The sequence below is a fragment of the Pseudonaja textilis genome, chromosome 1 (assembly GCF_049901715.1).
Source record: "Pseudonaja textilis isolate UNSWEBS1 chromosome 1, rPseTex1.2, whole genome shotgun sequence".
NCBI classification, from domain to species: Eukaryota; Metazoa; Chordata; class Lepidosauria; order Squamata; family Elapidae; genus Pseudonaja; species Pseudonaja textilis.
In genome coordinates, this window is record NC_141990.1 from 317204024 (window position 1) to 317274650 (window position 70627).

The 70627-nt window shown below is 46.1% G+C and overlaps 3 protein-coding genes across 6 annotated transcripts in view; 1 reads left to right on the top strand and 2 right to left on the bottom strand.

Moving 5' to 3' along the window:
* Positions 1-13137, bottom strand: part of LOC113453913 (nicotinamide riboside kinase 2-like) — a 21738-nt gene extending 8601 nt beyond the window's left edge. Inside the window, exons 1-4 of the mRNA XM_087922563.1 lie at positions 12801-13137; positions 5829-5919; positions 2297-2345; positions 1835-2006 (exon numbers count right to left, since the gene is read on the bottom strand). Coding sequence (XP_087778689.1) covers positions 1835-2006; positions 2297-2345; positions 5829-5919; positions 12801-12826 — 338 coding nt within the window. The 5' untranslated portion in view covers positions 12827-13137. The remainder of the gene's footprint in view (positions 1-1834; positions 2007-2296; positions 2346-5828; positions 5920-12800) is intronic.
* Positions 13138-22838: 9701 nt separating this feature from the next.
* Positions 22839-56686, bottom strand: ATCAY (ATCAY kinesin light chain interacting caytaxin). 3 transcript variants are annotated; one of them, XM_026722458.2, is made up of 14 exons: positions 56325-56684; positions 54726-54855; positions 53905-54008; positions 42582-42640; positions 40043-40267; positions 35500-35685; positions 35263-35365; positions 34282-34413; positions 32576-32662; positions 30639-30737; positions 28695-28730; positions 28536-28574; positions 27102-27134; positions 22839-24765 (listed from the first exon to the last, which is right to left on the bottom strand). In XM_026722458.2, exons 3-14 carry the CDS (start codon positions 53979-53981, stop codon positions 24756-24758), a joined length of 1086 nt encoding a protein of 361 aa, XP_026578243.1. In that variant the 5' UTR covers positions 53982-54008; positions 54726-54855; positions 56325-56684; the 3' UTR covers positions 22839-24755. The 3 variants fall into 3 exon arrangements, with proteins under 3 accessions (XP_026578243.1, XP_087778685.1, XP_087778686.1); XM_087922559.1 differs by lacking the exon at positions 22839-24765 and having other exon boundaries at positions 27083-27134; positions 56325-56685; XM_087922560.1 differs by lacking the exons at positions 22839-24765; positions 54726-54855 and having other exon boundaries at positions 27083-27134; positions 56325-56686.
* A 4338-nt stretch (positions 56687-61024) lies between these two features.
* Positions 61025-70627, top strand: part of LOC113451101 (radial spoke head protein 3 homolog B-like) — a 26777-nt gene continuing 17174 nt past the window's right edge. The window contains exons 1-4 of one of the 2 annotated variants that reach the window (XM_087922561.1): positions 61025-61226; positions 64334-64421; positions 65893-66034; positions 67727-67872. In XM_087922561.1, the coding sequence (XP_087778687.1) occupies positions 61093-61226; positions 64334-64421; positions 65893-66034; positions 67727-67872 (510 nt within the window). In that variant the 5' untranslated portion in view covers positions 61025-61092. The remainder of the gene's footprint in view (positions 61227-64333; positions 64422-65892; positions 66035-67726; positions 67873-70627) is intronic. The other variant, XM_026722457.2, reaches the window with a different exon arrangement.

Below are 70627 nucleotides of genomic sequence, written 5' to 3' on the forward strand. Positions count from 1 at the left end.
ACTGGGGCTGCTTTCTGCCTTTAAGAACATGTTTTCTCTATTTCTCCTTTGACGAAATATTCTATCCTGCCTCTCTTAATATTAAGAATACAAAATATTTTAATCCAGAGGGAACGGGGGCTTCCTATAGTACAATTTAAAAGGGTCTCTCTTTTTTTTTCCCTCTGAATTACATGGGAAACAGCCTCCTGCACAAATGATTCGTTACAAAATAAAATGTACACATTTTTCAGAGACTTGGGAAGGAAGCCATGCCCAGAAATACAAAATTTTTAAAGGTAAATAATGCAACAGTGCTTCCCGGAATTGGAAACACAAGAACAAATTGTTGGTAAGGAAGTGAGCCTTTGACTATTAAGTGACTTTAAAAAGATGGGTATTTTCCTTTGTGATACTTTGTGCAGGTAGTCCTTGACTTACAACAGTTTCCTTAGTGGCCATTTGAAGTCACAATAATACTGGGAGGGAAAGTGACTCATTTTCACACTTATAACCGTTGCAGCATCCACCAAGGTCACATGATTTGCATTCGGATGCTCAACAATTGATTCCTATTTATGACAGCCAAAGTGCCCCAGGGTCCCTGACCAACTTTTGTGACCTTTTGACAAGTCAAGTCAATGGGGAAGCCAGATTCACTTAACAACTGTCAGTATATTCATGAACTGGCATAGAGCTGGGTAACAAGGTCAGCCAATGAATAGGCATAGCAGCTAAGTCAGCCAATGAGGACTGTTTGGAAACTGAAACTAGAACCAGCATAGACTAGAATCTGAAACTAGAAGCAGCCAAGATGTGGATCTATATTAAGGTCTGCAACTCTGCAGCTATGTTGAGCTCTGAGTCCGTCTATTGAAGATGAAACTAGCTTGCTTGCTTGCTGAAGACCGGAGCTCTGCTCTGAACTTGCTACATGTTTCCGTTTGAGTTTGCTCCCTGTTGGAGAAATCTACAACTGGTTCGTAAAATCTACTTATGTTTATAAAGATGTTAAATGAAGCATCAGCCATCTGTGTTTATTTTTCTGGCACTGAATTCACGCTGCACAAACTCTCAATAACAACCGTGTGACTAATTTAACACAGTTGCTTGCCAGAGTTACGGGTCAAAACCCACTTAACAAGTTTCTCACTTAGCAACATAAATCCTGGGTTCAGTTGTGGTCATAAGTCAAGGACTACCTATACAGTTTCAGCATTCATGTATTCATGTATTCATGCATGCATTCCTTTCTTCCTTCATTCGTTCATTCGTGTTCTTTCTTTCATTCATTTTATTCATTCGTTCATTCGTTTGTTCAATTAACTTGTTGAATCACTTCATAATGAAAATTCTTCAGAAAAGGTCCATTTATTTCTTTGACTCACTGACTAAACTAAAATCCACTCAGGGAAAAGGAAGAGAAGAACAAGAACAGGAAGAGGAGGAGGATGGAAGGGAGAAGGAGGAGGAGAATAAGAAGAAGGTTGGAAGGGTGAAGGAGGAGGAGGAGGAGGAGGAGAAAAAGGAGGAGGAAAGGAGAACAACAAGAACAGGAGGAGGAGGAGGAGGAGGAGGTTGGAAGGATGAAGGAGAAGAAGGAGAAAGAGAAGGAAGAGGAGAAGGTAGAGGAAGAGAAAGAGAAGGATGGGAAGGGGAAGGAGGAGAAAATTTGAGCTACTCTCCTTGAACCGTAACCGTTTTGCAAAAACAGGGCCATTGGAGAGCAATAATAACTTATATGAAGGCTATCGTGCAGGATCACGTTAACAATTGCCCGAGAACTCATTAAAAGATAAATAAAATATGCAGTGTTTGAAAAGAGCCAGAGCAAAGGGGAGGAATAACTCTCTACCTGTAGTTATAAAGCAGAAATCCTTCCACCACCAATACGTGGATGTCATCCGCGTCGGGCATCTTTGATCGGCGTGAGACGCTCACCCCATGCGATCGGGCAAACTTGACGGGGTTTTCCCTCCAGGCGTTCACGGTGTTCACCATCGCCTCCATATCCAGAGAAGCCAAAACTAGTCGGAAGAAACAGCTTCATATCAACACATCATTGCAAACGCCCGTTTTAAAAACGAAATTTTTAAAAAAAATAAAAGGAAAGGAAAAAAAAAAAACCCACCATAAAACTCGGTGTGAAAATAGATAAATTAAAAGAAGTGAATTTATTGTAAAGTTATTTAAGTTTTACTGTTAAGGGTTTTTTTTGTTTTTTTGTTTAATAATGATAGAATAGGGATAAAAAAAATGTATATATATACTTAGGAAAATATACATTACTGCATCCTATAGCGAACACCGTTCTTACCATCCCATTGCTTAAAGCCGTCTTCCCCGACTTGTATTTGATCTTGTGGCTGAAACATATTGATCAATAAAACAATGCTGCAAACACAGGCTGATCTGTTACTTAAGATCCGATCACAGCCTGGACACAACTTGTAAAGCACACGCACACACACACACACACACACACACACACACCCAAAGGCAAGTGCCGTCTTAGCAAAACTGCGGTGGTGCACACCGATCCACCCACCCCGCATCCCAAGAGCCTTAAAAATATTAATCCTTTTAATATTAAAAATATTTTCCCCCATTTTAAAGGCGGCCCGGGATGTCTGCATTGGTTGTTCATGTGAGTAAGATGTTTTCGGTTGGGTTGTAATCTTGGGCCTCAAGGGCGATCCGAAAGGATCGGAGGGGAATTAACGTTATGATGTGCATGGAGGCCTGGGAACCGGAAAGAACAACTAACGCGGAGTAAGGGGTGTTGCTTCCATAGAACAGGGCTGTTTTAATTTGTGGGGTCTCTGAGCTTGGTGGTTTTCTTGCGGACGTTTTCGTGACCCAACTAAGGAACACCATCAGTGACAGAAGGAAGTGGGGTTTGGAGAGGAGGAGGAGGAGAGGAGACGGGTGGAAGAGAAGGAGGAGGAGGAGGACAGGTGGAGGAGGGCAGGAGGAGGAGGAGGAAAATGAGGAGTTGAACTAATAGCTGGAAGTTTCTGACTTCCTTTTTCTTCTTCTCTTGAGCTTGGAACAGTCTTAAGTCTTTGACGTTTCATTACCAAAGCACTGATGTTGTTACCTAGTTGGGTCCTGAAACGTCTGTAAGAAAAAAGCACCCAGCTCAGAGAGTCCCAAAGACCCCACTTTTTCAACCCAGAGCTGCAAATATTCTCCTTTGTTAGCCTTAATTAATTAATTAGTCTACATTGGTAGACGTAGTGGTAGTCTACATCTACCACTGTACAGATCGCATAGCGTCTATGATGTGTTCCACTTTAGTGACAGGAAAATGCTGGAATTTGGGTGGGTGGGGGGAAATACGTTGGAAATGCAGCACCCACCAGCAAGTACCTTCAAATATAAGATGTTAGAGAACAAAATTCAGGTGGGGGAATGGCTTGTTTCAACGAAGGCTACAGAGAGAGAGAGAAGAGACGAGAGGAGGGAGAAAGAGGGAGATGAAAGAGGAGAGAGGGAGAAAGAGAGAGAGACGAAAGGGGAGAGAGAAAGAGAGAGAGGGACGGACTAAGAGAAAAAGATGAGAGGGAGGGGGAGGGAGAAAAAGAGAGATGAGAGAAAGAGAGAGAGAGAGATTTGGTGTTTTTGTTATTGTATTAAGTTTATCAGAATGTAAAATGCAAATAACATAACATGGCGTTTGGACTGAGAGGCTAAACTCTGGTTTGCAAAGGGTGCTTTACTCTGAGATTAAGTGTCCGAGAATTTGCAATTTTTTTAAAAAAATCCTTGGGCCTTAAATTCAGTCACCAAAGTGATTATGAATTTTGGATGCAACCTAAATGTTTTATTGTGGGAAGGAACGGGGGCCATAGCTCCAATCGTTCAGAATCCGATCATTATAGGAAGTTCTCGACTTACGACGGATCCGCTTAGTGACTCATTGAAGTTATGAAGGACCTACGTGGGGAGGGGGGGGATTTGGGATGTCACCTCCTGCCCCCACAGTCCGATGGCCGCCCTTCATACGCTCGGCCGAATGGTCGAAAACCCTTTGCAGTGTCCCGACATCAGGGGACCGTGTACTTTACGACGGTTTTGCCCCCGAATAAAAATAAATAAATAAAATTGGCCTCCATTTTCAGGTTTTGAACAAAATCAGCTGTGGGGTTCGCTTAACAATGACTGCCAACAAAGGGTCACAAAAGTGATCCACTTTACAATGATCAGGAGTTATGACTGTAATCTTTTCCTTAGTTTTATAACGTAGCAAACAAAGAAATAGGAAAAAAATCAGAGAAGGGGAAAGTGGAGGGGGGGAAGTGGGGGAGGGGAAGAAAGAAAAGGTGTTCACTCTTCAATTGCCCTCAACACCCCACCCCCCGGTAGCTGGCTGGGGAATTCTGGGAGTTGAAGTGCCCCAGGTCTTAAAGGTGCCAACGTGGGGAAACAGCGGATCTAATCCCTGTTGTATTTGGCCAGGATAAACTTTGGCAAACTGTTATTTGGCCCAGCTAAACAACACTGGAAGGTTTTAAGAAGAGACTGGACAGCCATTTGTCTGGAATGGTATAGGGTTTCCTGCCCGAGCAGAGGGGCTGGACTAGAAGACCTCCAAGGCCCCTTCCAACACTGCTATTCTGCCATGATAAGATCATCTTGCGTTTCCTTCTTTGGGCAGCGTCACATGGGGTCCTATTTTTGAAGTGAGAGAGCTGTGAGAGGCAAAAATAGGCGCCCTTATCTACCCTTATCCGAGCTATGTTAAGTGAGCTCCCGATTGATTCCTTGGACCGGACGGCTGGAAAATATTAAATTAAGGGAGGACAAATTTCAAGCATGTTAACAGCACCGGAAAGGGATGATTGAGAAATAAAAGGACTCAGAGGGAAAATAATTAGAATTTGCAACCCTTTGCCCCAAACATGCACACCAACGCACAAAATAAGGGTTGGGATACATATCTTTCAGCTATGCACAGCTTTAATAATTTGCAAACATATATATTGATGGACAGGAGCATGCTACACTCAATTCTCCCAAGAGCCAATATATTCACATGGGGATTGATTTGATTTGATTTTTAAAGGGGGGGAGGCAGACCATTCGGTTTTGAAACCCTAGAGGTTTTTATAGAAGAGATTGGTCCAAAATGTTATAGGATCTCCTGCTTGGGGAGGTGGGTTGGACTAGTTGACCTCTAAGGTCCTTTCCAACTCTGTTATTTATTGTTATTATGGCCCTTCAGTGCAGGAAATCCTTAAGAGGGGGAGAGGCTAAGTCCATATATTTGCCAGTCAATATATTTTCTTTATTTTTATGTGTGTGTTTGTGTGTATTCCAAATAAAATCACCGACATATTTCTAATGGCCTGTGGATAGAAGGGAAGTTATTTTTATATTAGTATTGTTCCATTTTGGCCACTTTCAGGTGTATGTATGGGCTTCAATTCCCAACATGGCCGGCTGGGGAATTCTGGGAGTTGCAGTCCACATATCTTAAAAGTAGCCAAGGTTGAAAAAATGATGTATGCCAAATAGAGACTAGAGAGGTATTTATGTTTCCTTAGTGAGAAGACAAGTCCGATTGGGCCAAGGTCCTCTTGTCTCTAATCTCATTAGCCATGGATCCCAAATGGGGAGGGGGGAGCTGTCACCTTGGGCCCACCCACCCAGAGTTAAATAAGTCTGTTTTCTGTGCTTGGCTCCAATCGCGACCTCTCCCCAAAAACCCGCCTCTGCCAATCACCTAAGGTGGAAGGAGGAGACTCACCCTGGGGGACTCACCCTGGGGGGGCAGCTGGCCTTAGCTTTCTCCATTCAGTCCACCCCGCTAGAAGATCAACCCCGAGGCAGAAAGTTCAACCTACCTTGAAGAAGTCATCCTGGTGGACAACGCAACAGTTGGGGAGGGCTTGGATAAGTCTATTGGTCAAAGTGGTCTTGCCCCCATTGGTCACACTAGAGGGAAGGTGGAGTGAAGACAAAGTTAGGATGAGCAACTCAGGAGGAAACCGAGTGGTGAGAGGAGAGCCAAGGTGGCCTTCTCGGAGAAGAAGCTGGAGGTTCTCCTGACTCCCAGGAATCAAAGCCCCTACCCCAAGTGTCCCCGGGCATCCACACCCAGGCTTCCTTCTTTTCTCTCTCGCTCTCTCTCTCTGCCTGCCCCACAAGTCTCTGGCCTGAAAGGGGACCCACTTCAGAAGGACAGGGCCCTCAAGCAATGTTTCTCTACCTCAACATTTTAGCGGACTCAACAGACTTCAACATCTCAATGGACTTCAACATCTCAATGGATATTTGAATGGACCAATATCTGAATGGCCTTCAACACCTGAATGGCCTTCAACATCTCAATGGACATTTGAATGGACCAATATCTGAATGGCCTCCAAGACCTGAATGGCCTTCAACATCTCAATGGACATTTGAATGGACCAATATCTGAATGGCCTCCAAGACCTGAATGGCCTTCAACATCTCAATGGACATTTGAATGGACCAATATCTTTATGGCCTTCAACACCTGAATGGCCTTCAACATCCCAATGGACATTTGAATGGACCAATATCTTTATGGCCTTCAACACCTGAATGGCCTTCAACATCTCAATGGACATTTGAATGGACCAATATCAGAATGGCCTCCAAGACCTGAATGGCCTTCAACATCTCAATGGACATTTGAATGGACCAGTATCGGAATGGCCTTCAGCACCTGAATGGACTTCAACATCTCAATGGACATTTGAATGGACCAATATCTTTATGGCCTTCAACACCTGAATGGCCTTCAACATCTCAATGGACATTTGAATGGACCAATATCTTTATGGCCTTCAACACCTGAATGGCCTTCAACATCTCAATGGACATTTGAATGGACCAATATCTGAATGGCCTCCAAGACCTGAATGGCCTTCAACATCCCAATGGATATTTGAATGGACCAATATCTGAATGGCCTTCAACACCTGAATGGCCTTCAACATCTCAATGGACTTCAACATTTGAATGGACCAACACCTGAATGGCCTTCAACACCTTAATGGACTTCAACTCCCAGAATTCCTGAGCCAGACAATGTCAGTTTTCCAAGTGATGAAATCCATTGAAAAAGAAAAGAACAAAGTTTGAACAAAAATTGACAGCCACGCTCAGGAATTCCAAACCATGCTGGCTGAGGAATTCTGGGAGTTGAAGTCCAGAAGTCATAAAGGGGTCCTAGTACGCCACCCCTGCTCTAGAGGAACTGTGTTACAGGGATTTCTGGACGTACAACCAGTCACTTAACAAAGGTTTGAAGTTACAAGCTCTTCAAACAGGAGACGTGGGACCCAGATGCAAATTTCTATTACTCGGGGACCCCTCCCCATAGTCACATGACCACCCTTTGGGCTCTCGGCAACACAGCTGCCTTGTCGTACACTTGCAGCATCCCCCTAGTCATGTGACTTCATTTTACGATGGTTTCGCCAAAGATTCTAGGAGGATTCCAGCAAAACTGCATCCATGGTGAAGTATCGGCTCGCACTTAATGGCTGCCCCATTTGCTTAACCACCGCTGCGTAGAACATCGTAAAATTGGGTCGGATACCTGACCGATCTGTTTTACAACCATTCCAACTTACCGCCATAAATGGGCAGACTCCCCCATTATGGTTGTAGCTTGAGAAATAGCTATCATCTACAGGCATCAGTAATCAATAAGAATCTGGTCACACTGCTTCAGACTTAATAAATACTGTGTTTCCCCAAAAATATGACCTACCCTGAAAGTAAGCCCCAGCTTGATTTTTCCATGTGTGCCTAATATAAGCCCTAACCTCCCCACCCACCCCAAAATAAACCCTAGTTAAGATACCGGCCACTCCTGGGTGCACGGGTAAAAAAGAAGCTATGGTGGAGAAGGGTGTGTGTGTGTGTGTGTGTGTGTGTGTGTGGAGCTGCCCTACTTACCAGGCCTCGCACACCTCGACATCTGCCTTGTCTTGCCAGCCCACTTATTTACGGCCACTTGCTGCCCCCCGCATGCATTGCGCCTGACCTCCATTTCACCGTCAGATGCCTTCAGGAAAGGCCTCTGTAGCCGAGAAATCAACTCCGGATCAATCTGGAGTTCTGTTATCAACTGCAGAGGCCTTTCCAGAAGGCCTCTGGCAGCAAAACGGCAGCTAGGGGCAACATACGCATCAATCTGGACCTTGTTTCTCGACAGCAGAGGCCTTTCCGGAAGGCCTCTGGAAGCAAAATGGCGGCCAGGGGCGACGTACGTGTCAATCCGGACCTTCTTTCTTGGCAGCAGAGGCCTTTCCAGAAGGCCTCTGGTGGAAAAACGGCGGCTAGGGTTGACACCCATAAATGGTGACAAGCAGCTGCAGAAGTGGGTTGGCAGCAGGCTCCTGCTAGGTGGGGCTGTCAGTGCCACCGCCGCAATATAAGTCAGTGGAAGACACCACCCACATCCCCGAAAATAAGACCTGGTGCCTTTTTTGTTGGCAAAGAAAACTTATGAGACTGGGTCTTGTTTTCTGGGGAAACACAGATAGTATTTTTCTAATAAATTAATAATCCCATTATGTAAATAAATACTTAGCACTGCAATACATTGTAAAAGAATTGGTCATATGCATTCAATAAATTAATACATTTAATATTGTGCGAGGTTTTATAGCTCCAAATGCAATTTTTAGTCTTTATACGGTTTTCATCTTCCCCTTGAAATATTAACAGAATCGAGGAGGGTCTGAAAATCAGTGTCTCCAAGTTAACCAAATTGGCAAACTTGAATCAATGAACCTGAGATCAGTTACCCGGACCTAATCCACATATCAAAGGATAAGGTCTGCAAAGACAGAGTTAATTAAAATAGGTCTCCCAGAGGAACTGCATGTTCACAAGAATAAACATTCCTAGATACACACACACAAACACACCCCTCAATTTGTCATCCTAAAATCAGCACATGACAAGTTCCCCCTAAAAGTTTTGCCACTGTACCTCACTTCTCTCCAACCAAACTATTTTGGTCTCCTGCTTGGGCAGGGGGTTGGACTAGATGACCTACAAGGTCCCTTCCAACTCAGATTATGTTATGTTATTTTGCTTTTAGGAATAAATATTTTCTTCTTTTCTCACAGCTGTTCTGGATCTCATTTGTATTTATTCTTGTTGCCATCCTGGCTCCAGTTGGAACCCTGAATTATTCTTCTGGCAAAATGTAATGTTTATTCAACCTTTTAAGACTTTAAAAAAAAATATTTACAACTTAACTTCTTTTTTTTTTACATATTATTACAATATGGTTAATTTATTTATTGATGTCTGAAGTGGTGTTACCAGAAAGGTACTGATTTGAGGTCAAAAAATGCGATCTTTTACTTGAAATGTTCAGGATTTTTTAAAGAATAAAAGTTGTATAAGCTCTTTTATGCTCTGTGACACAGGTAACTTTTTTTTTTTTTTAAGAAAAACCAATTCGTTTGGGTTCCAAAGATGGGGAATCTCCATTTTTTTTCTTTTTAAATCAGATTTCAACCCCTCTTCTGAGCAAGCAACAGAGAAGAAACTTTCTAAGTTTATCAGAGCGTTCCCCCGCCCTCCCAAAAAAAATCTGGATCCCACACAATGGTCGGGATGCTCTCGGCTGGGGAAGATGGGAACCGTAGTCCTACTACTGCCTTTGCCGCGGCTATTATTCCACCCAGAGTAAACGGGGCGGGCGGGGGAGAGAGAGAAGGGAGGGAAAGGAGGAGCGCCGATTCAAAAAAAAAAAAAAAGTGCGCGCCTTTCCTAAGCGCGTTGTTGATTGGTCGGCCGGCGGGCGGGCGGAGGCGCGATCGGATTGGCGCGGGGGAATCAATGAAGGCATGACGTAAGCCCGAAGGCACAAATTAAATGAATGAACGGACTTTCCCGCCCTGCCGTTTATAAACGTTCTGTTTGTTTCTCCTTCCTTCCCGCCCGGTTTTTTTTTTTTTTTGAATGGGCTTGGCGGGCGCGGGAAAGGAAGGCGGGAAGAACTGGGGCGGGGGGGCGGGGGCGCAGAGACACCCCCTCTTCTTCTATCTGGACAAGGGGTTTCCTTCGTTGGCTCTGAGCCACGTTAATGCCTTCGGGCGCCTTTTAATGCAAAGAGACCAGAGTGGAAGGGGGGGGGGCGCAAGGGGTCGTACTGGATTTGGGGCTGGGGGCGAGTAGGGGGGCTGGACGAGCCCTCCTACGCTGTTGCAGCCGTTTGGGAGGGGGCGAGGCGTCTCATCAATTTCTCTTTATTCTTATTTATGAAATTGATCTATATAACTTAGAATAGGAAATAGAATAGAAGAGGAATTAAAATAAACTAGACTAGAAGAATAGAATAGGAATTAGAATAGAATATAGGAATTAGAATAGGAATTAAAATAGAATAGAATATAGGAATTAAAATGAACTAGAATAAAATAGGAAGTAGAATAGAATAAGAATTAAAATAGAATATAGGAATTAAAATAAAATAGAATATAGGAATTAGAATGAATAGAATATAGGAATTGAACTAGAATATAGGAATTAGAATAAAATAGAATAGAATAGGAATTAGAACAGAATAGAATATAGGAACAGAATAACAGTTGGAAGGGACCTTGAAGGTCATCTAGTCCGCTTACACAATGTAAAACCATATTTAAAACAATAAATAAAAATAAAAAAAACAATAAAAACTAACAAAAAGAATCCAATAAATGGATAAAATAAAATTGCTACGCCTCCCATCTCCCTTACAAAATTCAGGGCTATTCTTGCATTTCAAAAGAACAATATTACAATCTAGGCCTCTAAAAAAAAATTACAGTAGAAATAAGAAACGGCTAAGAGAAAATTTTCTTCCCCCACCCCCCTAGAGACCCCCCCTAATTCTCCAACAAAGGGAGGGAGACTAGGGTGGAAAAAGGCATCAACCCATCCCCCGAAAAACCATCTAACCACTGCCTCCCTTGGAGAACTTTCTTTCCAGATTTAACAGATTAACAGAGTCCGAAGGGTCCTTGGAGGTCATCTAGTCCAATCCACCCTCCCCCGCCCAAGCAGGAGACCCTACACCGTTTCTGACCGATGGCAGACCGTCTCTTCTTGAAACCTTCCATTTGGAGAGACAAGGACCCAAGACACAACTAGTCCCCCCCTTGTCAGAAATGGTGTAGGGGTGGGGGGGTGGACTAGATGGCCTACAAGATCCAACTCTTGATTATCTGTTCACTAGAGACTGGACTGTCATCTCTCAGAAATGGAGTTAGGGTCTCCTGCTTGGGCTGGGGGGGGGCTGGACTAGATGACCTACAAGGTCCCTTCCAACTCTGTTATTCTGATGGAATGCCAAGGAATGACAAAATTGCTCCTTTTTTTTACCTAAAGTTAAACCGTCAATGCAGGCTTCGGCAGAGGGTAAACTTTTAATCCCTGTTTATTTTGCAAAACCCTCTCCGGATTTCCTCCTCCCAGATGCTTTTTACAAAAAAAAAAAAAAAACACTTGCCCAGCCAGGGCCCCAAAATTTCCCTGTGCAAATGCAAAACGGCCTCCGGAAGAGCTATTTCTTGGTGAATATTATATTTATTTATGCCTTAATTTGATTTGTTGTATCGGATCCGAAAACGCCCCGAGTCGCCCGACAGCGGGAGGGGGAGCGGCGTATATATTTAATAAATCAATAAATCTTATCCATGGGTTTCTCTCCTGTCCATCAGTGACCGAAAAGGTAATAATCCGTTTGTCTTGGAAGAAACCCAATATATCCATGTATTAAAAAACGGCCAGGAACGGATATCTATGTCTGTGGCTTGAGCGAGGGGGGAGGAGGGTTGGACTAGAAGACCTCTTAAGATCCCTCGATTGAAATATGTTCCCATCGGAGATGGAAAGAGGAAACTCTCTTCAGGAGAGGTTTCAAATTTTATTTTATTTTATTTAAAAAGCATATTTTATTTCGGGGCGGGGGCGGGCGGGTTGGGCTAGATGACCTCTAAGGTCCCTTCCAACTCTGTATTTTATCTTTTGTAGCTTCTTGGCAGAGTTAGGGATGATTCTTTTTTTTTTCCCTTTGGTTTTCCATCCAATCCCGTTCGCAATTCCCATTTTCTTTTTCCTCCTCCGAAACCGAAAAACTCCTAAAAAGTCTTGGGGGAGGAAATTTCCCCCCCCCAGCACCGAACCGGAACCCCCGCCACTTCCGAGCCTTCAAGCCTCCCCAAGCCTCTCCAGCAGCAAACGCGGAATCGCTCGGCCTCATTCATTGAAATGGGCGGCTGGAGGAATCGAAGGAATGAATGAACGAACGAACGAATGAACGGATAAATCAACCAGCCAACATCTGGAGAGATTTCAACGCCCGGATTTTGCCGCCTTCGCTTCTTGCCTTCGCCCCCAAAATATTCCACCTTTGGGGAAACTGAAGGCATTTCAAAGCCCCCCGGCGCGGGTCTCTCATCGTCCTCACGACATCAAGTGTTTTGCTTTTTTTTTTAAGCGATCGCATTCAATGAAATAAAGAAACAAATACCTGAAGCGCGAAGCGTTAAAAAGAAGGAAAGGAAAAAAAAAACCCAGGAAATGATGAAGATGAAACATTGAATCGAGGCGCAAAGCGTGGAGAATGGAAAGAAAGAAAGAAAGAAAGAAAGAAAGAAAGAAAGAAAGAAAGAAAGAAAGAAGAAGGGAAGGGAAGGAAGGAAGGAAGGAAGGAAGGAAGGAAGGAAGGAAGGAAGGAAGGAAAAAAACAAACCGAGAAAAAACTGAATTTCTCTTGCGGTTTTGTCGGTTTCACACGAGGAGGGGAGGAGTGGGAAGGGTGGAGAAAAACTTACCCTCCTATTCCTATTATGTATTTCATCTTCTCCGGAGGGCAAGACGGCTTATTACAATTCGATGAAAGGATGGGAGAGTTTTCTCTCTCTCTCTCTCTCTTTTCTCCCTCTTTCTCGTTCCCTCTCTTCTCTCTGTCTTGTCTCTCTTCTCTCTGTCTTTTCCTACTCTCTTTTGATCTCTCTCTTTTCTTTTTCTTTCTCTCTTCTCTTTTTTAAATCTGTCTTTCTCTTTTCTCTCCCTCTCTCTTTCTCTCTTGTCTTTTCTCTTTCTCTCTTTTTTCTCTCTCTCTCTCTCTCTCCCTTTCTCACCCCCTCCCGCACTCTCTCTCCTCACACTGAGGAGGAAGGAGGCTCTGCCTGCCCCTTATCTACCCTTACACAAGGCCAAAGCCCCCACCCCCCGGCCTGCCCCTTTGCCCCGCCCTGGTTACGGGTGGAAAAACCCATCTTGCTTTCCAGCGTCCTTGGGAGGGGGGGGGGAGGGGGGGGGACTCAGCCCGAGCGGGCCCCTGCCAAGACAGGCCTGTCAATCAACGGTTGGAGCAGCTACACCTGTCAACTTCTTCAATCTCACACAGACAGACACACACAGAGAGAGAGACACACACAAACAGAACAAATGGGGCTTGGTTATAAATAGACCCCTGGGTGCCCTTTGCCTAAATTAGTCCTGGGAAAGTATAAGTGTCACCCCTTCCCCTCCCCTGCTTTTTTTCCCCTTCTCCTCCTTCCACGGCCGAATTTGCCCTTCCCCTTTTACAGAATTTCCATCCGAAAGGGGAAGATTCTCATGAATCTTATTTTATTTCTTTTAACTTTCCTCCCGCCTTTTGTGGCGTTTGCAAAAGAACTCAACCTGGGGTTGGAAGAATTACCCTTCTGGGTTCAGTTCCAAGTGGGGAGAAGGACGCTGGGAACATGGGGGGGCTGTTGGGAGAGTTGGTTTAATGGTGGACAGGACCACGTGCCCTGGAAGAAGGAAGGAGGCTGAGATGCTGAGAGACCCTTAGTTTTATACCCTCCGTGTTTCCTGTGCAAGAAATGCATCCCATGGACTCCCAGGGGGTGGGGGCCTTATCTAACTTTGTAGGCTTTGTCTGGACCACAGGGCTTCACCTGAGTGCTGGCTGATGCAATCTCCCCAGGCCAGGTGGTGAGATGGGTAGAGGCCTTTGTTATGTAGAATACTCCGGCCCAGGCCTTAATGGCCCATTAGCTAAAGTGTGTGTGTGGGGGGGGGGGCTGAGTTTCTACCTCTCTGGGCTGAGTTTCTGCTTCTGAGTTTCTACTCTTTTTAGGGGAAATATTCTGCCTTTTTAATATTTCCCAATATATTTCTTTTTTTTTTTTTTCTAGGAGAGAGGTGGGTGCTAACGTCCTACGCCAGCAAGCGTATCCAACACACCTCCGGGGTCCTCCTATTTTTCCCCAGACAACAACAACAACAACAACAACCCTGTGAGGTGGGGCTGGGCTGAGAAAAGAAGAGCAACTTAGCCAGAAGTCACCCAGCTGGCTTTCACAAAGGAGGAGGGACTAGAACGTCCTGTCTCCGGGTGGGTCCAAAGTCACCCAGCTGGGTTTCGTGGCTAAGGCGGGACTAGAACTCCAAAAGTTGCCTTCAGAAGTTGTGGGAGTTTCATCCCTGGAAGCTTTCAAGAAGAGACTGGACTGCCATCTGTCAGAAATGGAGTAGGGTCTCCTGCTTGGGTGGCGGGTTGGACTAGATGACCTACAAGGTCCCTTCCAACTCTGTTATTCTGTTCCTATGTTCTGTTCTATTCCTATATTCTATTCTATTTTATTCTAATTCCTACTATTCTAATTCCTATTCTATTCTATATTCCTATATTCTATTCTATTTTATTCTAATTCCCACTATTCTATTTTAATTCCTATTCTATTCTATATTCCTATATTCTATTCTATTTTATTCTAATTCCCACTATTCTATTTTAATTCCTATTCTATTCTATATTCCTATATCCTATTCTATTTTATTCTAATTCCCACTATTCTATTTTAATTCCTATTCTATTCTATATCCCTATATTCTATTCTATTTTATTCTAATTCCTACTATTCTATTTTAATTCCTATTCTATTCTATATTCCTATATTCTATTCTATTTTATTCTAATTCCCACTGTTCTATTTTAATTCCTATTCTATTCTATATTCCTATATCCTATTCTATTTTATTCTAATTCCCACTATTCTATTTTAATTCCTATTCTATTCCATTTCTATATTCTGTTCTATTTTATTCCTATATTCTATTTTATTCTATTCCTATATTCTGTTCTGTTCTAATTCCTATTCTATTCTATGCTATGCTATTCTATGCTATTCTCTTCTCTTCTCTTCTATTCTATTCTATTCTATTCTATTCTGTTGTTCTAAATTATACTTATTTCACGTGTTCAGTGTGTTGTGATTGCAGCAACGTATACATTTTATTAAGTATGAACAAAATGGTGGGTGTGTAGTTGTTGTCACCTGGCCCCTTTGAATAGGTGTTGCCCAAGCACCCAAAGCGTCGGCTCTCATTGTCCAGTTGTGTCCAGTCTTTGGGTCACCCTCTTCATCTCCTCCCATGAAGTTGCTTTTTGAATGTTTCCCCTGATAATTGTGGCCTGGAAAAATAGAAGGTCTGCGTAGTATGGGGGCCTTGAAAGACCCTTTCCCGTTGACTTCCAAATCATGTATCACCTTTCTTGTTTTTGCTTTTTTTCTTTCTTTCTTTCCTTCCTCCCTGCACTTTCTTTCCTTCTTTCCCCTTCCTTTCTTCCTCCTCTCCTTCCCTTTTCTTTCCTCCCTCCCTCTTTTCCTTCTTTCCCCTTCCTCTTTCCTTCCTTCTGCTTCCTTTTATTTCCTTCCTTCACTTTTCTTATTTTTTTCTCCCTCCTTTTTCTTCCGTCCTTCCTTCCTTTCCCTTCCCTCCCTCCCTCCATTCTTTCCTTCCTTCCCTTTCTTGCTCCCTTTTTCCTTTTCTTCCTTCTGCTTCCTTTTTCTTCCTTCCCTTTGTTTTCCTTCTTTCCTTTTTACCTTTCCCCCTCCCTTTCCTTTCCTTCTTTCCATTCTTCCCTTTTTCCTTTGTTCCTCCCTCCCTGCCCTCTCCCTTCCTCCCTTTCTTCCTTCCCCTTCGTTACTTATTCCCTTCCTTTCTCCCTTTTTCTTTTTTCCTCCCTTCCTCCCTTCCTTCCTTCCTTCCTTCCCTAACTTGGATGCATCCTAACAAATGAAGAACCAGTGAGAATCTTGAAAGGAAAAAAAAAAAATCTAGATTAACAAGAATAAAGTCCTTGTGGAAAACCACTGCAGCCCATGAGAAGACCACGTGCGTGTCACAAAAGGCATGTGTTGCACGTTTTATATTTCTCCGAAAGTATCACTTAATCCCGCTTTCACTGGGGAAGTCACACTTATTATGGTATGGCGTGCTTCAAAGGGTCACAGGAGCCTCGGCTGCTGACGCTCCTCAGAGTCAGAGAAACATCGCCAAGAGGCCATCACACCCGAAGAATCGCCCCCCTCTCAAGGACTGGTCTTCCACGATGAACTAAAGACCCCAAAGGACTTCAAACAGCAAGCTAACAGATAATCAGAGTTGGAAGGGACCTTGTAGGTCATCCAGTCCAACCCCCACCCACCCACCCAAGCGGTAGACCCTACACACACCATTTCTGACAAATGGCAGTCCAATCTCTTCTTGAAAGTCTCAAGTGATGGCGCTCCCACAACTTCTGAAGGCAACTTCTGTTCCATGGGTAGATTGTTCTCCCTGTCAGAAAATTTCTCCTTATTTCCAGATTAACAGAGTTGGAAGGGACCTTGTGGGTCATCTAATCCAACCCCCCGCCCAAGCAGGAGACCCTACTCCATTTCTGACAGATGGGAGTCCAGTTTCTTCTTGAAAACCTCCAGGGATGAAGCTCCCACAACTTCCAAAGGCAACTTCTGTTCCATGGGTTGATGGTTCTCCGTGTCAGAAAGTTTCTCCTTTATTTCCATGTTGAATCTCTCCTGGATCTGTTTCCACCCATTATTCCTCGTCTGGCCTACAGGCGCTTTGGAAAATAGCTTGACCCCTTCCTCCTCCTCTCTGGGGCAGCCCCTCAACTATTGGAAGACTGCTCTCCTGTCTCCCCTGGTCCTTCTCTTTCCTAGACTAGCCAGGCCCAGTTCCTGCAACTGATCTTCATAGGTTTTAGAATCCAGTCCCCTAAAATCATCCTGGTTGCTCTTCTCTGCACTTTTTCTAGAGTCTCAACATCTTTTTCATAGTGTGGTGACCAAAACTGGATGCATTACTCTAGGTGTGGTCCTACTAAGGCTTTATGGAGTGGTATTATTAGTACCTCCCTTGATCTTGATTGAATCTGTTAATTAGCTGTTCCTGCTAAAATCTGCAAAAGGGAACATGGGAGAACCACAAGAGCACTTTTTTAAAATTACAACAGGAAAGAAGCACCTCACGGAAGGCTCAGAAGTTTTAATTAAACCTTTTGAATGTTCTTGGTTTCAAACAGCCAAAAAAACAAACAAACTAAAAATCAAGTCGTAATAACGATAACGTAACATACTTAAATAGGAATCGGTATTATCTCACAGATGCTCAGCCAACTAAATACAAACATGTTTAAGTTATTCTTACTGAACGATACAGTTTAGTCTGTTTCCAACATAAAACATCCACTTTAACAGAGGTGGGGGGGGGGCAGAGAAATGCACAGGTGTTGTAACCCTGTCTTGGGACCAGGGTACATTTGGATATTTTGGCATGCTCCGTTGACGAGGACAGGGAATGTACAAAGACCCATGGGTATTTACACGCGGACTTTACATGTGTACATCTTTCTCCACTCACGCGGAGATGACACCGGCGAGCAAGCCTCCGAAGCTAGAAGGTGGAACGAATTCGAGTAGCAAGAGTCGGAAGGGACCTCGGAGGTCATCTAGTCCAACCACACGCCCAAGCAGGAGACCCCACACTGTTTCTGACAGAGGGGAGTCCAATCTCTTCTTGAAAGCCTCCAGGGATGAAAACTCCCACAACATCTGAAAGCAACTCCTGTTCCACTGGTTGATGGTTCTCCCTGTCCGAAAGTTTCTCCTTATTTCCAGGTTGAATCTCTCCTTCATAGAAACTTCCATAGTCTTGACTCTTTTTTTGGGGGGGGGGGGCACCAACTGCAGACACTGACTAGATCGGGCCATCCAGATGTTTGCCAAAAGCCAGGCATCAAAACAGCTGGAGAAGACTCCCTTGACCTCAGCTGATCAGATGTAACAGATTAACAGAGTTGGAAGGGACCCTGTAGGTCATCTAGTCCAACACCCCACCACCACCACCCAAGCAGGAGACCCTACACCATTTCTGACTGATAGCGATCCAGTCTCTTCTTGAAAGCCTCCAGGGATGAAGCTCCCACAATTTCCGAAGGCAACTTGATTCATTGTCCTCACCGTTAGAAAAACTCCAATGTATTTCTACATTGAATCTCTCCTTGGTCAGTTTCCATCCATTATTCCTGGTCTGGCCTTTGGGAGCCTTGGAAAATAGCTTGACCCCTTTCTCCTCCTCTGTGGCAGCCCCTCCTCAAATATTGGAAGATGTTCTCCTGTCTCCCCTGGTCCTTCTCTTCCCTAGACCAGCCAGGCCCAGTTCCTGCAGCCGTTCATTGTATATTTCAGCCTCCAGCCCCCGCATCATCCTGGTTGCTCTTCTCTGCCCTCTTTCCAGAGTCTCAGAGTCTAGAAAACTTTTTGATTCGGAGTCAAAGGTCTCCTGTTTTATCTCCTTCCCTTCCCTCCTTGCCTCATGGCTCCCAACACAGAACAAAGGCCTATCCCAGCACCAGCTTTTAAAGATATTCACAGGGTGGCCCTCCAATATCTTTGCCTGATGTTGGAAGCCTTTAGGTAGGTATCACCCCAAAATCCCAGGGCTGCTAAACTAGCGTGGGAAGTGAGAGGGAGGGAGATTTAGGGGAAGGGGGAGCAGGCATGGGAAATCCCTTCTGTATTTTTGGCAAGAAAACCCCTCTGCCCAACCCAAATATTCATCCAGAATTCAGTTTGACTCACCTATTTTCCCTGGTCTCAGTAACCCTCCTTAAGATGTTCTTTTTTCTGGACTTTCTGGGTTTTTTCTTTCAAAGACATTTCGCTTCTCCTCCAAGAAGCTTCTTCAGCTCTGACCGGATGGTGGAGAATGGATTTATATTCCTTGCAGACAAAGCTGGTCATTTGCGTCCCTTGAGAGGGTCGCTGAGGCCGCCTGGAGGTTGGTCTGTGTCCTCAGGGTCACCCGACTGGTGCAAATGGGGGTGGAGCCTTCTTGCAACTGCTGACCACATCACCTATCTACACCTGTCTACAACAGCCCTTCCAAGAAGGCTCCACCTCCATTTGCACCACTCAGGTGACCCTGAGGACACAGACCAACCTCCAGGCGGCCTCAACAACCCTCTCAAAGGATTCAAATGACCAGCTGTCTGCAAGGAGTATAAATCCATTCTCCACCATCCGGTCAGAGCTGAAGAAGCTTCTTGGAGGAGAAGCGAAACCTCTTCAAAAGAAAAACCAGAAAGTCCCGTTGTATCTTGAAAAAAAAGAACCTTTGGGATAAGCCTGCCCTGGCTGGCTGAGAGTCTCCATAGACGTCTTAAAATTTAAAACCCTCTTAAAATTGATCAAAAGATCAATGCAACTCAAAACCTGCCTTCAAACACACGGCAGATATACTAAGCGAAACGATTTAAGAGCATTATTCAAAGAAGCGGTCCTTCACGCCATTCGTTGGTCTAAATCCACTTTCTCATCAGACCCGATCACTTTGGGATCCGTCCACCGAACCTTGAGATGAGATCCAGGAATGAAGCAACACCACCATGTCGAACTCGAGCAAGGAGAGGTTTAGCCGGTCTTGGCGGAGTGACTCTGGATTTCCAAAATCCTTTTTTAAAAATTTTATTTCTGAAGTTCTTGCAGACCTTCCATCGGCCGATTCCTACAAGTGGTGTAAATTGGCACTGTTGAATAGCCGGAGTCCAAACAAGCAGAGGTTTGCGTGGGTAAATCCACCCAGTTCACCTTCTCTGTTGTTGTTATTATTGTTATTGTTGTTTTTATCAAGTTCCAACTTTTTCAAGTCCGTTTTATTGAATTTTTAAGCGCTTGCATTTGGTGTGCATGATCTACCGCAGTACATGTCTCTTACTAACCGTTTTCGTGTGTGTGCGTGTGCGTGTAAAAAAACACATTTTTAATTGTTTCCAATTGGGGCTTTCATTGGAGAAGGCGCCATCAAGAGTCTGAGATTTGGAGACAGCCCCAAATGGCTCAGGAATTGCAAATCAAGATGGACTGTGTTGCAATCTGAATTTGAATACACACACACACACACACACACGCATCACAAAATAAATCCCTACCTCTAAGCCCACCCACCTGGACAGTTCCATACTTAAATCATCTCCAGGGCATTTTTTTTTAAAAAAAAACAAAACCCAAAGGCTTCTATTCACATCTATCTTGCCTTGAAAAAAATAGTCCAGAAAAAATTCTTCCTCCCTGTTTGTTTCTGCGAGGAATCTCGGTTTATTGGGCGTCTCGGCCCAACGCCTGACGTATCTGTTGTGTTGAAACTGGGACATTTATTGTTCATCAGCATGACCTTGGGAAGAATTTCCCTCAACCCTAGGCCAATGGAGAGAGAAAAATTGCCCCTCAAGTAGACTATTGTTGGACTTCAGATGCTCAATTAGGATAGGGCTGCAAAGGACCCTGGGGGTCCTCTAGTCCAGCCCCTTCTCCCGTAGGACACCTTATACCCTGTCAGTCCAGGCTCTTCTTAAAACTCTCCAATGATGGATGGATCACCCAAAACGTCCGGTGGCCAGCTGTTCCACTGGTGAATTGTCCTCACTGGTAAGAAGTTTCTCCTCCATTCCAGGTTGTTTCTCTCCTTGATGAGTTTCCATTCGTTGTTTCTTGTCTTGCGCTCAATAAATATTGATTTATCTTTCACTAGCTGGATCCTCGTGCTTCGCTACAAAACTATGTGGTCGGGCTTAGTTTTGGTGGAGGAAAATAAGGGGTGGGGGAAATCTGCCTATCAGCATGCCTCGGTATTCATCTGGCTAGCGTCCAGTGTGTGAGTTGAGGGCTGTTTGGAAACTGAAATAGTATTTACTGTAAGCAAGGAGACAGCAAGGAGCCTGGGCGTGGCTTAGCTCAACTGTTCTGTACTAAAACTGCTTGGTGCTGCTCTGAACGTGAAACTCCTCTCCTCTGCTTGCATTTTGCATTTGCAGCAGATTTCTTTTCAGGTGGGGAGGATGAATAGAACTGAGCATCAGAGCATCTTAATAATAATAATATTAATAATAATATAGGAAATACTAATGCTTTGATGGTCATTTCGAGAAATCCTTTCTTAGTGAGCCCCTAGAAGCCAAGAGGAACATACAGGCCCAATTTCAAGTTCGTAGGTTTGACAGTTCTGGAGATTTTGTGATGATGCGTGAGGGGCATTTCGCTTTGATAGATAGATAGATTTAATTTAATTCTCAGGGGTGGCTTTAGAAAACATCTGCTGGGTCAGTTGTTATTTTCTTCTCGGTTCAGAGAGAAGGACAGGAGGGCCATCAGCCTTCAGCCTAGTGGACGTCAGGCCAGCAATGCGCATCCACTCCGGGGGTTTGATGGGAGACGCAACTCAACATCTGGAAGGCTGCCGATCGTTAATCCTTTCCAATCCTTCTCCCCAATTCCCCACAATTCCAAGGCCCTTCCATGCTTTCGAAAACTAAAGGGGCAGCAAGTCGCATGGCCAGGAGGCAGGCAAAACAGCCTGCAAAATGATTAAAAATGAAAGAATCGCAGGTTCTCTTAGATGCTTCTGCAGGGCGGGGGTTTCCAAACATGCCGTGGTACGTTCTTAACGTGGTTTCGTGGAACTCCATGACACGATGCTTGTTTGACACATGTCAAGTCCTACTTTATAATCCCTGGCATTTCCCACCCTGTGAATGTCAGCGAGGTAGGAAATCCCCTTTCTCCGTATCCGCCGTTCCCCGAAAGCTCATCTTTTTCAGACGGATGAGGCAGTCCTGGCTAAAACAGAACAGCCACCTAGAACTGCTTCAGAAATTGTCGGTCTCTTTTGCCATCGGTCCAAGCGACAGTGTAAGAGTTCCAATTTGTCCCCACTGTCGTTTTCCTGCTTATTTACAATGCATTAAAAGAAAAAACAACTTTGAAAATGTGTACAGTAGAATGGGAAGTCTCTGTCTGTCTGTCTCACTCTCTCTCTCTCTCTCTCTGTTTCTCTTTTTGTCTCACTCACTCTCTCTTTGTCTCTCTCTCTCTGTGTCTGACTGTCTCCGTCTCTTTCTGTCTCTCTGTCTTCCTGTCTCTGTCTCTTTCTGTCTCTGTGTCTCTCTCTCTCTCTGTGTCTCCATTTTTCTCTGTGTGTTTGTCTCTCTTTTTGTCTCACTCTCTGTCTCTCTCTCTGTGTCTCCCTGTCTCTGTATTTCTGTCTGTCTGTCTCTCTCTCTTTTGAGATGTTGAATGATTGCGCGTGAACAAACCAGCATGGAGGATGGTCTCCTAATAGGACAGAGATACTCCTTTCCAGTTTGCAACACACCGACGAGTAAATTCTCCTTTGGTTGGCTTCTGCTGTTCACTTTTCTTTGCCTAAGTCCCATTTTTTATAACTTTGTGGACTGGAATAATGTTTCGGTGAGAAGCTCCACCAAGAATTCCTACCGCAGTTCCTGCAGTGTTGAACAACAGGACTTGCTGGACTGCTGTTGTAACATTCAGAGTAACAGAGTCGGAAGGGACCTTGTAGATCATCTAGTCCAACCCCGAGCCCAAGCAGGAGACCCTACACCATTTCTGACAAATGGCAGTCCAATCTCTTCTTGAAAGTCTCAAGCGATGGCGCTCCCACAACTTCCGAGGGCAACTTCTGTTCCATGGGTTGATGGTTCTCCCTGTCAGAAAATTTCTTCTCCTTATTTCCAGGTTGAATCTCTCCTTGGTCAGTTTCCATCCATTGTTCCTTGTCTGGCCTTCAGGGGCCTTGGAGAATAGCTTGACCCCCTTCCTCCTCTCTGGGGCAGCCCCTCAAATATTGGATCACTGCTCTCCTGTCTCCCCTGGTCCTTCTCTTCCCTAGACTAGCCAGGCCCAGTTCCTGTAACATCCAAAGAGATGTAGGTAAGAAAAAAGATCTTGTTTTAAGGGAGGGAGGGATCTGTGTATCTCCAAGCTGAGTGGTGTTTCAAGTCCATTAATTGATCATTAAGTGCCTAAATTGTTCCAAGCCTCTCCCACTAAATCACTTTTGTCCGTGTTTTTATTCCCACTGGATATTCCTCATGCTTACTGTGCTGGAAAGAAAAACAGTGACTGAAATATGATGTCTCACTTCAGAAAACATATTAAGTAGGTGGATTTTCTGACTTGGCTGATTAAAGTCTGCTTCCTTTCCTGGTTTTTTGCTTGTCTTAAGAAGTCTTGCTGTGTGTCTGAAACTTCCTATCCCATCCGGCTACAAAGGGATTGATTGTCCAACGTCGTAAAAACAATCCAAGCCCTATTTGCATTTTGATGCGGACAGTTGAAGGACGTTCTTTGTTTCCGGGGGGGGAGGGGGGGAATTTTAGAGAGAGAGAATCCTTGAAAAGGGAGACTAGGATCTACGTTCCATTTCACATTATCCGCCACTGGGGATCTCAGCACGAGCCCCCCTCCCCAATTCAAGGGTTAAGGAGGGATGGACTTTCCGTGCGTTTCCGTCTGTTGGAACAGGCCTAGGCAAACCACCTCTGAAAGGAGAAGAAGGCTTAAGCTGTGCGGGACCGATCAATGCAGGAGGTGAACATCTCTTTATATACAATTATCCAGTAAGGAAAAACGGGCTTTCCAGGTTGGTATCGCTTCGCTGGCTTCTGCCTTGCAGCCACTGGAGGAAAAGGCCTCGCCATGCAAACTGTTGTAGTTCGCCAGCAGCTGGCGCGGATGGCAGAGGAATCGGACAGTGAGGATGAAAGAGGACCAGTCAGGGAGTCTGGGGAGGACTCGGACGAGGGTCCTGAGTCCGATGCAGGGATGGGTCCAGGACCATCTGGTAGTTGGGGGCTGACTCTGGAGCCTCTGGCGTCTGGCGGCAGTGAAGCAGAGGAACGAGGGGAGCCTGTTCCCAGGGCTGCTAGAAGGAAAGAGCAGCTGAAGTAGCAGAGGGAGACTCGGGAGTAAGGCTGGGAGGTGATTGCCGCTCCCATCAGGGATAAAAGCCAGCCCTCGGGGATGTGCTCTTTGCAGGAAGCAAAGAAGTTCATTAGATTCTGATTCTTCATCGCAGCCCTGGGACTCTGATTTGTCTTTGCTAGAACTACTTTTGGTTTATCTTCTAATTAAGCAGACGTCTGTTTCTTGGCAGCCTTTCACAACCCTGAATTGTCTTATCTCAGACAATTGTGTTTCATGAGTTTTTGGCTGGGTATGCAAATAATTCCCAGCGTTGCATTAAAAAAAGGTTTGATTTTACACACGGCGTGTTTTTTTCTTAATTTGAACAAAGCCTGGGTCAGAACACAAAACATCCAGTTCTCCGGTTTTTCTTGGAGTCGATGCGATCATCGCCCAAGGTCGTGCACTACGATGGAGGCTGCAGAATCTCTCTGGAAACTCAAGTGCTCAAGGCCTTTCCTGGAAGGAGACGCCTTCGTTTGCAAAACTCAGTGGTGGGATGGAGTCTCTCGTCTTGCCTTTGCCTTCAGGGATGGAGAAACAGCGGGTGGCTTCTTCTGATGGTCCGAAGATGAGATGTTTGACGAGATCGGAGGGCCAGGAAAGGAACGTGTGGCGGTTGGGTGTTTTCTTATCAGGGGGAGGGTTGTCTTCAGCCGCGTCCGTCCGTCTCTCCATCCTTATTCATGACATGCTAGAAAAAGTTGGAGGGAGAGGGAGAAAGTTACACGGAGTTAATCCTTGAAACCCGCCAGCTGTCAGCGTTCCAATGAAACTCCCCATTTCCATTCAGCACTCAGAAACAAAGCATTAGGGTTCCAGCGATTGCCCTAATTGAATCATGCACCTCAAGCCAAGCTTCAAAAGCTTTCTCTCCTCCCTCCCCTGCTTATGGCAACTCAAAAACAAGCATAGGAATGCTTTACGAGTTGACACCAAGTCCATCCAAGTAAGAATTTATTAAAGAAGTCACATTGGCACATCTGGGGAAGCCCAAATCTGACAGTTCTGGGTTGTCCCTTCCCCAAGAGAAATTCAAAGATCCATCCCCTGCACTAGTGGTGGTGTGTTTCAAAAAAAAAAAAATCCTACCGGTTAGGAGGTTGCTGTTTTTTTTAGCTGTGCTGTTTTTTTAGCTCAGCTGAGCCACGGCGATCTGTTCTGCTGCGCAAATCAGCTAAGCTAATAAACAGCAGAATATAGGAAAGGTGAGAGGTCAGAGCAGGGGGCGGGTGGGCAGGGTTAGTCAAAATTAATCCCTACCAGTTCTCCAAACCAGTCAAAATGTTCTGGTCAAAACTGGCTGAATACCACCACTGCCCTGCACCCACCATCCCCATCACATGGCCCAATCAACAATTGTCCCAACTGGAGACATTCCTCCAGACCAGTGGTGGCTAACCTTTTTGGGCTCCTGTGCCAAAAATTGTATGCGCGCTTGCATGCTCGTGTGCCAGCACCCAGAAGGCAATGCATCCCACCCCACGTCCCCTACGCATGCGCACACAATCCCCACCCCTGCCCGCCCCCTTACCTGCACTGCACCTCACAGCTGATTTTTGGCCAGTTTGAGGCCTTTTCGGCCTCCCAAAGGTTTGAGGAAGGCTTCTGCAGGCTTCTACAAGCTTTGTGGGCCGAAATCCAGCCCCGTTTCGTCACCTGTTTTTCTGAAAATACCAGAAGTGACGAAACCGGGCTAGATTTTGGCCTACAAAGCTTGTAGAAGCCTGCAGAAGCCTTCCTCAAGCCTTTGGGAGGCCGAAAAAGGCCTCAAACTGGCCGAAAATCAGCCGTGAGGCACGCACATGCGCAGTGAGGTATGTCTGCCTGCAGCTCGCGTGCCAGCACAAATGGCTCTGCATGCCACTGTAGCACGCATGCCATAGGTTCACCATCACAGCTCCAGACACTCGTCTCCAGGTGCAGGGAAGCATTTATACTCCTTGCAAACAGCTGGTCATTTGCATCCTGTGAGAGAGTCATTGAGGCCACTTGGAGGTTTATCTGTGAGGATCACCTTGGAACTGCGGAAAGGACCCTGTTGTAGACCGGAGACAGATGACGTCCTTAGCGGTTCCAAGAAGGCTCCACCCCCATTTGCACCACTCAGGTGACCCCGAGGACACAGGGAAACCTCCAAGTGGCCTCAATGACTCTCTGAAAGGATACAAATGACCAGCTTGGTCTGCAAGGAGTATAAATCCTTCTATTCCCCAGCATCTGGCCAAGAGCTGAAGAAGCTTCTTACAGGAGAAGTGAAACATCTTCAAAGCAAAACAAGGAAGTCCAGTTGCCTCTTGAAAAAAAAGCACCTTGGGGATTTAGGCACAGGAAACCAAACAATATCTTCAACAGGAAGATATTAACTTTGCAGTAAAGACAAGAGGTGACTGGCTGCTGCCGGTTTGCACCGGTTGAAGCAACCCGGTAGTTAAGATTCTGCGTAGTTTGGCGAACCGGCAAATCCCACCCCGGCTGGCCCCAGCTCATTTTTCAGGCTGTTTTGGGGGCCAAAACAGGGGTGAAAATGACCCCAAAATGGCTGAAAAACAGGCCAAAAAATTGGGCAGGGGCGGGTCCAGCCAATGGTGGGATTAGCCCCAACCGGCTGAATCCTACCTCTGCCTTTGAGGCAATTGGCTGGGAGGCGGGGCTGGGTGCGATGAGTGACGTCACCCACCCAGTCACATGACCAACCAGCCATGCCTACCCAGCCAGAGAACCGGTGGTTAAGTTATTCAAATCCCACCCTTGAGCAAAGCTAGATCTTTGATATTTTATTTTGCAAGTCAGGCAAAAGCTGCCTTGAGGTCCTACCGCAGATTAACCAACCAAAGGCATTCTTGGTCATTAGCCTAGGGTACAAGATTGTAAACGTTGAAAAGCAACAACGATACTCAAACTTAAGAGGTGGTTTAATTAAAAACAGCAAAACACAAAAATTAAAACTGATGGCGTTATTTTTTTTTAAAAAAAGCAATAAAAATCCATTAAAAAGAGGTGAATTTTAATTAAAAACAAATTCCAAACCTTGTTTCCTGATCTTCTGAAGGAAGGGCAGTCCTGTTTGGGAAATTAGACAAAGTATTGATAGATGTTATGAAATGCATTTATTTTATTTTTTTTAAAATACCACAATCACCAAGGGCTGCCCCAGATATTTTGAGCCCTCTAGAAAAGAAATTAATTGCCTCACACATAGACCTCCTTTGAAATGGCAAGTTATTTGGACACGAGGCTGAAAACAGTTTATATAATTACATAAAATAATATAGAGAATACATAAGAATTGGTAGTTGGTGGTGGCCTTGTTGACGGAACTACAGAGTTAGCCTTCAGAAAGAAAATGCAAGTGTATTTCCCACAGAGAAGTCAACTCCTGAATCTCGCAAAGGGAACACTCTTTAGTTGCGTTGTGAAATCCACAAAAGATGTTGCTTGATTCAAAACAGAAGGATGGGGAAAATCCAGATTTTGAATTAAGCGCAAGGGGACATTAGCTGTGGGGTCTCTGAGGATCCCTGAGCTGGGTGGTTTTCTTGCAGACATTTCATGACCAAGCTAGGTGACATCAACGTGCACTAATGATGTTACCTAATAGGTTTACATTCTGGGTGGACTTCAATTCCCAGAATTCCCCACCAGCACTAGAAGACCTCCAAGAACCCTTCCAACTGTGCTATGCTATGCTATGCTATGCTGTTGTCTATTCTATTCTATTCTATTCTATTCTATTCTATTCTATTCTATTCTATTCTATTCTGTAATTCTATTCCATTCCATTCCTTATTCTATCCTATCCTATCCTATTCCTTATTCTATTCCATTCTATTCTATTCTGTAATTCTATTCCATTCCATTCCTTATTCTATTCTATTCTATTCTATTCTATTCCCTATTCTATTCCCTATTCTATTTTACTCTATTCCATTCCATTCCATTCCTTATTCTATTCTGTAATTCTATTCCATTCCATTCCTTATTCTATCCTATCCTATCGTATTCCTTATTCTATTCTATTCCATTCCATTCCATTTTATTCCTTATTCTATTCTATTCTATTCTATTCTATTCTATTCTATTCTATTCTATTCCTTATACTATTCTATTCCATTCCATTCCATTCCATTCTATTCCATTCCATTCCAAAGTGACAATAAAGTTATTCTATTCTATTCTATTCTATTCTATTCTATTCTATTCTATTCTATTCTATTCTATTCTATTCCATCCCATCCCATCCCATCCCATCCCATCCCATCCCATTCCTTATTCTATTCTTATTGTATTCTGTAATTCTATTCCATTCCATTCCTTATCCTATCCTATCCTATCCTATCTGCAAACAGCCTCTGGGAGTGGAAAAGGGATTCCTGCCTCCCTCAAATTTCCCAGCTCTCCCGCAACCCTCCCTGGCATGAGGAAACAGGATGGCGTTGGCCAAAAGGAATCGGGGAAGCTCACCTGTCTCTCTCGGCCACGTCCTGTTTCACTCCTTCTGCCCTGGAAGGAAAGGAGGCCATGGGCAGATGAAACGACCCCTTCCCAAATGGCCCCCGCTCCCACGAATCCAGGGGACACCCCTCTTTCCCCCCCATCCTGCCTCACCCGAAGGAGACATACCGCTCTTTCCTGGCCTGGTTTCGCTCCTCTTCGAACCTACAACCAAAGGCAGGGAGAAGGTTAGGGGTTCTGTCAGAGTTTGCAGGGATCCAGCCAGAGCACAAGTAAATAATTACTTCCTTTATGGAAGTAACTTCTTTGGGTACAGTAATATAAAGCATGATGCATGTATACAATACCCATGCAGCTCCTGCAATGTGGTAGCAAGGATAAGAAACAGAAGCACAGAACAACTAGAACCCAGAAGGCGGAATCTATAATCCGAGGACAAACTAACTCTTATATACAGACCTCTACTCACTCTTAAATCCACTCCCCTACTTACAATAGTATTCCCAATTGCTTCCAGGCTTCAAATTTGGGGCCTGGACAATCTGGAACTGTACCACCTGCGGTCCATTCTGAGACACAAAATTGTTCTGCTATAACATCTTGCCTATTGATGACTTCTTCAGGTTCAATCACAATAATACACAGGCAAACAACCGATACAAACTCCGTGTAAACCGCTTTAAACTCGATTGCAGAAAATATGACTTCGGCCACAGAGCGGTCAATGCCTGGAACGCCCCACCCGATTCAACTGTTACAGCCTCAACCCCTCCGAGCTTCAACCTCAAACTGTCTACTGTGGACCTCACCCCATTCCCAAGAGGTCCTTAAAGGCGGCGTGCATAAATGCACCAGCGTGCCTACCATCCCTGTCTTACTGTCTCCATTTATCTGTATTTACTCCCTTGTTCTTGTTTGTTTTCATACGTATACTTGCTCTCTTGTACATGTCTGACAAACCAATAAAAATAATAATAATAAAATAGACCAGTTAAGCTTAAACCATGACCATACTCTGAGCCTTCTCCCATGGCTCACAACATATCCTGTTTTTTAGTCACCAAACAGTTCCCATTAGCTGGCTTATGCACTTACAGGTTCCCTGCTGGGTATGGGAAAAACCAGCTTTCCGATAAACGAGCGCGTTTACTGCGGGGTCACCAACCTTTTGGACCTCAGGGACCACCAAGGTCATAATTTTAAATCCCACGGACCACGAATATGAATTTTGACTGACGGGGGCTTGCTGACGTCAGAGGGAAAGTCGGTCCCGTGTTCCAGAGCTGCAGGCATCACAGGACTGGCCCTTTGGTCACCCCGGAGCAGCTACTACACCTGGGTGCACTGGCCTGGAGGAGCTGCTCCAGGATTGACCAAAGGGCCAATCCGGCGACTACTGCAGCTCCGAAATATGGGACCGACTTTCCCATCGACGTCAGCAAGCCATCCTGGGGAGGATTTCCCTTCCTTGTCGCTCCAGCTTGTGTGGTTCTACTCAAGGTAAGGTTTGCACTTGGCCGAAGGGTGGGGGCCAACGGGTGGGCAGGCCATGTGGGCAGCGCAGCCTTGTGTTCCCACGCAGCCTAGATTAATTGCTTTGGGGGGGGGGGACATTTCTCTGCAGACCACCCAAAATTTCTCACGGACCACCAGTGGGTTAGGGTTAACTCAAGTCAATCAATCAATCAATCAATCAATCAAATAAACGTTTATTGCCAATGCACAACATGTGTACAATGAAACTGGAAACACCCTGGAACCACTCCAATGAAGAAGGGCAGCCTTTCTTATTTTAATTACTGTAGGTAATTCTTTCACAGGGGCAAGAATGGCACGGTGGCCTAGAGATGGAGCTATCACCTCACAATCAAGAGGCTGTGAGTTCAATCCTAGGCAGAGGCAGATATTTCTCTCTCTGGACCCACTGAGAATATATCTGCTGAATAAAACTCCGCATTGGCAACAGGAAGGGCAGCCAGTAAACTAGCTAGCTCCATTCAGTTGCCTAGACTCCACCCCGCAAGGGATTATGGGGCCATTAAATGATGAAGACGATGTAATTATTTCACAGTGTTGTGGTTCTGAGGGCCTCAAAATTACAACAACACTTACTGCAGGATGCAATCTGGAATCTGGACGTGCTCCATGGGAATCGTATGAGCTAGTTCCTCCAAGGTGTGAACATACTGGATTTTGCTGATGAATTTCACACTGGAAAGAGAAAAGAGAGGCTTAGCTTTAGCTTCTTTCTACAGGAAGTGCCTGAACTCGCAACCCCTCGTTGAACAACAGTTCGAAGTTGCAACGGCCTTGGAAAACATGACCTAAGGTTCATCCTCAAGAGTTACAACGGTCACACGACCCCGGAACTCACCGGATCGCAATCTGAGCACTTGGACCCTAGCTTGTGTTTACAAGGGTTGCGGGGGTCTTATAGATACGCAATCGCCATTTGTGATAGGAATTTGTGGCGGGAATTGGGTAGAATGGCGCTGGAAGGGACCTTGGAGGTTGTCATGCCCCTGGTGGAGACTGACTCTGAAGGGGAGGGGGAACAGTCAACAGGGAGTGGAGGTCTGGCTCCGGTGGTCGTGGAGGAGGCTGGGGAAGGGCAGAGGCTGGCTGGGCAGTCGGAGGAAGACCCAGGCCCATCCCCTATCCATCCTAGGGCATGCAGGGAGTAGTGGATAAGGGAGAGACGTGGTCTACCAGGAGGAGAGGGCCCTGATCCCCTTCATGGGCTGCAGCTGTGACAACTGAATAAGAGGACGGACATGCGTATGGGAGAGTGCTGGAAACAAAGCATGGAAATATCTCTAGTTTATAGTTCCTCTCTTGAGGAAGTCCTTCCCAGTGCGTCCTTCCCAGTGTGTGTTATCTGTGGACATCCTCCAGCCCTTATCTCGCCTGGTTTGTGTTGCTTTTTTTCCTTCTTCTTGTAACTGTTTGTGTGGGAGTTTTTCTGGTTTCCGTCAAGAATATTCGGAGCTTGGAAGCAAAGTGAAGGAATAAAAGGGGCTTCACCTGTTTTCTGTGACTGTGTTTGTTTTGTATCCCACCCTGGGTCATCACAGAGGTCTTCTAGTCCAGCCCCCTGCTCAAGCAGGAGAATATATCCCATCTCAGATAAGTGGCTATCCAGTCTCTTCTTAAAAACCTCCTACTGGTTAACTGTCCACCCTGTTAAGAAGTTTCTCCTTAATTCCACGTTGCTCCTGTCCTCGATTAGTTTCCACCCATTGTTTCTTGTCCTGCCTTCTGGTGCTTTGGAGAATTAATTGACCCCTCCTCTTCTTTGGGGCAGCCCCTCAAATAGTTTAGTTTACTTTATTGTCATTGCACCTCGGACAACGAAATCAAACACCCTCTTCAGTGCACATCACGACCATGAAAATGAACACAAACACACATCCTTCACCCTTCACACATTGAACCGGAAACCTCCGACACCACACCAACACTGCACTATACAGCAGAATTCAACAGAGCTCCTGCCCTGGGATAGAAGCTGTTTTTCAGCCTATTTGTCCTTGTTTTTATTATTATCCCGTACCGTCTGCCCGATGGTCATAGTTCAAAAAAAGGGTTCTCAGGACGAGATGGATCTTTGAGGGTGTTTTGAGCTATCTTAAGGCAGCGGGAGCTATAAAGCTCAACTAGAATATTGCTATCATCTCACCCCTAAATCCTCTTCTCTCTAGACTAGCCAAACCCAAATCCTGCAGCTGTTCTTTGTATATTTTAGTCTCCAGACCTTCAGTCCTCTTAGTTGCTCTTCTCTGTACTTTTTCCAAACATTTTTGTAACATGGTGACCAAAATCGGTTGCAATATTCCAGGTGTGGCCTTAACTAGGGTTTGGAGTAGAGCGGGGGTGGGAGGTAACATGACAGCAGTCTTCCAACTCCGCCTTGGCGACAGGAAGGGCATCCAGCCAGTAATCACTCAGCTCCATTTAGTTGCCCAGACTCCACCCCGCAAAGGATTGTGTGGGGCCGTTCAAAGAGGATGAAGACGCTCGGTTTCCCTCCAGCTTTTTCATTCCTTTACCTGATGAACGGCCGGGATATTGCCAGCACCGTCCGAATGAACCAGGAAGGGTGAACAATTATTAGCGCTTTCAGGTTTTTCCGTAACCTGCAAAAAAAAAAAAATGGAGGCGATGCAGTTTGGAGGGTGGGGAATAAAAAACTAGGTTACACCTCAGTCAGATAACAATCCTGCGCCACTATGAATCTTAAAAGAGAGCCAGGTTGGTTAAGGCACCGAGCTATAAAATGTTATTAAATTCAATTTTCACGTGGCCCAGATTTTCCCCCTTTTTTCTGTTGTTATTTTTTCCATTATTATTTTTTTTTAAACCACTTGGAAGGGTATTTGCTGTTGTTTTTTCTCCTTTTCATTGTGTATGTATTTCTGTCAGGATGATCTTGGTGCTCTGTTTGTTTTTGTTCCTGTTATTTTTAAAAGCTATAAAAATACATCGATCATGGTTGATTAGGGGGTCCTGAAGTCATTTTTTTCACTCCCAGTGCAGCATAATTCTCCTTTCCATGCTGGATACACACAGAGGACTATATATAATTGGGTCTTTGGGCCATACATTTGACAGATACTGGATGGATGGATGGATGGATGGATGGATGGATGGATGGATGGACGGACAGACAGACAGACAGACAGATACGAGATAATGAGAAAGAGATGAGATAGATGGCATTGAAGATACTGATGAATAGATAGATAGATAGATAGATAGATAGATAGATAGATAGATAGATAGATAGATAGATAGATAGATAGATAGATAGATAGATAGATAGATGGAATAGATAGATAGATAGATAGATAGATAGATAGATAGATAGATAGATAGATAGATAGATAGATAGATAGATAGATAGATAGATAGATAGATAGATAGATAGATAGATAGATAGATACAGATAGATAGATGATAGATAGATAGATAGATAGATAGATAGATAGATAGATAGATAGATAGATAGATAGATAGATAGATAGATGATGGATGGATGGATGGATGGATGGATGGATGGATGGATGGATGGATGGATGGATGGATGGACAGATAGATAGATAGATAGATAGATAGATAGATAGATAGATAGATAGATAGATAGATAGATAGATAGATAGATAGATAGATAGATAGACAGACAGACAGACAGACAGACAGACAAACAGGGATAGATAAATATGAGATAGATGATAGATAGATAGATAGATAGATAGATAGATAGATAGATAGATAGATAGATAGATAGATAGATAGATAGATAGATAGATAGGACAGACGTAGACAGACGACATGAGAGAGATGGGAGAGAGATGAGATAGGTGAAATAGATAGAAATTGATGAATAGAGAGAGAGGTTAAATAGATGACATAGATATTAATGAACAGATAGATAGATAAGAGAGAGAGAGAAAGAAAGAGAGAGAGAGAATGATACAGTAGATAGATTATAGATGGGTGGGTGGGTGGGTAGATAAAAAGGGATGGAGATGGAGATACATACATATATCAAATTTATGGCCCAAAAACCCAATTATAAATGCCTGGCCCTGAGGATTCCAGGCCAAACACACTTAAAAAGAAGGTAAGTAAAATGCTCAGATGTGAGAAAATACACCCACCCACCCACTCCCAAGGAGAGTGTGTCAGCCTTTCCTTTCTCAACCAAACCGATGGTAACGTAGGGTCCGTGTTGGGTGGGATGGACCCTCCTTACCGTCTGTCGATCATCTGGTAGCACTTTTTCAGCCAGCCGATGCCCGGCATTCTCCTCCGTGGAGTGGCGCCGTTCAGATATACAATCATGTAATCTTCAGCCACCAGCAGCTCCAAACTGCTGATCACGTACCTTCCAGGAAAGGGGAGAAGAAGAGAAGAAAGAGAAGTGAGACTGGAAAGGTATACCAAAAACCTGCAAGGTTGGAGTATCTTTTGAGATCAGAATTTCTCCGCCTTAGAAACTTTTAAGACAGGTGGACTTCAACTCCCAGAATCCCCCATGACTGGCTGGGGGATTCTGGGAGTTGAGGTCCACCTGTCTTCAAGCATGCTGGCTGGGGAATTCTGGGAACTGAAGTCCATCAAACATGCTGACTGGGGAACTCTGGGAGTTGAAGTCCATCAAACATGCTGGCTGGGGAATTCTGGGAGTTGAAGTCCATCAAACATGCTGACTGGGGAATTCTGGGAGTTGGTCTATCAAACATGCTGGCTGGGGAATTCTGGGAGTTGAAGTCCATCAAACATGCTGGCTGAGGAATTCTGGGATTGGTCTATCAAACATGCTGGCTGGGGAATTCTGGGAGTTGGTCCATCAAACATGCTGGCTGGGGAATTCTGGGAGTTGAAGTCCATCAAACATGCTGACTGGGGAACTCTGAGAGTTGGTCCATCAAACATGCTGACTGGGGAATTCTGGGAGTTGAAGTCCATCAAACATGCTGACTGGGGAATTCTGGGAGTTGGTCTATCAAACATGCTGGCTGGGGAACTCTGGGAGTTGAAGTCCGGGAAGACAAAGCACCCCTCTTTTAAACACCCCCAAAGGGCCAGAGTCTGGCAAACCCATCCTTTTTGAGATCGCAACCCCCTCATGCGAAATCTCCCGTGGTAGAGATGACCTAGGCAGCTCCCCCAGTGGGGCCTTAGCAAAATGTCCTCTCCTCCTTTGCAGAAGCCCAGAAGAGCTAACACTTACAGAAAGAGGTTCTCCATGATGTAATGGTAATCAGGCAGGTTGCTGTCCGGCAAGTAACAAGCCGCGAAGACAATGATGGCGTTGAGGCCTTCCCCGTAGTAACCTGAGAGAGACAGAAGCACGGAGGGGATTGACCTGCTGAGCGGACCCTGGGATCCCTTCCCCGCCTGATGGACCTGCTCCCTTCTCCTCCCAAGACTTAGCCGGAGACCCGGTGGTGCTTCTCGGGCTCCTCACCTCCATGCGTTACCACCTTCATGTACGGCTTGATCATCTGCAGATCGATGCGGTGCTCCTGTTCCCCGATGATGACCGTCCTCCAGAGGCGGCCATTGGGGGCACCGCCATCTTCCCCGCCTCCATCTCCAAATAGGTCTGCACTGTCTCCGGGCATGTTTTTGGCTGTGGCCACGGGAGTATCGTCTGAGGAAGAGAACCCAGGAGATGGGATGAGCCGCAAGCATAACCTGACCCAGCATCACAAATTCTTAGGAGTCAGTTGACTGCAAGAATAACAGAATAACAGAGCTGGGAGGGACTTTGGAGGTCATCTAGTCCAGTGGTCGCCAACCAGTGGGCCACGGCCCACTGGTGGGCTGTGAGAAAATTTTTGTGGTCTGCAGAGAAATGTCACCCCCAGAGCTCCCCCCCAAAACAATTAATCCAGGCTGCGCAGAAACACAAGGCTGCGCTGCCCACACGGCCCGTGGGAACCCTCCCCGCCCACTCACTCCTTACTCAGCAAACTTGCCTTCTCAATTTGCTATTTTTCCTTTTTCTGACCATCAGCTGTTCTGCTGTGCTAGGAGATTTAAATTAGCTAGAAAGCAGGAAATTGTTGGAGTTCTTGCTTTCTAGCTAATCTTTAGATCTGGGCTCTGCTTTTAAGCAGAGCCGAACCTTCCTTAGGACTGAAATAGTGCAGACTCAGCTAGCCGATGGCAGAAACACAGATCTCTAAGTAAATTTGGTTCTGTGAGCAACTCAATCTGCCTGCCTGCTTTGCCCGATTTTGGGTAAAAGTTGCTCTTTTTTTATTTATAAAAAATTCAATATTTACATACATGGTGTGTTGTGAGTTAATGTTGTGAGTTAATGTTGTGAGTTTGCTTGCAAGCAAATTTTATGTGACAGACTCAGGTAGCAGATTGCAGAATGGTAGATCTCTGAGTGAATTTGTGATTCTGTGAGCAACTCAATCTGCCTGCCTGCTTTATCTGATTTTGGGTAAAAGTTGCTCTTTTTTTAATTTAAAAAAAATCAATATTTATATAAATATTTATAATATTTACATACAAGCCATGCCCAGCCAGTCACATGACCACCAAGCCACACCCACAAATTATGCCACACCCACATAACCAGTTAGTGGTCCCTGGGATTTAAAAATATGAGTTTGGTGGTCCCTGAGGTCCAAAAGGTTGGTGACCCATTCTAGTCCAGGCCCCTGCTCAGGCACAAGACCCCACACCCATGATGGTGAACCTATGGCATGCGTGCCCAAAGTGGCAGGTGAAGCCATGTCGCCTGGCATGTACGGCCTTGCCTGTTCTCTTCTGGGTTTCTGGCACGCATGTGCACCCGACGGCCAGTTGTCCTTTGCACGCGTAGCAGTGCTGAAAACCGGCACGCATAGCGCAGCGGCCAGCATATTGACAGGTGCGCATGCGTGTCAGAACATGGAAGTTCGGCTTTTCTGGAGCGCGGTGGTGCCTTCGCACACACAGCAGTGCCATTCTCTGGAAAAGCTGAACTTCTGGGTTCTAGCATGCATGTATGCATGTCCGATGATCAGCTGGGCGGCGTGCATGCGCGCTAGAACCCAGAAGTTCGGCTTTTCCAGAGCATGCCCCTGATGAGCACACATGAGTGCGACGTTTCTGCACAACCTTCGCCATCACTGCCCTACAACACTTCAGACAAATAGTTATCCAATCTCTTCTTAAAAATTTCCAGTGTTGGAGTATTCACAACTTCTAGAGGGAAACAGTTCCACTGGTTAATTGTTCTAACAGTCAAGAGGTTTCTCCTTAGTTCTAAGTTGCTTCTCTCCATGGTTAGTTTCCACCCATTGCTTCTTTTCCTGCCTTCTGGTGCTTTGGAGAATAGCTTGACTCCCTCTTCTTTGGGGCAGCCCCTGAGACACTGGAAGACTGCTATCAAGTCACTTACTAGTCCTTCTTTTCATTAGACTAGACATACCGAGTTCCTGCAACTGTTCGTCATATGTTTGAGCCTCCAGTCCCCTAATCCTCTTGGTTGCTCTTCTCTGCCCTCTTTCTAGAGTCTCAGCGTCCTTTTTTACATCGTGGCGACCAAAAGTGGATGCAGAATTCCAAGTGTGGCCTTACCAAGGCATTATAAAGTGGTACTAACACTTCACGTGATCTCGATTGTCTCCCTCTGTTGATTCAACCTAGGATTGCATTGGCTTTTTTGGCTGCTGTCGCACACGGCTGGCTCCTATTTAAATGGTTGTCCACTAGGACTCCGAGATCCCTCTCCCAGTTACTACTACTGAGCCAGGAACCACCTGTTCTATACCTGTTCATTTGATTTTTCTTGCCTGTGCCTACTGCCTCACTAACAGAAACCAGTATCGATCCTTCTCGTCACCTTCATGCTATCTCTCTGTTGATGCAGCCTATTAGGGCATAAGACAGTGCTGTGGGAACTAGTTGTTCTCACACTGGCTTCTTTATTGTGGAATAAGTTTTAAAATTATCAAACCTAATAAAATTAAACCACATTCCGATTTTTTTAAAATTGGTTCAATGCCTACCCTTCTTCCAAGACATCCCAACTAGGAAAAATGGCACGCCAAAACAACTAGACACAAAGGTGCCATCACTCCGCTAAACAACGAATTCCCACAACGCTGTCATGCCCTGGGATGTCAAATCCTCTAATGGGGCTGTATTAATATTATCTTTGTCATCTTTTCTACTAACTATTCCTTTAGCATCTTATGACTATCACTTTGTTCTGGACACTTTCTACAGAGGCCCGATTGAGAAGCATTTTAACAAACTGCATCCCTGTTTGGTTCAGTGGCCGCAGCACCTCAGATAGAAAGTCCCTACAGAGAGTGGTGAGGACAGCAGAGATGATTATAGGAAGCTCGATTCCCATTATCCAGGATGCTGCTTAACAAGCACTCTGTGCTTAGAGCTCAAAGCATTGTTAGAGACCCCACACACCCACTTCATGGTCTGTTTCAGTTGCTCCCCTCTGGGAAGGGGTTTCAAAGTATTTCTAGCAGGACTACCAGGTTCTGTAACGGCTTTGTTCCCCTATGCCAGGGGTGGGCAAATTACGGCCCGCAGGCCACATCCGGCCCGTTGGTCTATCCAATCCGGCCCGCCTCTGAAAACAAAATCGCTGGCCTGTGCCATCTATCTGGTAAAACTCACAAGATTCATTTTTCTCACCACATCCGAACTAGATTATGTTGTTTCTCTGTGTCATAGAATATATGTGGGTATATGCATAATTTTGAATTTTTTTATTTATTTTGTCGTGTTCATATAGCATCTATTGGAGGGGGTGACTCCTTGAGAGCTGCATGCAACGAAACTTCGCTTCACCAAGTGACCACAAAGTTATTCTAAGTCCTAAGTTTGTGGTTTGTTATCTTATGATTTATGATGATTGTATGTTACAATTACGATCGTGACTTATCGCTTGTGGCTTGCAAGAGCCTTGGTGGCGCAGGAGTTAAGAATGCAGTACTGCAAACTACTTCTGCTGACAGCCAGCTGCCTGCAATTTGACAGATCGAATCCCACCAGGCTTCAGGTTGATTCAACCTTCCGTCCTTTTTTCTGGAGTCAGCAAAATGGGGACCCAGATTGTTGGGGACAAGAGGCTGACTCTATAAACTGCTTAGAGGGGGCTGTAAAGCACTATAAAGCAGTATATAAGTCTCTGTCATGCCCCTGTCAGAGTCTAAATCTAAGGAGGAAGCCGAACAGCTGACAGGGAGCAGGAGTGTGACTCCGTTGACTTTGGAGGAAACTGAGGAAGGGCAAAGTCCGGCTGGGCAGAGCAGGGAAGAGGTAGAACAAGGGAGAGGGAATTCAGAGGAAGACCCAGGCCCACCTCCTCTTCATCCTAGGGCATGCAGGGAGGAATGGAGAAGGGAGCAACGTGGGTTGCATGGCTTACGGGGGAGGAATGGGCCCTGATTCCCTTCATTAGCGACAGGTGGGAAGAGAGTTTAAAAGAAAGGCAGGCTGTGTGCAGCAGCAGCTGGGAGCAAACGTGCAAACATGAGTTTATCTTGTGTTGACTTCGATTATCTGTGTTCCCGGTGTCTTCCCAACTGTATTGAGTTACTGCCATGTCTGGAATTCCTTCTCCTGCCCTGCTGGATGAATTACCTCATTTTGCCTTGATTGGGCTGTAAGTTCCAGTTTTTGTTGACCATGTTTTGGACTTGATTCTCTGCAGCCCAAAGGCTGTTCCTGGGAGAGTTTTTTTCCAGCCCAGAAGGTAACCAGGACATTGGGGGGCAAAGTTGGAGCTAATAAAGGGACTCCTACTGATTATCTGACGGTGTTGCCTTTGTGCCACGCCCCTTTGGGTCATCACAGTCCCAGCGCTATTGCTATTGTTCTATACACCGAGAGCTTCTGCACCGGAGACAAACGCCTTGTGTGTCCAATCACACCCGACCAATATTGAATATTCTAATTATTCCACAAACTTATCGCCAGTTTTAACCTCAGCCGCTCCTGATAGGAAACCCGGCGGGAATAGATCACCCGTCAATTCTTACCTTCCCATTCCAGCTCGTTGCCGTTTCCCAGGAATTCCAGGGAATCCGTCTCATCCGGTGTTTCAATGTCATCGACGTTTATATCCAGGTCATCCGGCGTGTCCAGGAAATCGTCGGAAAGAAGGGAGCCTTCGCTCTGGTCCAAAGAAATGTTGATTTCCGGGGCCACCAGAGTCTTCCTCTTGTGAAGGGCCCCGTTACTAAAATGCAAGGAGCCCGGCGGAGCTGTGGGGTTTTAAGGACCAAAAAATTAAGTGAAAAGTCGGGCAGCCCAAAAGAAATGTGTGTGAGGGAAAGGTTATTTATTGCATTTTAATTTTGCAAAACGTTTAACGGACAAGTTTTATTTCACTTCAGAATAGAGCTGGAAGGGACCTTCGAGGTCATCTAGCCCTACCCCCCCCCCCAGCTCAAGCAAGAGACCCTATACTATTTCAGACAAATGGTGGCCTAATCTCTTCTTAAAAAACCTCCAGCAATGGAACACCCACAAATTCTGGAGGCACGCCGTTCTACTCGTTAATTAGTCAAAAGTGGTTTAAAAGTGGCACATAAATGCAGTTTGACAGATTTTAAAAGCCTGCAGAGTTTGATCAACAGTTAATTAATTTAAAAGCTAGGATCAGTTTTAAACAGAGGAGGGAGGACTGTGGGGTCTTTGGTGTTCTCAGAGCCATTAGGTAGCCTCATCAGTGCTAGAAGGGAGTGGAGTTTGTGGAGAGGAGGAAGAGGAGGAGGAAGAAGAAGAAAGGAGGAGGAGAAGGAGGAGGAGGAAGAAGAAGAAGAGGAAGAGGAGGAGGAGGAAGAAGAAGAAGAAGAAGAAGAAGAAGAGGAGGAGGAGGAGGAGGAGGAGGAGGAGGAGGAGGAGGAGGAGGAGGAGGAGGAGGAGGAGGAGGAGGAGGAGACGACAATACGATCCTTGGTGCTCTGTGAGCTTGCTTGTTTTCTTGCAGATGTTTCATTACCCAACTAAGTAACATCTTCAGTGCTAGAAGGGCGGAGGTTTGCTCTCCTTTTATATTCTAGTGGTTTACCCTGTTGGGGTAAGTAGTCTGGCCGGTTCTTTGATTGAGCTGTTGCTCCCTGTTAGCTTCTTTCATGGTTCCCTGATTGTGGTATTGTTTGCTTCTTGATCGTCAGTCTAACATTAAACAACCAAGTTTCCTGGCACACTGAATCCCAAAGTGCCCCAAAACACTCATATCTTAAATTATTTCCAGGTAAATCTCAGATTGCCTGCTCAGGAAACTACAACTGGATGAAAAACCGCTGGTGACCTTCTAATGCTGCACCATAGAGAGTATCTTAACTTCCTGCACCTCTGTCTGGTGCACAGGGGCAGATAGGACGGCACTCCAGAGGTAAATGTCATTGCCCAGAGGATCAAGGGTTGCCCTCTCCCCTCTTTGGAAGAGCTTTGTAGCTCCCGCTGCCTTAAGAAAGCTCAAAACATCCTCAAAGATCCATCTCATCCTGGGCACCCTTGTTTTGAACTATTACCATCAGGCAGACGGTCCAGGATAATAAAAAAGGACAAATAGGCTGAAAAACAGCTTCTATCCCAGAGCAGTAACTCTGTTGAATTCTGCTTTATAGTGCAATATTAATGCAATGTCAGGGGTTTTCAATTCAATGTACAGAATGTGAAGGATATGTATTTTTTTTTGTTTTATATTTTTCATATATAACATACACCGAAAAACAGCATTTAATGTCATTGTATGAGGTGCAATGACAATAAAGTAAAGTAAACTAAAACGAATGTGTTGGGGTCAGAAGGACCTCCAGACACCCCCCTGGATGGTGGGAAAGCAAGGCAGATGAAGCCCCTCCTCCCATTCATACCCTGTTTCCCCGAAAATACGACCTGCCCTGAAAGTAAAGCCTATCTTGATTTTTACATGTGCACCCAATATAAGCCCTACCCCCCAAAATAAGCCCTAATTAAGATACCACCCACTCCAGAGTGGACAGGTAAAAATTAAACTAGGGTGGGGATGGAGGGGTGGAGCTGCCCTACTACTTACCTGTGGAAGGCCTTGCACACCCCGACATTTCTTCTGCAGCCGGCAAGGCCGGCAAGGCTTTCCTAAAGGCCTCTGGAGCTGATAAGAAAGCTCTGGATCGATCCAGAGCTCCGTTATCAGCTGCAGAGGCCTTGCCGGCCGAGAAGAAGTTCCTGAAGGCCTCGGACAGCGAAAAGGAAGCTGGGGGGTGACATGTGCAAGTGAGGTTAGCCAGTGGAGGACATCCTCCGAAAATAAGACCTGGTGTCTTTTTTGGTGGCAAAAAAATATAAGACAGGGGCTTGTTTTTCGGAGAAACACGGATACTTGCAAGGATGTGGAGCCACATCTAATCCCTCCACCTGGAAAGGGACGGGGGGGTGGAGAGGCAGAGCCATGCCTTGAAAGTCCTCCAGCTGCCCACAGCCCAGAGGAGTACCAAGGCCTAGAAAGTCTCCATCTCGGCCTCAAGACCTCCACATTCCCACGAAGGGAAGATGGGGCACTTCCGTTGATCTTCCACTTCTACTCACCCAAGACGTTCCCCGAAGGGCTTCCCAAGGACTCCATGCCTGCTTCTTCTGGGAGGGGCCTAGAGAGGAGACAGTGGGGGGGGGAGGGGAGAGGAAGACCAAGGAACCAATGTTCAGACGGTCAACTCATCAAACATTCCTACGCCTCTTTTAGGAGTTGCCATAAAAAAAAGTGGGGGGAAAAGGAAATCTGGAAGAACAGGGAGGTGTTAGAAAGCGAAAGAACATTCCAACTCTTCTCTTTAAAAGATTGTAGCTAAACTACCAGAGCTTTTGCCCACAAATATATCTAATTGGAGAACGTGACTGATGTTCACCCAGCCTGCGAACGTGCTCAGTTGGAGAATCTGATTTATGACACGCCAGGGAGGAGGGACAAAATAGGGTCCCAGGGGGACTGTAAATGACGTAGGCCAGAGTTGGCTTCGTACAGGGCAGGGCCAGGACGTCGCCGCTAATGAATCCTTGGAAGTTTTTTGAAGTTTGGCTCGAGAATCATGATTTAATTTGGGCGATTGCTGGAATCCTGACAGCAACTACTCCTCTTTCCTTCCATAAACAGGAACCACATCTATAGGTTGAAGACAGCGGCTTCAAATAAATGCATGAATAAATATTGAAGAGCGTTGCAGGGGTGGGAAGCCAAGCCCCCCTCCCAGAAGAATGAAATATTTGGGGGAGGGATATTAAAAGAGGCAGAATATTATATTTCCCCAAACGAGTAAGGGGAGAAACATGCTCCAACCCCAATTTCCTGCAAAGTAGGGACAGCTTCCAGCAGAACTCTTTCAAGTTCGAGATTTTAAGAAATTAAGGAAGTAATTTATAATTCGTTAAAATTAATTGATTAAGAAATCTGGGCCAATTTATTCATAAACTAAACATCTTTGGCTTCGGGGTGATGGGATTGAGAAGGGATGGGATGTTTTAGAGCGTAATAGGATTAGCCCACCTCCCTTTAGCCAACGACACACAAAAGCCCCTTCCATCACACAATCCCCAGCACAGTTCAAAACTTCAAAGTCACAGACACCTATAAAGATCCCCCCGCTCATTCAACCGCCTGTAAGGAGTCGCGGCGGCGCAGTGGTTAGAATGCGGTACTGCAGGCTACTTCGGCTGGCTGCCGGCTGCCAGCAATTCGATCCTGACCAGATCAAGGTTGAGTTAGTTTGCAGTCCTTCTTCCAAGGTGGGTAAAATGAGGACCCAGATTGTTGGGAGGCAAAGAGAGGGCTGTAAAGCACTGTGAGGCTGTATATAAGTCTAAGAGGGAAGGGAGGGAGAGAGGGGGGTATTCATCTGGTTAGCATCCTATCAGTGTGTGAGAGAGAGTTGAGGGCTGTTTGGAAACCGAAGCAGTATTTGCTGTGTCAGCAAGAAGGAGACAGCAAGGAGCCTGGGTGTGGCTTAGCTCAACTGTCCTGTACTACAGCTGCTTGGTGCTTTGAAACTGAAACCAAAACTCCTCTCCTCTGCTTGTGTTTTGCATTTGGAAAAGATTTCTTTCCAGATGAGGAGGGAGAGTAGAACTCCTTAGCATCAGAGCGCGTTAATAATCATAATAATACAGGAAATACTCTAAATGCTCTGATGGTCATTTAGAAAAATCCTTTCTTAGGGAGCCCCTAGAAGCCCAGAGGAACATAGGTGCCAAATTTCAAGTTTGTAGGCTTTAAGGTTCTGGAGATTTTGTGATGATGTGCGAGGGGCATTTTGCCTTTATAGAGAGAGAGATTTAAAAATTAAAAGAAAACAATAGAACCATTATGGACCCTCTCGCTAACAAAAGAGACATTTGAAGCCTGTTACACTCCCGAGAACCCGGATATTTTCGCCTTACTTAAAATAAGGCTTGCATTAGAAATGTAGCCATTGCCAGAATGACCTATAATGGTTCTGCTAGCTTTTCTGTGAGAAAATCTACTTATCGAAAGCTTTTCTGTCCTCAAATGCCTTTTGTAATAAAGCAAGCCAGACATGCGCCAGTTTGGGCAGAAAGCTGGAAGTGCCCAGCCTCCTGCCCGGGGTTTGGCCACGGCCGAACCTCTGAGCCGACTGAAGGAAAATAATCAGTGGATTTACTTAAGATTATAGGGACGGAAAGCATTATGAAATCGGTTTATTTCATTCTGCTATCTTTAGGCAGTTTCACGCTCACGTCAGTGTTTACACACCTGCACCCAAGGGGTGAGGGTGTCCCACAATAAATAGACATTAAGATTGTTTTTTAAAAAATGATAATAGATATATTAAATAATAGCTATAAGAAAATGTGATTACTGTTATATTGGCAAGAAAAGCATTAATTATCATCGTAAGCACAAGATATATGTATGCAGTCGATCCACAGTTGAAATGAAATGGAAGTATTGTAAAATATATATATATATTTTAATAAAAAAATAAATAGACATTAAATTCTTCCTTCCTTTTTTAAAAGCCAGGTTTTTCAAACCCGGCCACTGGAGTGGGACTTCAACTCCGCTCCTCTTAAAAGTTCACCGAGAATAGAATCAAGATGATGAGAAGTGTGATGACCCCACTTGAAATACTGTGTCCAGTTTTGGTCGCCACGATATCAAAAAGATGTTGGGACTCTGGAAAGAGTGCAGAGAAGATCCGGTCTCCCCTGGTCCTTCTCTTCCCTCGACTAGCCGGGCCCAGTTCCTGCAACCGTTCTTCATATGTTTTAGCCTCAAACCAGTGGAACAGAAGATGCCCTCGGAAGTTGTGGGAGCTTCATCACTTGAGACTTTCAAGAAGAGACTGGACTGCCATTTGTCAGAAATGGTGTAGGGTCTCCCGCTTGGGCAGAGGGGGGTTGGACTAGATGACCTACAAGGTCCCTTCCAACTCTGATTATCTGTAATCTGTTAAGAGCAACCAAGAGGATTAGGGGACTGGAGGCTAAAACCTATGAAGAACGGTTGCAGGACCTGGGCTTGGCTAGTCTCGGGAAGAGAAGGACCGGGAGAGACAGGAGAACATCTTCCAATATTTGAGGGGCTGCCCCAGAGAGGAGAAAGGGGTCAAGCTATTTTCCAAGGCACCTGAAGGCCAGACAAGGAATAATGGATGGAAGCTGATCCAAGGAGAGATTCAACCTGGAAATAAGGAGAAACTTTCTGATAGGGAGAACAATCAACTTATAAAAAGGAATTTGAGACTCTAGAAAGAGTGCAGAGAAGAGCAACCAGGATGATGAGGGGACTGGAGGCAAAAACCTACGAAGAACGGTTGCAGGAACTGGGCCTGGCTCGTCTAGGGAAGAGAAGGACCAGGGGAGACAAGAGAGCATCTTCCAGTATTTAAGAAGGGGCTGCCCCAGAGAGGAGGAGGAGGAGGAGGAGGAGGAGGAGGAGGAGGAGGAGGAGGAGGTAGTCAGGATATTCTCCAAAGTATCTGAGGGCAGGACAAGAAGCAATGGGTAGAAACTCATCCAAGAGAGAAGCAACCTGGAACTAACACATTTTGTCTGAAATGGTAAAGTTTCCTACTTAAACAGGGGGTTGGACTAGAAGACCTCTAAGGTCCCTTCTGACTCTGCTACTCTATTCCATTCCATTCTATATTCTACTCCACTCTGCTATATATTCTATTCTATGTTCTATTCTATATTCTTCCATTCCATTCCATGAAACTACTTTCCTCCAGAAGTTGTGAATCCTCCAACCCTGGGAGTTTTTAAGAAAAGTTTGGACAATCATTTCGTCTGAAGTGGTGTAGGGTTTCCTGCCTGAACAGTGGGTTGGACTAGAAGACCTTCCAAGGTCCCTTCTGACTCCTCTATTCTATTCTATTCTATTCTTTCCTAACAGTGAGAACAATGAACCAGTGGAACAGCTTGCCACCAGAAGTTGTAGGTGATCCAACCACTGGAAGTTTTAAGAAGAGACTGGACAGCCATTTGTCTGAAATGGTATAGGGTCTCCTGTCTGAGCAGAGGGATGGACTAGAAGACCTCCAAGGTCCCTCCCAACTCTCCTATTCGATTGCATTGTTTGGGGCCACCGTCAGCTAGGGGGATTCCCTCACACACACACAAACACGCTCTGTCTTACTTATAGGCAAAAACAATCAGAAAATAAAATACAGGCTGAATAGTCGAGACCTTGTTGATGATCCAAACTCTGTCAACGATCTTGGAGTCCTCATCTCTAATGATCTAGAGCCCACTGTAACTACATGGCCAAAAAGGCGTTGTTAACCTACGTAGCTTTTTCTCTGGTAATATCACACTACTAACTAGAGCATACAAAACATTTGCTAGACCAATACTCGAATACAGCTCATCAGTCTGGAACCCACATTACGTATCTGATATTAGCACAATTGAGAAAGTCCAGAAATATTTCACAAGAAGAGTTCTCCACTCCTCTACTTGTTGCAGAAGACCTTACGCCACCAGACTTGAAATTCTAGACCTAGAAAACCTAAGACTAAGCCACCTTCGGTCCGACCTAAGTATAGTATATAAAATCATGTATTGCAACGTCCTACCTGTCAATGAATACTTCAGCTTCAACCACAACAACACAAGAGCACACAAGAGATACAAACTCAAGGTTAATCGCACCAAACTTGATTGCAGGAAATATGACTTGAGCAAGAGAGTGGTCAATGTCTGGAATACTCTACCTAACTCTATAGTTTCTTCCCCAAACCCCAAAAACTTTAACCTTAGACTGTCTACTATTGACCTCACCCCCTTTCCTAAGAGGTCTGTAGGGGGTGTGCATAAGCGCACCAATGTGCCTACCGTCCCTGTCCTATTGTTTCTTTTATTTATATATATATATATTTCTTATATGTATCCATGTATTCATAGCTATGTTTTTACTTCTACCTATTATCTTGTGAGCAATTGACAAGCCAAATAAAACGAATAAAAAATAAAATCACACACCCCAAATTCCTTTTTAAGTGGCCTCCGCGTTCTGCCACGCAACGGTGAGACTAGAGCAGCCACTTGTGCAAACATTCAAAGGTCAGAAACCACGGAGACGCTCTCCTTTGTCAAGGTTTTAGAAGAAAAAAACATTGCCTGTCTGGGATTTTCTTCCCACTTCCTGCCTCGCTCCTTCCCTCCCTTTTTACTCTCCTCCCTGGGCTCTTCCGCATCGCAGGATGCTCCCTTTCTTTTCTCCTCCCGCCATAGACGGAGCCTTGAATGAGTCACCTCCGGCTGCCTCACTGAGCATGCTCCGTGCATCCCAGCTGCGAGCATCCCAAGGATGACGTCAGGAGCCGACAAAGCAACTCCTTCCTGCTCCCTTCCGCACAGACCGAGAGCCTCGGCGTTGCAGGTGAGAGATTTTGACACAGTCGGAAGGGAACCTTGGAGGCCATCTAGTCCAGTCCCGCCCAAGCAGGAGACCCTACACCATTTAACCTTTTAACACAGTTGGAAGGGACCTTGGAGGTCATCTAGTACAGCCCCTCCCCGCCCAAGCAGGAGACCCTACACCATTTAACAGATTAGCAGAGTGGGAAGGGACCTGGGAGTTCATCTAGTCCAACCCCCCACCCCGCCGCCCAAGCAGGAGAATCTACCCCATTTAACAGATTAACAGAGTTGGAAGGGACCCTGTAGGTCATCTAGTCCAACTCCCTCCCCTGCCCAAGCAGGAGTGGAAAGGGACCTTATAGGTCATCTAGTCCCACCTCACCCACCAAAGCAGGAGACCCTACACCATTTAACTGATTAACCAAGTCAGAAAGGACCTTGGAGGTCATCTAGTCCAACCCCCCACCACCCAAGTAGGAGACCCTACTACACCATTTCTGACAGGTGGCAGTCCAGCCTCTTCTTGAAAGCCTCCAGGGATGAAGCTCCGACAACTTCTTTCTTTCTTTCTTTCTTTCTTCCTTCCTTCCTTCCTTCCTTCCTTCCTTCCTTCCTCCCTCCCTCCCTCCCTCCCTCCCTCCCTCCCTCCCTCTCTCTTTCTTTCTTTCTCTTTCTTTCTACATATCTACCTACCTACCAACCTATCTATTATCAGATTAACAGAGTTGGGAGGGACCTTGTAGGTCATCTAGTCCAACCCCCCACCCGAGCAGGAGACCCTGCACCATTTCTGACAGGTGGCAGCCCAGCCTCTTCTTGAAGGCCTCCAGGGATGAAACTCCCACAACTTCTTTTTCTTTCTTTCTTTCTTTCTTTCTTTCTTTCTTTCTTTCTTTCTTTCTCTTTCTTTCTTTCTTTCTTTCTTTCTTTCTTTCTTTCTTTCTTTCTTCCTTCCTTCCTTCCTTCCTTTCTTAACATACAACAGAAACAGATAATCAGAGTTGGAAGGGACCTTATAGGTCATCTAGTCCAACCCCCCGCCCAAGCGGGAGACCCTACACCATTTCTGACAAATGGCATCCAATCTCTTGTTGAAAGTCTTCCTTCCTTCCTTCCTTCCTTCCTTCCTTCCTTCCTTCCTTCCTTCCTTCCTTCCTTCCTTCCTACCTACCTACCTACCTATCAGGTTAACAGAGTTGGAAGGGACCTTGTAGGTCATCTGGTCCAACCCCACCCCCACCCAAATGGGAGAACCTACTACACCATTTCTGACCGATGGCAGTCCAGTCTCTTCTTGGAAGCCTCCAGGGATGAAGCTCCCACAATCTGTACTTGTCCCTTTGACTTTTTTTTCCTGCCTAAAATGTAAAACTTTGCTTTTCTCTGCGTTAAAACCCACGCCGTTGGACAGGGCGCCAGCGTTTCAAATCTGCCAAGATCTTTCCGGACCCTGAGCTCGTCTTTTGGGGGTGCGGGGAAGCGTTGGCTATTCCTGCCAGCTTCGTGTCCTCTGCAGATATGATGAGTTCCCCTTCTATTCTCTCTCCTCGGAGCCTTTTTTATGAGTGGATCCAGTCATCCGACCGACACTCTCTGCAGCTGTGGCTTCCAGAGACAGTGTTCAGACCCAGAGAGAGAGAGAAAAAACTCACACGTGTTGCTTCAACCGTCTATATCTGCTCCGGCAGCTGCCTTGGAGAGAGGATCCACTGTCCAGAGAACAGAAGCTCCTTGTGGATATTTCTCAGAATCCTGCCAACGCTTTTAAAAAACGTCCTTTTTGATACAGTCCAACAGCCAACCAGACCGACAATCGGGGGAGTCTGTTTCATTGTATTCCTTAATTATCATTTATTATCCCTTTCTTTCTTTCTTTTGAAAAAGTTTTCTTTTTAATTTTAACAACAAAAACAAACAAATAAAACCATATTTCAGTTCAACAGTGTGTCAATTGGATACATATATTCTGTGCACCTAATAATATTATCATACATTTCTTACTTGTTTATATATATATATATATATATATATATATATATATATATATATATATATACATATATAAAACCATTCTAATCAATCTTTTATCTCGCCTTGGTCAATTGTTATATTATCATTAATATTGCAATTATTATCTTTCAAAAACGTATTTCATCCTTACCTAAATTATATTCATTTTCTTGCTCAATCTAAGTCAATTAATTGTAATCAATTATTACTATTCTCACATGTTTCCGTTTCTTACTCTTCTGTCTAACCATTTGTAAAATAAATCCCAAATCTTATAATAATCTTTTTCTTCCTGTTCTCTATGCCATTGTCATTTCGGCACGTTCCATTATTTTCTTAATGGTTTCCTCCTCTATCTGAGTTTTCTCGTTTTTCCAATTTTATGCAAATAATTTATTTTTCCTTTCAACGTGGCCAAATTCTGAATTTCCTGGAATTCCAACCGAGGATTAAAAAAAAAAAATCCTCGTTACGAGAGTGAAAAGACAATTGTGCAAACATTTTTTGGTAGTAAACAAGATGTCAGGGCTACAACAAATCCATCTCCATTCAAATCATGTCTCTGGCTTCATCTCTCAGTGTAAAAAATATTGATTTATTAGGAGCGGCCATGTTGCCGTTACCTGGGTGCAGCTGACGTTCATCTCACCCTTGACCCTGGTCTTCCCCCACCCCCTGGATGTATATTCTCCAATGAGACACATCCATAGCTCAGAGTCATCAATCAGGCTCTCCAGTAATAATCTTGCGCGCCAACAGCTTCGGCTGCCTAGCGATTATCTGAAACATTTAAGGAATGCACTGTTTTCCCCCACTTCCTTTCTACTGACAACTAAAACGACCAAAAGAGTATTTTTTTTTTAGTTGACACAAGAAAGCATCAACCACACAAGTAGTCCTTGACTCACAATCCACAACTGAGCCCAACGCGTCCACAGCTACACACCGCACTTGTGAAGGGAGTTGTTTTCTCCCCCTCTGTGACCTGTTTTGCCACAGTGGCTCCCTGCAATCGTTAAGTGAAATCACATGGTCCTTAAACAAATCTGGCTATTAATGGCTTGTCGGAAGTCGGCTACAGAAGGCTACAAATAGCGACCACGTGACCGCAGGACCCTGCAATCGTTGTAAAAGTGAGACAGACCAAATTTTGATCGAGTGACCAAAGCTGCAACGGTCGTAAGTGTGAAAAACTGGCCATCGGTTCCCTTTTTAATGCTGTTGTCACTTTAAACAGTGACTAAATGAAACGTTATAAGTCGAGGACTATCCGAAACAGGCAGCCTGACCAGAGTGTAATAATTCTTGCTGGAGTCCCAAATATTTTAGAAAGAACATTTCTGACCTGCCGTCAATTCGACTTGCAATCTATCCATTTATTAATCAAAGATTGCCGTTTCACCAAAAAACAACAACCCCACAGACATCAAATAAATTATGAAAGTTCAATCCCAACCACGAAGAAAATAAAAATAAAAAGGAAAAACATCTCCCGCATTAGAAACCCAGCTGCACAAACAACGCTGAACATCTAACTTCCTGTCTGCAATCGGCAATTTGTCTGCCAGGACGTCTGCAGAGGAACCTCTGGATATTTGGCCTGAACCCCAGGTGTGGATTATGGTTTTCGGAAGCCTCTGGCCAAAACGGGAAGCAAAATTCATTCATTCGTTCATTTGTATCCCACTTTTATTATTTTTACCTATTTACCTATCTATCTATCTATCTATCTTATCTATCCATCCTCTATCCATTATCTATCTATCTATCTATCTATCTATCTATCCAACCTCTATCGATTATCTATCTATCATCTATCTATCTATCTCTCTCTCTCTCTCTCTCTATCTATCTATCTATCTATCTATCCAACCTCTATCGATTATCTATCTATCATCTATCTCTCTCTCTCTCTCTCTCTCTCTCTCTATCCAACCTCTATCCATCTATCTATCTATCTATCTATCTATCTATCTATCTATCTATCATCTATCTATCTATCTCTCTCTCTCTCTCTCTCTCTCTCTCTCTATCTATCTATCCAACCTCTATCGATTATCTATCTATCATCTCTCTCTCTCTCTCTCTCTCTCTCTATCCAACCTCTATCCATTATCTATCTATCTATCTATCTATCTATCTATCTATCTATCCAACCTCTATCGATTATCTATCTATCATCTATCTATCTATCTCTCTATCTCTCTCTCTATCTATCTATCTATCTATCTATCTATCTATCCAACCTCTATCGATTATCTATCTATCATCTATCTCTCTCTCTCTCTCTCTCTCTCTCTCTCTATCCAACCTCTATCCATTATCTATCTATCTATCTATCTATCTATCTATCTATCTATCATCTATCTCTCTCTCTCTCTCTCTCTCTCTCTCTCTCTATCTATCTATCTATCCCCCTCTATCGATTATCTATCTATCATCTCTCTCTCTCTCTCTCTCTCTCTCTATCCAACCTCTATCCATTATCTATCTATCTATCTATCTATCTATCTATCTATCTATCTATCTATCCAACCTCTATCGATTATCTATCTATCATCTATCTATCTCTCTCTCTCTCTCTCTCTCTCTCTCTATCTATCTATCTATCTATCTATCCAACCTCTATCGATTATCTATCTATCATCTATCTATCTCTCTCTCTCTCTCTCTCTCTCTCTCTCTATCCAACCTCTATCCATTATCTATCTATCTATCTATCTATCTATCTATCTATCTATCTATCATCTATCTATCTATCTATCTCTCTCTCTCTCTCTCTATCTATCTATCTATCTATCTATCCAACCTCTATCGATTATCTATCTATCATCTCTCTCTCTCTCTCTCTCTCTCTATCCAACCTCTATCCATTATCTATCTATCTATCTATCTATCTATCTATCTATCTATCTATCTATCTATCTATCTATCCAACCTCTATCGATTATCTATCTATCATCTATCTATCTATCTCTCTATCTCTCTCTCTCTCTCTCTCTCTATCTATCTATCTATCTATCCAACCTCTATCGATTATCTATCTATCATCTCTCTCTCTCTCTCTCTCTCTCTCTATCTATCTATCCAACCTCAATCCATTATCTATCTATCATCTCTCTCTCTCTCTCTCTCTCTATCCAACCTCTATCCATTTATCTATCATCTATCTATCTATCTATCTATCTATCTATCTATCTATCTATCTATCTATCTATCTATCCAACCTCTATCGATTATATATCTATCATCTATCTATCTATCTATCTATCTCTCTCTCTCTCTCTCTCTCTATCTATCTATCTATCTATCCAACCTCTATCGATTATCTATCTATCATCTCTCTCTCTCTCTCTCTCTCTCTCTCTCTATCCAACCTCTATCCATTATCTATCTATCTATCTATCTATCTATCTATCTATCTATCTATCTATCTATCTATCATGTCTCTCTGTGTGTCTGTCTGTCTACCTATCTACTTACCACTAACCAACCTATTATCTGCCTGCCTACTTACCTGCCTGCCTACCTGCCTACCTACCTACTTACTTATCTACCTACTACCTACCTACCTATCCTGTCTGTATGTCTGTGTGTCTGTCTGTCTACCTATCTACCTACCAACCAATCTATTGTCTGTCTGCCTGCCTGCCTATCTACCCACCCATCCATCCACCTATCTATCATCTGTTGGTCTATCTATCATCTTTATCTACCTACCTACCTATAGTACCTACCTATTATGTCTCTGCCTCCCTGCCTGCATGCATGCCTACCTACCTATCTATCTACCTATCTATCTAGCATCTGTCTGTGTGTCTGTCTATTTACCTATCTACCTAGTGCCCAGAGCAGCAACCATGCCCAAACGTTCCCTCACCACTGTCCAGACAAGTTTGTCCAACGTCCAGCCACTGGTGGCCCTTCAGTGCTTCAGGAACGTCCTTCCTTCTCTGGGAAGACGGGGGGGCAGCAATTCTCCCTCCCTCCCCACCCACCCCCCGCCCCCTGGGAGAGCACCCACCTGGGAAAGTCCTCATCCTGCCACTCTTCCTTGACCTCCACGTTGTCCATGCGCATCGTGGCTTCCGTGGTGCCCATGGTGCCTTGGCTGGGAAGTCCCCTCACCTGTGAAAGGAGGCGCCAGACCTTGAGAGAACAATGCATACCCCCCCCCACCAAAAACCTCCTCCATCACCCCAAAAAGCTCAGCTTTCTTCCTGGATTGTTGGGAGCCTTTCGCAGGTACCAGTGTGGTCTAAGTCCTCCCTGCAGGAGGGATGAGATGGCCTAGAACAGGGGTGTCCAACCTTGGCAACTTTAAGACTTGTGGACTTCAACTCCCAGAATTCTGGCTGAGGAATTCTGGGAGTTGAAGTCCACAAGTCTTAAAGTTGCCAAGGTTGGACACCCCTGGCCTAGAAGGTGGAGCTTTCGCCTCACAATCAGCAAAGCTGGCTGAGGAATTCTGGGAGTTGAAGTCCACAAGTCTTAAAGTTGCCAAGGTTGGACACCCCTGGCCTAGAAGGTGGAGCTTTCGCCTCACAATCAGGAGGCTGTGAGTTGGATACCTGGGCATCTCTGGGCACGATGGGAATATGATCTGCCCGACAAAACTCCACCCTGGCGACAGGAAAAGCATCCGGCCAGTCAAACGCTCCGCTAGCTTCCTTCAGTTGCCCAGACTCCACCCCGTCGTTAAATGAAGATGATGATCTCAGCCCGGCCTGCGTCCTCATGCAGGGGCTTGGATGCAATGTACTTTGGGGGCAGAATTGGTCCCTCGAGGCAGCAGGGGGACCCAGGTTCTGGTTCCAGCCTACACACACACACACACACACACACACCGCCACCATCAGGCTGGTGCTGGAGCCAAGAATGCCACGCAGGAAGCGCCTCTCCAGCAGAGGTTTCTACCTAGCAGATCCTCCAGGAAACGGGACCAGAAGGGATCCAGGAATGAATAAGCAGATTTCTGCAAAGCAGATAATGGACCGTTCCAGAGTTTGGACCGCTTGGGTGGCTGTCCAGGTTCTTCCTTGCCTTTTGCCCTTTTTAATGCAGGGACCTCGCTTTCTTCTCCTGCCTCTTGCGGGTGGGACTCAAAGCGTTCGATGGGGTGGAACGCAGCAGCCTCGTTGGAAGGGGCCTTGGAGGTCTTGTAGTCCAACCCTTCCCTCAAAGTGTTGTGGTGGTGGTGCTTATTGTTGTTTTCAGGTCTCTTCCCCCCCCACTTTCTCTTCTACCCAACCATGGACATCTTAAAATAAGCACCTCTTTACCCAGCTTTTGGGGGGGTGGGGAGCGTTTACAGGCCCAGGGAGAGGGGAGGGGAGAAAAGGGGGGAGAGAGAGTAAAGGGGGTTGTGGGGCTGAGTCACAGCAGCGCAGCTCCCTCGAGGGAAAACGCCCAGTGGGCAGGAGCTCCAGGGCCCAGGCTAAGTCAGCCGGCATGGCTGCCTTACGCGGCTTTGGCATTTGGGCTGAATGGCCAAGAGGGGGGCTGCCGTGGGCTACGGAGGGCTGTGGAAGAAGCAGGGCTGAGCAGAGGGAGGAAGGAGGAGAGAGGAAGGAAGGAAGGAAGGAAGGGAGGGAGGGAGGGAGGGAGGAAGGAAGGAAGGAAGGAAGGAAGGAAGGAAGGAAGGAAGGAAGGAAGGAAGGAAGGAAGGAAGGAGAAAGGGAGGGAGTGGGAGAGAGGGAGAAGGAAAGAAGGAAGGAAAGAAAGTAAAGGGAGGGAGGAATGGCAGGAGGAAGGAAGGGAAAAAAAGGGAGGGAGGGAAGGAGTGGAGAAGAGAGGGAGGGAAGGAAAAAGGGAGGAGGAAGAAGGAAGGAAGGAAGGAAGGAAGGAAGGAAGGAAGGAAGGAAAAGGGAGGGAGGAAGGGAGGAGGAAAGGGGGAGGCGGGAAGGGAGGGAGGGAAGAAGGAAGGGGAGAAGGAAGGAAAGGGAGGGAGGAAAGAAAGAAAGAAAGAAAGGAAGGAAGGAAGGAAGGAAGGAGGGACGGACGATAGAAGGAAGAAAGGAGGGAAGGAAGGAAAAGGGAAGGAGGAAGGAAAGAAGGAAGGAAAGAAGGGAGGGAGGGAGGGAGGATAGAAGGAAGGTAGGTAGGTAGGAAAAAAGGGAGGAAAGAAAGAAGGAAGGAAGAAGGGAGGGAGGGAGGAAAAGGGGAGGGAGGGAGGATAGAAGGAAGGTAGGTAGGTAGGAAAAAGGAAGGAAGGAAAGAAGGAAGGAAGGGAGGAAAAAGGGAGGGAGGAAGGATAGAAGGAAGGAAGGGAGGGAGGCCGAGCTCTCTCGACAGCTGGCCAGGTGCGCGGCCAGGCCTGCCCAGGTGACGCCGAAGCCCGTCCGCCCTTCTCCCCCCCCCGGACCGCGCCTGCCCCCCTTCGGGCCCCCTCCCCTGGGTGGGGCTGGGCCGATCCCCGCGGGGGCAGCCCCTCGCCCGCCTTACCGAGCCGGCGCCGCGCTCCTCTCCCCGCGGGCGTCCTCAGGCGGCGTTGCCCGGCAGGCGCGGCTCCCCGCCGGCCCGGCCTCCATCCCTCCGCCGCGGCTGGGCCTGCCGGGGCGGCGAGCGATGCCCGGCCTCGGAGCGCTCAGCTGGCCGGCTCGACAGGCTGCACAGCCGCGAGGGAAGCGGCCCCCCGAGATGAGCCACGGCCGCCCTTGGCCGCTCCCGATGCGCCCTCGACGCCGAGGATGCTGCTCCGCGCCCAGCCCGGCCACGGCAGGCAGGCAAGGCAGGCAGGCGACCGAGCGAGCCAGCAGCCCCAGGCGCGTCCCCGTGCGCGATCCGCCGCCGCCGCCGCTTCCCCCGCCCTGCCAAGCCAGCGGAGGCGCAGCAACATCTGCAGAAGGAGGCAGAGCGCAGCCGGGCAGCGGAGGCTCCGCGCGCTCCCGCACAAAGAGCCCCGCGCCCCCCCCCCACTCCGCTCCCTCCCCCCCCGCTGCTGAGGTGGGGGGGGGTCAGGAGCCCCCCCCTCCCATCGGGGTGGGACAACTCACCGTGGGACAATTGGACAATTCTACGGAATGATTGAAGATAAATAAAAACACACATATGGTCGTTTTGGCCATCCACGTTTCATTCCGTGCCTCGTTTTGCCTCTTTTCTTTACTGATTCTATTCCAGGGAGTCCTTAATATTAGTGTCACTCTTGTTCTGTGGCCAGTTGACCATGGCAAGTGGGCCATGATGAGTTGGCCATTACAAATTGGTCGTGATAAGTTGGTCACTACAAGTTGGTCATGGTGAGTTGGCCATAACAAATTGGTCATGATAAGTTGGCCATGAAAAGTTGGTCATGGTGAGTTGGCATTACAAGTTGGCCATGATGAGTTGGCCATTACCAGTTGGTCATGATAAGTTGGCCATTACAAGTTGGTCATGGTGAGTTGGACATTACAAATTGGTCATGATAAGTTGGCCATGAAAAGTTGGTCATGGTGAGTTGGCATTACAAGTTGGTCATGATAAGTTGGCCATTACCAGTTGGTCATGATAAGTTGGCCATTACAAGTTGGTCATGGTGAGTTGGACATTACAAATTGGTCATGGTGAGTTGGCATTACAAGTTGGTCATGGTGAGTTGGCATTACAAGTTGGTCATGATAAGTTGGCCATTACCAGTTGGTCATGATAAGTTGGCCATTACAAGTTGGTCATGGTGAGTTGGCATTACAAGTTGGCCATGGTGAGTTGGCATTACAAGTTGGTCATGATAAGTTGGCCATTACCAGTTGGTCATGATAAGTTGGCCATTACAAGTTGGTCATGATAAGTTGGCCACTACAAGTTGGTCATGATAAGTTGACCATTACAAGTTGGTCATGGTAAGTTGGCCATTACAAGTTGGTCATGGTGAGTTGGCATTACAAGTTGGCCATGGTGAGTTGGCCATTACAAGTTGGCCATGGTGAGTTGGCCATTACAAGTTGGTCATGATAAGTTGGCCATTACAAGTGGGTCATAGTGAGTTGGCATTACAAGTTGGTCATGGTGAGTTGGCATTACAAGTTGGCCATTGTGAGTTGGCCATTACAAGTTGGTCATGGTGAGTTGGCATTACAAGTTGGTCATGATAAGTTGAACATTACAAGTTGGCCATGATGAGTTGGCCATTATAAGTTGGCCATGGTGAGTTGGCATTACAAGTTGGTCATGATAAGTTGGCCATTACCAATTGGTCATGATAAGTTGGCCATTACAAGTTGGTCATGGTGAGTTGGTATTATAAGTTGGTCATGGTGAGTTGGCATTACAAGTTGGCCATGGTGAGTTGGCCATTACAAGTTGGTCATGGTGAGTTGGCATTACAAGTTGGTCATGCTAAGTTGAACATTACAAGTTGGCCATGATGAGTTGGCCATTACAAGTTGGCCATGGTGAGTTGGCATTACAAGTTGGTCATGATGAGTTGGCCATGGTGAGTTGGCCATTACAAGTTGGCCATGGTGAGTTGGCCATTACAAGTTGGTCATGATAAGTTGGCCATTACCAATTGGTCATGATAAGTTGGCCATTACAAGTTGGTCATGGTGAGTTGGCATTACAAGCTGGTCATGGTGAGTTGGCATTACAAGTTGGCCATGGTGAGTTGGCCATTACAAGTTGGCCATGGTGAGTTGGCCATTACAAGTTGGTCATGGTGAGTTGGCATTACAGGTTGGTCATGATAAGTTGAACATTACAAGTTGGCCATGATGCGTTGGCCATTACAAGTTGGCCATGGTGAGTTGGCATTACAAGTTGGTCATGATAAGTTGGCCATTACCAATTGGTCATGATAAGTTGGCCATTACAAGTTGGTCATGGTGAGTTGGCATTACAAGTTGGTCATGGTGAGTTGGCATTACAAGTTGGCCAGGGTGAGTTGGCCATTACAAGTTGGTCATGGTGAGTTGGCATTACAAGTTGGTCATGCTAAGTTGAACATTACAAGTTGGCCATGATGAGTTGGCCATGGTGAGTTGGCCATTACAAGTTGGCCATGGTGAGTTGGCATTACAAGTTGGTCATAATGAGTTGGCCATTACAAGTTGGTCATGATGAGTTGGCCATTTCAAGTTGGCCATGCTAAGTTGGCCATTACAAGTTGGCCATGGTGAGTTGGCCATTACAAGTTGGTCATGATAAGTTGGCCATTACAAGTTGGCCATGGCGAGTTGGCCATTACAAGATGGCCATGGTGAGTTGGCCATGGCAAGTTGGTCATGGTGAGTTGGCCATGGCATATTGGCTGTTGCAAGTCGGCTGTGGTGAGCTGGCCATGGTGAATTGTCATAGACCTGGTCCCCAGCACATGTTGCCCACCTTCTCTGCAGAGGAAGGAGATGAGTCACGTTGGCAGCAGCTGCTGGCCACTTGACTGGCATGGGGGAGTTGGGAGCTGGTGACCCCAGGAGTGGGTCATCTCAGGATGCGCCCCACCATTTGGGATAAGGGTGGGCAGGAAGACCCCCTCTGGGGACAGAGTGGAAGAGCGGGGAGGGCTGTGGGGTCCTTGGGGGTCTCTGAGGTGGGTGGTGTTTCTTGCAGACGTTTCACGACCCAACTAGTGAACATCATCAGTGCTAGGAGGGAGGGAGATTGCAGGAAGAAGGAAGAGGAGGGGGACCGTGGGGTTCAGTTGAAATTCTCTCGTTTCTATCATTTGTAAGCTGCCCAGAATCACCTCGTAAGGGAGACGGGCGGCGTGTGGAAATCAATCGATTTATTTTCACCCCATTTTGCGACTTTTCTCCTGCCACCATCGTTAAGTGAATCACGGCCATTCTTTAAATTGATCACCCCGTTCTGAAGGGCATCTGGCTTCCCACCTGGACTTTGCGGGAATCCCTCCCCCCTCCCCCACAGGACACGGCAACCGTCATAAATACGAGTCAGCAGCCAAGCAGCCAAATTTAGATCCCATGACTGTGGGGATGCCATATCGGTCGTAAGGGTGAAAAACGGTTCTAAGTCCCTTTTTTCCAGTGCCGTTGCAACTTCCAAAGCTCACTAAGCAAACGGTTGTATGTCGAGGACTACCTGTATATACTTATCACACACACACACACACACACACATATCTATATATACCTATAAGATGTTTAATCACAGTCCATTTTGAATACGTAGTGGAGAAAAAGGGAAGGGGTCCTCTTGAGACCACTTTTCTCCTTGAGGACTACAATCCCTTCTTCCTGGAGGGCTGCAGTCCTGAGGGGGGCTGAGAGTGTGTGTGTGTGTGTGTGTGAGAGAGAGAGAGAGAGAGAGAGAGAGAGAGAGACAGAAAGGACAGAGAAAGAGAGAGAGAAAAAAAGAGAGAGAGAGAGAGAAAGACAGAAAGAAGGACAGAGAAAGAGAGAGAGAGAAAAGAGAGAGAGAAAGACAGAAAGACAGAAAGGACAGAGAAAAAGAGAGAGAGAAAAAGAGAGAGAGAGAGAAAGACAGAAAGAAGGACAGAGAAAGAGAGAGAGAAGAAGAGAGAGAGAGAGAAAGACAGAAAGACAGAAAGAAGGACAGAGAAAGAGAGAGAAAAAGAGAGAGAGAGAGAAAGAGAAAGAGAGACAGAAGGACAGAGAGAAAGAGAAAAAAAGAGAGAGACAGAAAGAGAGAGAGACAGAGACAGAGACAGAGAGGACAGAGAAAGAGAGAAAGAGAAAAAGAGAGAGAGAAAGAGACAGAAAGAGACTGAGTCAGAAAGAGAAAGAGAGAGAAAGAGTGAGAGAAAGAGAGAGAGAGAAGAGAGAGAGACAGAAGGACAAACAGAGAGAGACAGAGAGAAGGACAGAAAGAAAGATAGAAAAAGAGAGAGAGACAGAAAGAGACAGAAAGAGAGACGGAGTCAGAAAGAGAAAAAGAGAGGACAGACAGAGAGAGAGAGAGAGAGAGAGCAGAATCCTGCAGCCCGCCCCCCCTTTCCACAGGTGCACAGGTGTGAGTCCTTTTCGGCTGGGCTGTCCATCAAACCCAAAAGGCCCCGCCCCTGGCAGAACATGGGTGCCTGCTTGGGCATGCCCTCCCCCCCCCCCCCACCCCGTGCCTGCTTGCCCTCCTCGGCCTGGCCAGCTCCAGCTGTCCGCTTGCTGGGAGGGGCGGGCTCAGTTTACCTTGGCGACCATTGCTTAGGAGCCTGTCCCAGGTCGCCGGGCAACCGTTGCCAAGGAGGATTGTTGCCAGCCAACTTGCCAGCCAGCCAGGCCTCTTCTGAGCCAGCGGAGGGCGGCTGTGGGTCAGCATGGCGTCCACCTCGGTGTTGGTCAACCGGGAGGAGGCAGCCGGGGTGGCTACAGGCACTTACTCGTACTGCAGCCAGCCTCGGGCCGTGCCCAACCGCCAGCGGTACCGGACGACCTTGGAGGCCAATGAGCTGTGAGTAGCAGCCAGCCAGCTGAGGGGGAGGTCTCAGAATTCCCCCAAAGCTTTTTGGCAGGGGAGAGAGAGAGGTGGGGTGTTGCCCCTCTTGGGGGTGGGGGTAAGGGGAACCCCCCTTGGCATCACTCCCCAGATCCTCCCGCTTTGCTCTTCCTCCTCCCTCCTCCCCCTCCTCAGCTCCCCAAACAGGGGTCCCCAAATCTAGAGAGCAACCCCTCTTGGCTGTTGCTAAGAAATGGTGGAGGGTTGGACTAGATGACCTACTAGGTCCCTTCCGACTGTTAATCTGTTCCATGGTGTCGGATTTCCTCCTTGGGTGAGGGGTCGGACTAGATGACCACCTACAGGGTCTCTACTGATTGTAAATCTGTTAAATGGCATAGAGCCTCCTGCTTGGCGGGGGTGGGGTGGGGGTTGGACTAGATGACCTCCAAGGTCCCTTCCAATTCTGTTCTTCTGTTAAAACTACAAGGGAGGCATCCAGCCTCACTTTGGAAGGCAGGGAGAGGCCTGTTGGGTCAAGCCATCTGCAGGAAAGCAAAGCTCCCCCTTCCTCTTAAAACACGCCATTTCTCTCCCCAGCCTTCCCCAAACCCTAAAGAGCACCTAGCGATCTGGTTTGTAGAGTTTCCACCTCTCTGGGTTCTGGGTTCGATTCTTTTTTGGGGGGCCCAGGAGCAGCCTGGATGAGCCGGCGCCACCCCGTCCCCTCCCCCTCCAGCTGGTTTTGTGCCTAAGGCAGGACTCGAACTCGACGTCTGCCGGTTGCTTAACCACGACAGCAAAGTGGCTTTCGTGGGCTGAACATGAATCGACTTGAAAATGGCACCGCCGACCAGCCAGAGTTACTAACAGAATGGCAGAGTTGGAAGGGACCTTTGAGGTCTTCTAGTCTAGCCCGCTGCTCAAGCCAGAGACCCTCTACCATTCCAAACAAGCGGCTGTCCAGTCTCTTCTTAAAAACCTCCAGTGAAGAAGCACCCACAACGTCTAAAGCAGGGGTCTCCAACCTTGGCAACTTTAAGACTTGTGGACTTCAACTCCCAGAATTCCTCAGCCAGCTTTGCTGATTGGGAGGCGAAAGCTCCACCTTCTAGGCCAGGGGTGTCCAACCTTGGCAACTTTAAGACTTGTGGACTTCAACTCCCAGAATTCCTCAGCCAGCTTTGCTGATTGTGAGGCAAAAGCTCCACCTCTTTTTGCTGGCTGAGGAATTCTGGGAGTTGAAGTCCACAAGTCTTAAAGTTGCCAAGGTTGGACACCCCTGGTCTAAAGGCAAGCTGTTCCACTGGTTAATTATTCTCCGTTATTATTCTCCAAAGCCCCTGAAGGCGGCAGGACAAGAAGCAACGGATGGAAACTAATCCAGGACAGAAGCAACCTGGAATTAAGGAGAAACTTCTTAACAGGGAGGACAATTAACCAGTGGAACTGCTTGCCACCAGAAGTTGTGGGTGCTCTGTCACTGGGGGCTTTTTAAGAAGAGACTGGACAGCCACTTGTCTGCTATGGTCTAGGGTCTCCTGCCTGAGCAAGGAGGCTGGACTAGAAGACCTCCAGGGTCCCTTCCAACTCCTATTCTATTCTATTCTATTCTATTCGATTCGATTCGATTCGATTCGATTCGATTCGATTCTCCAATATTCTGTTCTGTTCTACTCTACTCTATTCTAATGGATAATAATGGATGGAAACTGAACAAGGAGAGATTCAACCTGGAAATAAGGAGAAATTTTCTGACAGAACAATCAACCCATGGAACAGAAGTTGCCCTTGGAAGTTGTGGGAGCTTCATCCCTGGAGGCTTTCAAGAAGAGACTGGACTGCCTTCTGTCAGAAATGGTGCAGGGTCTCCTGCTTGGGGGGGGTTGGACTAGATGACCTACAAGGTCCCTCCCAACTCTGTTAATCTGATAATAGATAGGTTGGTAGGTAGGTAGGTAGAAAGAAAGAGAAAGAAAGAGAGAGAGAAAAGGGGGAAGGAAGGAAGGAAGGAAGGAAGGAAGGAAGGAAGGAAGGAAGGAAGGAAGGAAAAGAAAGAAAGAAAGAAAGAAAGAAAGAAAGAAAGAAAGAAAGAAAGAAAGAAAGAAAGAAAGAAAGAAAGAAAGAAAGAAAGAAGTTGTCGGAGCTTCATCCCTGGAGGCTTTCAAGAAGAGACTGGACTGCCTTCTGTCAGAAATGGTGTAGGGTCTCCTGCTTGGGCGGGGGGTTGGACTAGATGACCTACAAGGTCCCTCCCAACTGTGTTAATCTGATAATAGATAGGTCGGTAGGTAGGTAGGTAGGTAGGTAGAAAGAAAGAGAAAGAAAGAGAGAGAGAAGGGGGAAGGAAGGAAGGAAGGAAGGAAGGAAGGAAGGAAGGAAGGAAGGAAGGAAGGAAGGAAGGAAAAGAAAGAAAGAAAGAAAGAAAGAAAGAAAGAAAGAAAGAAAGAAAGAAAGAAAGAAAGAAAGAAAGAAAGAAAGAAAGAAGCTGTGGGAGCGCCATCACTTGACACTTTCAAGAAGAGACCGGACTGCCCTCTGTCAGAAATGGTGCAGGATCTCCTGCTTGGGGGGGTGGACTAGATGACCTACAAGGTCCCTTCTGTTATTCTACGTTTTGTCCTCACCGTCAGGAAGTTTCTGCTTAATTCCAGGTTGTGTCTCTCCTGGATTAATTCCCACCCATTGCTTCTTGTCCTGCCTTCTGGTGCTTTGGAGAATAGGGTGACCCCTCCTCTTTTGGGGGGGGCAGCCCCTCAAATCTTAGAAGAAGACTATCATGCCTTAGCAACGATCTTTTTTGGCTTGCTCTTCACCCCACAAATCCGTGTTTGTCAATATCGGCGATTTGAAGATGGATGGACTTTCGACTCCCACCCACCCATCTTCAAACCACCCTTGTTAACAAACATTGGTTTAAATGCTGAGAAGTCAGCCTAGGATATTTTTTTTCACACAATTACCCCTAGCCCCAATTTTCCTCTCTCTTGGCTGGCATCATACGAGGCTGAACACCAACTCCCCCACGTCCGGTTTTTAAACTTGGCCAGCTTCAAGTTTCGGTGTTTTATGTTTATTTTAATATCTCCTTGTTGACGTTCTCTTGAATTTTATCGTTCCAGGGAGGAGGAGCCGGTTCGCTATGCCAATCTCATGTACGAGCGGAGAGTGGTTCGTGGCAACACGTATGCCCTCCACGTGTTACCTTGGGTGGGTCCTTCTTCCTTCAACTTTTTGTCTTTTACTCTGGGAGGTGGGGGGGGGGGGTCCGTTTTTGAAAAGAGGCCCGCTCAGGAAGTAGTTTGGAAAATGTTTGGAACGAGGTGGAACTGTGTTGTTGGTGGGGAAATGTATGCCAGCTCCGCTTTTGGATCAAGAAGATGCCAACTTGGAGCGCCGAGTTTGCGGCCTCCTCCGTGGCCTCCCAGAGCGGCCCAAGCCAGATTTTTCTCTCCTCAACCCCAATACTACTGCGAGGAGAGGAGGTGGAAGAGACACAGCCCTGGGACTAAGGGGTCCTGGCAGCATAGCGGGGTGGGATTGGACTGGCACGGGGAGATCCAGATCCAAAACCATCCTTAGACTGGCCTATTTATTTTTTTACAAGGCAGCGGTTTGGGGAAGAGGTTTTGCTGTGAAGGTGGGGAATAGTTCATTCTTAAAAGCAATGGGAGAGGGACCTAGAGGGCATCTAACCCAACCCTTCCCTGCCGTGCAACTTTAGCCCTTCCCATGTTCTTCTTTGGCCACGGCGCTCGGCTTGTCCATTGGAAGCCAGCGGGCTCCTTCCATCCACCCAAGAAAATTGCGTTAATCTCCAGTTAACGACACAGGTGGTCGCTTGAAAACTGCAACTTGAAAAAGGCCAGGGTTGCGGTCATTGAGCGAAGCAACCCCAAGGTGTCTTGCCGAATGTACGTGTCATGCCCCTGGCAGAGTCTGAATCCAAAGAGGAAGCTGAACAGCTGACAGGAAGTGAGAGTGTGGCTCTGTTGGCTGTGGAGGAAACTGGGGAAGGGCAACGTCCGGCTGGGCAGAGCAGGGAAGAGGTAGAACAAGGGAGTTCAGAGGAAGACCCAGGCCCACCCCCTCTTCATCCTCGGGCATGCAGGGAGGAAGGGAGAAGGGAGCAATGTAAGTTGGGTGGCTTACCGGGGCGGAAAGGGCCCTGATTCCCTTCATTAGCCACAGCTGGGAAGAGAGTTTAAAAGAGATGCAAGCTTCATGCGGCAGGCTGCTGGGAGCAAACGTGACTTTATCTTGTGTTGTTGTTGGCTTATCTGTGTTCCTGGCATCTTCCCAACTGTGTGAGTTTTGCCGTGATTTCAAGTCTGAAATTCCTTCTCCTGCCCTGCCAAACTAATTACTTCAGTTTGGTTGGTTTGGACTTTAAATTACAGTTTGTGTTGATCGTGTTTTGGACTTAATTCTCTGCAGTCAAAGGCTGTTCCCGGGAGAGTTTTTTCTCCAGCCAGAAGGTAACCTGGACATTGGGGGCAAAGTTGGAGATAATCAAGGGACTCTTATTGATTATCTGGCTGTGTTGCCTTAGTGCCACGCCCCTTTGGGTCATCACAGACCACTTTTCCACTCAACGATCAAGATTCTGGGCGCAAATTGTTAGGAAAGGTCTTTAGAACTCCCCGACACTTGACCACACGGTTGTGGGTTGGCTTTCCAGTGCAGTGAGCCCGATCCTCTGGAGTTACAACGGCAGCGTGAAGCTCATCGGAAGATGCTGGCAAGGAAGAGAGCCAAGGAGCAGCTGCGGACAAGGACTCCAGAGCCCCTGGAGGGAAGGCGCCACGTCGATGTGCAGACGGGTACCGTAAAGATTCAGTGAAATGCCACGCTCTAAGTCACAGGGCAGGGTGGGGTGGGTAGAAAACCAAGGGTCTTTTATGATCTGGCAGAATCTGTGGTTCACCGGCAGCCGGTACAGACAGCAGCGGAATCGGACGGTGGGGAAGAATGGGGACCAATCTGGGAGTCTGGGGAGGACTTGGATGAGGGTCCTGCATCCGATGCAGGGATAGGGCCCGGGGCCATCTGGGAGTGGGGTGCTGCCTCCGGAGCCTTCGAAGTCTGGCAGCAGCGAGGCAGAGGAACAAGGGAAGCCTGTTCCCAGTGCATGCTTGCATAGAGCTGCTAGAAGGTGAGAACAGCTAAGACAAAAGGGGCAACTCAGGAGTAAGGCTGGGAGGTGATTGTCCCTCCCATATGGGATAAAAGTCAGACCTCAATGACGAAACCTTTGCAGGAAGCAAAGTCATTCACTCTGTTAGAATTAAACCTTGAAGCTCTGTGTGGACTTTGTTCTTCGGTTGGTTTTTGACAGTTCAATTGGCCCTTTAGTTGTTGGCAGCCATTCAAAGGAGAGAAAGGTGGGTGCTTATCTCGAGCGACTATTTGGGACTCCTTACCAGCGGGGAATGAAAATAATTCCCAGCATTGAAATAAAACAAGAGTCGTTTTAACTAAGTCTGTGCTTAATTATGTTCTCTGGGAGCCTTGGTCAGCACAAAAGCATGCGGAGAACAGCCAGAAAGAGGATTAGGGGACTGGAGGCTCAAACCTACGATAAGTGGTTACAGGAATTGGGTTTGCCTAGTTTAATGAAAAGAAGGACTCGGGGAGACAGGATAGCAGTGTTTCAATAGCTCAGGGGCTGCCCCAAAGAAAAGCGGGGGGTCAACTTATTTTTCAAAGCACCTGAAGGCAGGACAAGAAGCAAGGAGAGAAGCAATTAACCAGTGGAACAACTTGCCACCAGACATTGGGGTGCTTCAACACTGAAGGTTTTAAAGAGGAGATTGGATAACCATTTGTCAGGAATGGTGTAAGGACTCCTGCTTGGGCAAGGGGTTGGACTAGATGATCTACAAAGTCTCTTCCAAGCTCTGTTATTCTATTCTACTCTACTCTACTCTACTCTACTCTACTCTACTCTACTCTACTCTACTCTACTCTACTCTATTCTAATTCTATTCTATTCTATTCTAATCTATTCTATTCTATTCTACTCTACTCTACTCTACTCTACTCTACTCTACTCTACTCTACTCTAATTCTATTCTATTCTACTCTACTCTACTCTACTCTAATTCTATTCTACTCTACTCTACTCTACTCTATTCTAATTCTATTCTACTCTACTCTACTCTATTCTATTTTACTCTACTCTATGCTAATTCTATTCTATTCTATTCTATTCTATTCTATTCTATTCTATTCTATTCTAATCCTATATTCTATTCTACTTTAATCCTATATTCTATTCTACTTTAATCCTATATTCTATTCTATTCTATTCTATTCTATTCTATTCTCTGTCTCTTTCTCTGTCTCTTTCTTTCTCTCTGTCTCTCTCTCTCTCTCTCATAAGTGGCACATGCACACACACACACACACACACACACACACACACTCATGTCTTCTTTGCAGTGCTTAAACAGGAATGTCTTTTCGTTGAATGTTAAGGACCGAGTGTAACAGCTCTCCGAATGCAATTTCAGAATTGTACCTGGAGGAGCTGTCAGACCGCATCATCGAGGTGGATGTGGAGTGTCAAACGGATGCTTTCCTGGACCGGCCAGCCACGCCACTCTTCATCCCCGCAAAGACTGGCAGAGACGTGGCCACACAGATATGGGAAGGAGAGGTACCAGTTTCCGAAAAGGGCCACCACTTAAAACCTTTAAGGAGAAACTAAGTAGAAATTTAGACTAAATAGAAACTATCCTTAGCTCCGTTCATTGAGAAAGGCGTAGTTTTAGGAGCGGTCAGGGGTGCTTAGCAGGGATGCAAAGCCAGAACTGATCATCCCACGCGCAAATCCTTAAGTTGTACTTTCCTCCTTAAATGTCAGCTGGTGCTCCGTTCAAAATCCAAGAAAGAAATACTTACACTCCATTAATCAGAGAAAAGATACCTTTTACTGGAAATCAAGCGGTAGCAACGAAAGAATTCTGAATCTGAGAAAATGGGCGCGTAAATCACATATACAAAGCAGAAGGTGGTGAATCCAGCAGGTTCTAACCAGTTCTGGAGAACCGGTAGCGGAAATTTTGAGTAGTTTGCAGAACCGGCAAATCCCACCTCTGGCTGGAGAATTTTTACAGTCTCCTTCCCCTGCCACGCCCACCAAGCCATGCCCGCAGAACCGGTAGTAAAAAAAAAAAATTGAATCCCACCGCTGATACAAAATGATGGCAACATTCTCAACCCCAATAGTTCAATTGGCTCATCCAATAAAAAGTTGCTTATAGCATCATGTAGGGTAGAAGCCTAAGCAATTTATACGGTTCTGTTTTGTAACACCTCCAGCTCGCTTCCCACAACCACGTCCACCCCCTCCTCCCCCCGTTACTTATGACAGCCGAAAGAGGCGAAGCAAAGGAAGAAAATCTTGAAGGGTGACATTAACCATCCCTGGCTGTCCACCCCACTGTAACCCGGGGTGGGGTGGTCAAACAGGCGGCCCATGAGCCAGATGCATCACGGACAGGCCACGCCCACCCACCCCCCCCGGCTCTGCAGTGGCAAAATCCCGCCATCAGGATATGCCCCGTGACATCACGCGACGGGATCGAGTGCGACACCCGTGCGGTAACCAAATCAAGTCCGTGCAAGATATTTTCAGGATCGAACGGCTGCCGGTGGGGAGAGTTAGCCTGCAATGCCGTATCCTAACCCCTGCGCCGCCGTGGCTCAAATTCACCACGACTCAAATGGGGAGAGGGCTGGGGTGCCAAGAGGCCCAGGCCTCTCTGCCCGGAGCTCCGCTTAAAAGGCCCACGCGGTCACTTAACGACCGCCGCTGGGAAAGCCAGGTGTCCGAAAGCCTCCACTCCAACCTACAACTCCGAGACAGACATCTTCTCAAGGTTTCCTTTTATTAGAGTAGTTATACTGGCACATCGGGGAAAACCCGAATCTGAAAGTTCTGGGTTTCCCTCCAATAAGTAAAATATGACAAATCCACCCCCTGCACCAGTGGTGGTATTCTACCAGTTCGGCCCAGTTTGGCCGAGCCAGTAGCAGCGATGAGCAGCAGAGACCAAAGCGGTTCTCTCCACTGCTCCGCTGTTGGGCCCACCTGCCTGCCTGGGCTCACTCACTCACCTTGATCTGCTGAATTTGAAGTGCAGCTGCTTCGCGCGGCTCAGCTGAGTGTTGCGCGGCAGCTGCCGAAGCAACCGGGAGAGTGCAGGCTTGCAGGAGGTGAGTTGGAATGCCTCTGAGCCTACGCAAAGAATAGAGTAGAACAGAACAGATTAGATTAGAATAGAATAGAATAGAATAGAATAGAATAGAATAGAATAGAATAGAATAGAATAGAATAGAATTCTGTATTGGCCAAGAGTGATTGGACGCACAAGGAATTTGCCTTGGTGCAAATGCTCTCAGTCTACATAAAAAGAAAAGATACATTTTTCAAGAGTCAAGAATCATCAGGTACAACACTTAATGATAATCAGAGGGTACAATAAGAATAGAATAGAACGGAACAGAACAGAACAGAACAGAACAGAATAGAATAGAATAGAATAGAATAGAATAGAATAGAATAGAATAGAATTCAATTCCATATTGGCCAAGTGTGATTGGACACACAAGGAATTTGTCTTGGTGCAAATGCTCTTAGTGTCCATAAAAGAAAAAGATACATTCGTCAAAGAGTCAGGAATCATCAGGTACAACACTTAATGATAGTCAGAGGGTACAATAAGCAATCAAATCATACTAGGAAACAGTCAATATAAATCGTAAGGATACAAGCGACAAAGTTACAGTCATTCAGTCACAAGTGGGAGGGGATGGGTGATAAGGAGTGATGAGAAGATTAATAGGAATAGTAGTGCAGACTTTGTAAATAATTGAACAGTGTGGAGGGAATTATTTCTTTAGCAGAGTGATGGCGTTGGGGGAAAAACTGTCCTTGTGTCTAGTTCTTCTGGTGTGCAGTGCTCTATAGCATCGTTTTGAGGGAAGGAGTTAAAACAATTTATGTCCAGGATGTGAGGGGTCCGTAGATATTTTCACACCCCTCTTTGTGACTTTGCGCAGGATACAGGTCCTCCATGGAAAGCAGGTTGGTAGTAACTGTTTTTTCTGCAGTCCTAATTATCCTCTGGGGTCTGTGTCTGTCCTGTTGGGTTGCAGAACCAAACCAGACAGTTATAGAGGTGCAGATGACAGAAAGTGCGAGTTTGGCACACAGGTACACACAAAGTGTGTGCATGCACACAAAGCGCACCCACCAAGCCATGCCTACCAAACCGGTGGTAAAATGTTTTGAATCCCACCACCGTCCTGCACCCCTACATTCCACCACAAGCCCCAGTCACCATCCGTCCCAACTTGAGATGTCCTCTCACCCAGGTGCAGAGATAACATGACCTTGACTTAGAAAA

What these genes read in the sequence shown, in the direction of transcription:
- ATCAY (XM_087922560.1), bottom strand. Translation starts at nt 53,981, where the DNA reads ATGGGCACCACGGAAGCCACGATGCGCATGGACAACGTGGAGGTCAAG. An exon ending in CAGGATGAGGACTTTCCCAG is followed by an intron (nt 42,641 to 53,904) that starts GTGGGTGCTCTC and finishes TCTCCTCTCTAG; the next exon opens with GCCCCTCCCAGAAGAAGCAG. An exon ending in TACCAGATGATCGACAGACG is followed by an intron (nt 32,663 to 34,281) that starts GTAAGGAGGGTC and finishes TTTTTTTTGCAG; the next exon opens with GTTACGGAAAAACCTGAAAG.